Source organism: Papaver somniferum, chromosome 7 (assembly GCF_003573695.1).
Source record: "Papaver somniferum cultivar HN1 chromosome 7, ASM357369v1, whole genome shotgun sequence".
In the NCBI taxonomy this organism is placed as follows: Eukaryota; Viridiplantae; Streptophyta; class Magnoliopsida; order Ranunculales; family Papaveraceae; genus Papaver; species Papaver somniferum.
In genome coordinates, this window is record NC_039364.1 from 250,200,606 (window position 1) to 250,272,694 (window position 72,089).

The following is a 72,089-nucleotide window of genomic DNA, read 5'->3' on the forward strand; positions in this document are numbered from 1 at the left end:
AATTTTGTGGAAACACATACATGTATAAGTCCTTATTCCTTGAACCAAAGTATGCGTACTTTGTTGATCAGGAAAACCACGAACCCAGTCCGCGAACCCCTTCCACATACCCAGTCCGCGTACTGTCGGAGGTTTTCTTCCCGAGAAAATCTGCTGGAGTTTGTAAACTTTTACAAACTTATTCCGGGTACTTAAGTCCACGTACTTAGGTTGGTTATGTCTAAAAATGATTATTCGTGAACTTATACTTATATTAACTAAGGAATGCAAGTTTGCAAACCGTGGCTATAAAGTTTGTGAATCGATTCGAGTGAATCAAATCGTTTTTGTTTCGGTTGTGTCTTGTATACTTCTATAAGACCTACGCAATTGAACAACTCTCTAACTAGTTCATTTGAGTCATTTGAACTAGTTATGGTGAAGAAGAATATGGTTGATATGAAAGTGCTCATATGACTAACCATTTGGTTAACTACTGTTGAACCAACAAATGTATATGTTTGGGTATGGTTACACAAACATAAAACGTGCATTTCATTTGTGTGTAACAAGCTAAGTTTTTGATCTAACGGTTGAAAGATATTAGCTTGAATCTAATCAGGTTTTCATCTAACGGTGAATATTGAATGCTTTGTTACTAAGCTAACATTGATTGCAAACCCTGATTTGAAAGACTATATAAGGGAGAACTCTAGCAACTGGGAAACCTAATCCCCACACCTCCTGCGTGATACTAGTTGTATTAGCTAGAGTCAATTCTCCTTTAACCTTAGGTTTCTTCTCGAGACCCTATAGGTTAACGACTTGAAGACTTCATTGGGATTGTGAAGCCAGACCGATATTACTTTCTTGTAGTTGTGTGATCTTATCTTGTTGATTCTATCGTGTTGAGTACAATCTAACGATTGGCTCGAGATTGATATCTCTGATAGGCAAGATATAAAAGTAATCACAAACATCTTCGTCTCATCGTTTGTGATTCCACAATATCTTCTTTCGCCGCGTCGATTAAGGTTATTGTGAGGTGATTGACAATTCTAGATTGTTCGGGAATATAAGTTTGGGTTATCAATTGGTTCCTGTTCACCTTGATTTATCAAAAGACGGAACAAAACTCGTAGGTATTTTTGTGGGAGACAGATTTATCTATTACCGTAGACTTTTCTGTGTGATACAGATTTGTTTATTAAAGTCTTCGTCTTTGGGTCGTAGCAACTCTTAGTTGTGGGTGAGATCAGATAAGGGAATCAAGTGTGTAGTATCCTGCTAGGATCAGAGACGTAAGGAGAGCAACTGTACCTTGGATCAGTGTGAGATTGATTGGGGTTCAACGACAGTCCATACTGAAGTTAGTTTGTAGTAGGCTCGTGTCTGTAGCGGCTTAATACAGTGTAGTGTTCAATCTGGACTAGGTCCCAGGGTTTTTCTGCATTTGCGGTTTCCTCGTTAACAAAACTTCTGGTGTCTGTGTTATTTCTTTTCCGCATTATATTTTGTTATATAATTGAAATATCACAGGTTGTGCGTTAAGATCAATCAATTAGAATATCCAACCTTTGGTTGTTGATTTACATTGATTGACACTTGGATATTGGTCTTTGGTACCATCCAAGTTTATCTCTCTAGTATTTTATAAAGACTCGCAGATTTCCATTTGCTTGAGTATAGATCAAATCGAGAGATTGAGATATTATTAACTCTTTGATATACTTTTATCTAGATTGAGTCTGACTGTCTAGTTGATTCTCTAGAAAGTATATTGGAGTTATTCCATACAGATTGCTAATCGAAATATTGGGTGTGGTTGTTAGACCCCCGCTTTTTTACTCGCAAAGAGAACGAGGACTTACCAAACAGTATCTTTCCACACGTCACACCATGACATTCAAAAACCAAAAGGAGACATAAAAAGTTCTTAAAAGGCGGAGCCTGTGCGAGTAAGAGAATTGACGAACTTAAACCTGACCACCACCAGGTGCACCTTGATCAGTGTCCATCTGATCCTCGCCATCGGCATTATCGGTAGCAATCTGCTCGGACTCGGACTCAATAGGTGGGGGTGGATCGCAACATTAGCAGCTGCAGCGACTCGTTGACGCTCATGAAGGACGGAAGCTTTGCAGGCCTTGGTTATCATAGCTTTGTACTCCACATGAAGATTCCTCAACTTCTCATTCTTGTCAGCACGTTCAGCCGACAACTCTTTCTCATGGTTATTCACCAATTCATTGAGCTATTCATCAAGACTTTGTCTTGCTTCCTTCACCTCCTCCAACTGCCTCTCCAACTCTGCATTGCGCTTACGAGCCTCTGCAAGGAAAATAAAAGGAGACAATCAATATAACAGAAATAACCCACAAACACGTGAGATGGATAAAATCAAAAGCCGCTATTAGGCAACCTTCATGTTCAATCAAAACAGAAGCTAAGGTCTGTTCCACTTGGGACTTTTGATTATCTAAGGCGCTAATTCGTGCTTCCACAGGAGTTATGGCAACATCGCCAGCCATGCACGATAACATGTGCCTATCGCGTTCCCTTTCAAGACGAACATAATCTCGCTTAAGACGAAGTAATTCTTCTCTATCATCCTCTCCCTGTGCTAAAATGGGTAAATGATCGGACTACCACTCAATGAGCCCATCCTTCTGAACTCGGAGCAACTTGATCTCATCCGAGCGCGCTACAGCCACTTTCTTAGCTTTATCTAGCATCGCACGAAGCTCTACAATGAAATCTCTGTGAACATCCACATCATTATGCAACTTAGAATGCTCTTGCTCCAAAGCATAAATCTGACACTGAAGAGAACTCACATCGAGCTTTAAATTTGCAAGTTCTCTACAATTCTTACGGCCAATATTATCTAGCCCTTCCTCCAAATGTTTGACGGTGGCTACCAATAGAGGGACTAATCAGAACTCTATAACCTATTATGGAGAAGAAAAACTTAGATGAAGGAGCAAATAAATACCTTACAACTCTTTCTTATCCTGACGAGAGGTCAAGGCTTCCTGTTTAGCCATCTCCACAGCAGAGCGAAGCATCCGGATCTCGTTCTCAGCATCCTTAACCCGCTTCCTAGCAACCCGAGTATCGGCCAGCATGCAGGTCATCAAATGGTTGCTCTAGTAAATCAGACAACAACACCAGTTATACTGGGGCATTAACAAACACCAATAATTAACACGAAGTTAAGTTTTAAATACATACCGCATGTACGAGCTGCTGCTGAGCAGACTTAGGTAAAGAAGTTAAGATACGAGCTTGCTTGTCCTCACTCAGCCGAGCATACTGATCCGAGCACAGTATCTTCATCGCCTCGGATCCTCCACCAAAAACAGTGGAGGACGAACTAGAAGGAGTCGTTGGAGCAGAAAGAAATCCACTAGCAAAGGTACTTGGTACGCCAGGAACACCACCACCACTTGAAGCAACAGGAACGATATCAGCAACAACACCCACAACTCGAGCATCTACATCGGGAAGTGCACCCTTGTCAGCGACATTACTCGCCTGGGGAAGCCTCACATACGATATGGTAGCACTACCATCGGGGTCGCTAGGATCATTCAACAAGGCTTGGTCAAGATCATCAAAGAATGCATCACCAAGGTCCACCATTTCGTTCTCACCAAACAAAGCACCAATATCAACCTCCATAGCATGTTCTGCAACCTCCACAGGAGCAGTAGATGGCCCAGAACCATCAACAACCCTTTTCCTCTGTCAAAAACAGAATAATATTGAATGCTAAGGCATAAAACAGGGGCAAGGTATATATATGTTAAAACACTAAGACAGTATTTTCTACCTTAGCATCCTCAATAGTCGGGGGAGATGACGAGGGACGCCTACGAGACGGAACCCATTTAATCTCCCATGGCTTATAAGGTGGCAGATGACTATACATATCAGGAATCCCAGGAAGGACATTGCCAACCTCATCCCAACCAAAAATGTAAGGCCCCATGATGCGGAGAGGAACCAAAAACCATTTAGGATCATGAGTCTTGTGAAGTGTGGCATTTCTAGCAAAAGGAGGATCCAAATCGGTCATGAGCCGAGGACCCCTGGGGGGTTTCCGAGACCTAGAAATCCCAACCCCAAAGCCCTCGAATGCATCAGATGACTGCTGACACCAGTAGTTCTCCACAAAAGTATCGGATAAGTACAACTCCATCTGAGAAGGAATGAATTCGTTCTTCTCATGCAAGATAACTTTACCCCTACTTAGTTGATTACATTCTCGCATAATCCTGCAGAAGTTACCATTAGGTTGAAAAATACCTCGCTGGGGACTAAGCTTGCAAAATACCTCGTACTGGAACGGATCTAGCGGGCAGTATAAAGGAAGGCGAAGCCGCGCATCTAGCTGGCCCGCTGTCACAACGATCTCGTTGGGACCACAAGGATTATCCATCAAGATCTTCTTGGTCAAGATGCCGGACTGACCCGCCGGACTAGCAAAAGAAACGTCGAATCTTCTCAGACAGTGAGTAACTTTCACCATCTCCAGATAAGCATCATCAGATAGATCGGAAGCACGACTGGTACTAGGAGGCTCCATAGATCTCTTATCAGTGCTGAAAGGCGTAAACGAAAGAAAAATCAGAATATACGTCGGTTACAAAACCGACAAGAACAGTAAAAAGACTAAAACTACAATGGCGTTCTCCAAAGAAAAGCTTCACAGTCGAAAAACAATGACAAGTACCATTGATCAAAATAACCATGACGATTACACACTGTTCAAAATAACGGCGTAAACCGCCGAAAAAAACAAAAAGAAAAACAAAGAAGAAGGACCATACCGTCGTGGAGGTCGATATGGAGAGTTTCTCCCAGACATAATGAACTTATTTATAGGAGACAAGAAGTTGAGAAGGAGCAGCAAAAGACAGAAGAAAAAAGAATGAAAAAGTTCTGAACTCTGAAAATGGATAATAAAGACATCATTCTCTTCTCCCAAAAGATTTTATAAGAAACCTATGGATAACCAACCGACGTCTCAAGTCCAACAGGTAAAAGCGCAATAAGAGTGCAGACGTGGCGAAAACCTCGGGCGTGGCGATAAAGGCAGGGCGGTTACAAAGTTTTCTTCCCATCATGCCCTTGGCAAGTTGCAAAGAAAAGGAGCAAAATGTGAGGGTAAATTACCCGATGGCCACGTGTCGACATCTCAAGGGATGGTTTCATAATGAGATGATAAGGTAGGAGCACCGAATCATACTCCGAAAAGCTGAGTTTGTCTGAATCGAGACGCCTGCTACAACGTCACATGAATGACGCGTGTAAGGAGTGGTCTAATCCGCTCAGACGGTTAAGTCTAAAAAGATGGACTACATTTAATGAAGGATCAGAAGAGACGTGGGGAAATCTACATCTTAACAGAAGGCTCGGGTGATCTATACTACGACCCAGAGGTGATACATCACGAGGTTCTCTAAGGAAGAGCTATTGATGACGAGCAGAGCGAGAAAACTCGGAGGGAGAACAAAGCAAGCCATCACGAGGGATGGTATAGAACCCGTCCGAAGTAACAAAGACGATGCACGATAACTCCACCATCTCGGCGAGGCCAGACCTTCACGAGTCTAATTTGTCTATAAATACCAGTCCATGTAGAAGGAGATGGACAACTTATGTAACATTAGATGGTCTTTCTACAGAGAATTCCTGAGAGAGATCTAGATAAGGAGAGAGTGAGAAATCTAAGTAATATTTGTAGCTCCTTCAAGGGTAAAACCTTATAATCAATAAAGAAAACATCTTTTTTCCCGTGGACGTAGGTCTTCATGTCCGAACCACGTTATATGTTTGTGTTAATCTTTTCATGTTCTTTACATCTTGTCTATCTTGAATCTTGAATGTTTAGGTAGTTTATAGCCTTTAGGTCTACTTGGGTGTAGTCATCAGAAAAGATGCAACTAAAATATAAGTGCACGAGTTATAGTCTCGTGAGGGTTTACAAGAGTTATACCCACAAAACCTTCTCCAACTTCAAAGGATTCCAGCATCCCAAGCTTCCAAAGAGCTAGGTAGACATAAGGGTTCTCAACCTATTGTCAAGAAGTCAGAAGTACAAAATAAAATTAACATGTAAAATGCGATTAATCGAAGAAAGTGTGACCGGTCAACCTATGCCATAATGAGAGAATGCATGTCGAGTTTGAATGAATGTTTCGACTTCTGCCTCACCAATTAGGTTTTATGATAATTACACTCAAAAGACCGTTTTTTTAGTTTCACACATGTGTGCAGGTAGGAATGAAGATAGAAATCCTGCACACGTTGAATGGTGGGAAGGAAAACCTTCCGAAATAATTTTTGAAGACACCACAAGAACGTGGAAAATAAAAATATTTTTTAGATGATCTCTAATAAAGGAAATCAACCACTACTGCAAGGATGGGAGTACTCACTTACCTTCACATCCGATCGGCAGTAATGATAGCACCACTCTCACAGCATCCAATAGAAATGTCTTCGGCTCGTCTTCTTCATCTTCTTGGTCTTCAGATTCGACTTCAACTGTTAATGATAAAATCTTGAACTTTGTACAACTTCGACAATTTGTAACTCTTTTCTTCTATTTCTTTGTTGCTTGAAACTTCTTTATAGATTTTTCTTCCTCATGGCCTTATTGAACAAATAACAACATAAATTCAAATCTTTTCGATTTTTTTTTCTTTTGATTATTATTATTGAAAAGATGAGGGTACCCAAATACACCACAATCTTTTATTTATCCACCTATAAGTCCTTTTACCGAAAGTGATTGTCTATGGACAAAGTCGAGACAATACTACAAATTGGTATTCACACTTTGTGTGATTGTCTATGGATACGTGATCGAGACAATACGACCTGCACAACACCACCTGAATCTCTTGTGATTAATCAGCACAGAACTGAATATGTTAACAATGGATTGTCACAAGATGTCTTTAGATCTGCAAACAGTTCTAAAGATCTCGTCGATACTTCGATCTAGTTTGAGTGAATCTTATACCAGAAGAGAATATTCTCAAGAATAAACAAACTAGGTGCAATCAAAGTTTCAACAATCGTAAGTCAATCAAATCAATCCAAAACTAACAACACTGCAATTATCTAGTTTCCCACCGACGGTACTCGTAGAGCTTCTTGATCCCACATAAGTCTTTAAACGAGCGGTCGTAAGAGATTTCGCCTAATTAGGATACTTTTCTCTCCCAATATACGGCTCCACCAGAAACAAAAAAAATATGAAGTTTTCCTGGCTCTTAGGATAGTTTGCTAGAAATGCAAACTTAGGTATTTATAGACCAAGGATGTTTGGACACCACGGAATTTCCAAAACCGAAAATATTCTCAAGATATGCAATTAATGGAAAGATTCAGTTTTCATAATTCCAGTAAATGCTTGTCCAATATTTTCCGAAATCTCTTAATGGAAAATCTCCAATTAGTAAATACACATTACTAATTTTTATTCTCTAGAGATACACATTTAATTGCTGGTAATTAAAGCATATAAAACTAAAAACCTTAATTAAAAGATTCTCAATTAATTTCGGTACAGGATCTCCTTGAGTACTAAGGAATATCTTTGAACAATAAATAATAAGAGTTATTGTTCGTGCTCAAAGTATGTTGACATCTTTTCTTTGTGAATCATCTTTAATATTTACAATCTTGAAATCGGTTTTACCACACTTCCAAACAAGTTTAGAATTGATTCACCTGTATTCCAAGACTACTATGTGATTGATCAAATATCAAATCACATCCATGGGTTCAATATGTTCTACTATTTACTAGGATCGGTTATACCCTAATATGGAAACGCTTGTGATCGGTCACATAAGTTACCAGGACCGGTTACATCAATTACTAGGATCGGTTACATCAATTACCAGGACCGGTTACCATATACTCATGATATTGCTTGTGATCGATCACACCAGTCACTAGGATCGGTCACACCAATTACCAGGATCGGTTACGCCAATTACTAGTACCGGTTACACCAATTACAAGGATCGATTACACAACTCTCTGTGATCAGTCAGACCAATTACAAATATCGATCATACCATCTCAGGTGATTACTTAGGATCGGTTACACTAGTTAATCAAAACTAGTCAAACCAAATCATAAGTCAGGCATTGTGATTAGTTGTACCAAGATACATAACAAAATTACGATCGGTTCTACCGTCTCACACATATTGGTAATCCAATGATTTGCAATGAATAACCATACCAGTAAGCCTAGCGATTTTTCTTTCGATTCATAAAACATATTCATGAATGTACTTCCTTTAAAAAAATATAAAACATTGTTTCCTATGATGAAATCTTCACCATTACCCATTCACATAATCATAACAGCATTCATAAGATTATGTCGATGTCATATCTACGAAGTTCAAAAGATAAGCGTTATACTTCGTAGTCTAATTCCCTAATACTATGATCATGCGATAATGTCTCACTACTAGAGTAATATATCCAATACACAGCTTCGCAGTTATGTTTTCAATATAGCACGACTTGAAAGATACGTTAAGAATGAAACAGTTCAAGTCAATATTACTAACCTCAAGAGGAAGGATGATGTCGTCGTTGTAGATCATTACTTATTCACGTTCTTCAGGTCTTCAAGTAATACTTGTATGTCTCAACATTCCTAGACTTTCTAGTCTAACCTAAACGAAGTTGTCCCTAGTAGATAATCAAGCGATTCTTAGATGAGTTTTGACTCACTAAAATATGACAACCAAACTTGACATACCAACGCTTGGTGAATTCAACCGAGCTATGCTTTAACAATCTTCCCCTTTTTCAATTTTAGTGACAAAACTCTTAATACATATGGATAAACAAATTATAAGAATTCATTATACATACGCTTGATTCCAAGTTTCAACAACACAATAACCTGCATATACTCAATCAATAAATGCCGTTGTTGACATTTGAATAACAAAGCTTATACCCCCCTAAAGGTAAGATAGGTATATTCAATCTGAACATCTTTATTATTCCCCTTTTTTGTAGCCCAAGTAACTACAACAACAATATGATATGCTTCTCCCCCTTAGTCAATGATTTACTCTTTCGTTAGATATAACGTTTAAGCACAATTATGCTTTCCTTAGTGATTGCAAATCACACGTTTACTCCATATATTTCTCCCCCTTTTTGTCACAAAATAACAAAGGTTCGAGCAAATACAGGTCAAACGGAAAGGATCTTACAAATCTAAAAGACTTGTAAACAACCTATAAGAGTTAAGCACGAAGGTTTCACATACCACTTTAGATAACTAATATTAAAACCAAAATTACAAGTAATTTTGTTTTAATATGTTATCAAGGAAAACTATTGCCCGAAGCAATTTTCCCTAATAGTTTAACAAATTGACTAAGAAACTTAGTTCCCTTGTTAAACCAATTGTAAACATACAATCGCTTATTTCGATAAGACCAAAATAAATATCAGAATAACTTTATTTCTCTCATCAGGCTCTAATTATTCAGACGATAACTTAGACCTTTCTCTTTTAGACAAGATAGAACACTAGGTTAGTTAACTAGTTTTTCTTGTCAAGGCATTCGATTAGACTTGAATAACCGAACCCTTCAATTTGATAAATATAACAAAGATCATAATTAACTTAGTTTCTCTTATCTGGAATCGAATTGGACTAAACAAATTATCCCGTATTTCGTTAAGCCTTAATAATACATACAAACCAAAATAAATTGACTTGCACAATTATTTTCTTAACCGGAAGCAATTGAAACAAACATAGACATTATAGTACTGCAATTGCACCGAAATTTTGTCAAGCAATAACACTTGATACCCAACAATAAAGAAGATACCAAACAATAAGCCAAATAAATTGATACAGTTTTTCTTAATCGAAAACAATTGAATCACACACACACACATCCATATACATCATAATGGAATATATCAATTGTACCGAAATTTTGTTAAGCAAAAGCAAAATATATGCAATATAAATAAGCTTTTCTTAAACAGGAGAACGATTAACTAACAAATTTGTTACCTCAGATTCTGCATCCTCTTCTCCCCAGAAAGATATATCATTAAGAGCAAGTTCAAATAAGAACTCTCCCCCAGTATGTTGTCATCCTCTCGCAAGAACAAAAGAACAACAACAAAAGCAACCTTTACCAGAGAAAGGTTGAATCGGTTTTTAACTAATGCGTGCCAATAGCAAAATTTCAAAACCCGAAACACATATGTTTATGCTAAACACAACTCATGTAAACACAAATTGATTCAACATATTTTGACTTTTCACATATGAGTTTCAATCGGAACTCCTTATAATCCTTTGATAAAGCCTACCAACATGGGATATAACTTAATCCCGCTAAATCAAAAATCCACACAAACCATAAGGGACCTCATCATGTGAGATCTAATATTAAGGTTAATGAAAACCGAAATCAGACATCCCATAAACCGAAAACACATAGCAAAAATATAGACATTCATGCACAGGCTATGTAATCGGAAACTATCACAAGAAAAATTATAAAATAATAATTTTATTCATAAATAATGATAGTTTTTATTCAATAATAGACCTTAAAAAATAATCGAAATAAATCAAAAATTGATGTCTATTTTTCTTGAAAGATCTTTAAGAAGTAAAGTACTCCTTGTCTTCAAGTTCTTTTTGTCAGCCGTTTTCTATTTCTGATTCTTGGTTACCTTCGCCCTTCCAAAACTCTGACTCAATGTTTATAATACCTTTAAGAGTTTCTGGATCCTTTTGAGCAGCAAAGGCTAACTGTTTCTGAGTACATTTAATTTGTATACCAAGAGTTCTCAGATGAGCTAAAAGAGGCTTGTTGTTAGAATTCTGTGAAATTCTTTCAACGATTTGATTTCTGGCTTGTCCTCCAGTCATTTGACTTATAGTCTTTTTAGAGATAGCATTGGTGCTTCTCATGTCATCAAGGTCATTTCCCATGATAAAATCACAGATTTTGGTAATTATACATGGAAAACCTAGATGCCTCTTGATTCCTGGAGATGAAATAGAATCTGATATCTTGATCATTTGGCTGACAATGATTCCACATAGATCGATTTCAGAATCTTCTTTCAACAGAAGGTAGAAAAATTCTGCAAAATCCTTATCCCAAACCAACTTATCTCTCGTACTTTCAAATAGAGTTGTTATAACGAGTTTTCCAAAAACCCTTAAATGAAAAGGAATATCTTTGGTTGGTAACCTACCATTTTCCCCATCAATTATTTTTCCAATGAGACGTGTTGAAATGGTATCCTGTTCAATTTCAACTCCGGTAATCATGTGATTATATTCCACATTGTACTTGATGATGTTCGTCTTACGATCGATACAGTAAAGTACACAACCAACAAGAGTAACAAAGGTAAGTTCCTTATGATTAATATCGTGAATATTAGCCAAGTTCTTAACAAATCAGGTGAATATTTCTCAAAATCGAAAAGTTTTCCCCAGTTTCGATCTTGCAAAAATTTCATGTACTCCTTATCTTGGACTTCTGGATCAAATCTTTTTCATCAGTAAACTCTATCCTCTTGAGAGTTTTGTATTTCTCAAAACATGATTTGTCAACAAAAGAGATGAGTTCATGTTCATCTTTTATTTTGTGAGGAAACCCGATCCTTTCAATCTCATCGTATATGACATGATCATCTGAAGATTTATTATTTCTTGATTTCCTTTTTCTCATACTTCCAAAAATCAATGAAATATGAAAAACCCTAGTTACAGTTCCGAACAGCTTCTCCCAGGATGTCTGTGAAAAAACCACAAAATAATCTTCTTTTATAGGGAGTGAAGATAAAGATTTTCGGAAGTAACTAGTTTTAGGAAATCCTTCCAAAATTGGAATCCTTGTTTTGTGCGGAAACAAATCCGACTTTGCAACTAGGTTTTTCCTTTGGACAACCGATTTTTCTTGGACCTGATTTATATTATGGATCAATTCTATATTTATGTCCAAGTGTTTGTTAACTCTACAATTACCAAAAGATAATTTTTGAAATTCATTCAAGAATTCTCCAGTAGAGTTTACAAAAGCAACATTGAACATAACAAGATATTTACAAAAAATATATTTAGAAACATAAATCCAGTAATACTTTAAAATATCACTTGCTTCACTAAAAAAATTGTGGGGTGTATGAAGCAATCCATTGTTAATAGATTTATTAACAGAAAAATCTTTCTTTGTAATATTACAAAGATCCCAAAATCGCATCCTAATCAGCGATACATTGACAATCTTATATCTAAAAATTTGTACAAACATATTTGGGTAACCAATCCAAAATATATTTAAGATCCCAGATTTTTCAAGAACAGAATAGTCATGGTTCATACATAGAAAAATCTTATGTGGAATCTTGGACATTTTCGAGATAAAACATGTCGCATAGAAAAATGTATCATTGTTACTAAACTGGTTAGTATTCAATACCATGAGATACAATTCTATGATATCCAAGGAAGTATGTAAGTCATTCAAGACATACATAGGTTCAATCCTAATTCCCAGTGGCGGAACCAAAGGGGGGCTAACCCTGGCTGTAGCCCCCCCCCCCCTTTTTCCTTATAAAACCTTGTAATGTTAGTAAATTACCCCTTAACTAAATAAAAATCTATTATTTAGTCCACCACGTCCATTGAGTTTAGTCCACCAAGTCCAGTAGTTTGGTCAACCACATAAGCCCAAATATGCACTTTCCCAAATCAATCCAACCGGTGGTTTCATTTGCAGTAAGAATAGAGAGAATAGAGAGAAAAGGAGAAGTCTCGAATGCATTTTTTTAGGTAAGGAATTTTTCATTTATACTATCTATCATTATCATTCACAAGTACCTAAATACTTCATTTGTTTCCACCTGTTACTTAAAATTTTGAAAAAGTTGATTGGTGTTTAGTCTTTTTTTTAAAAAAAAAAATTTCTAGGGTTTGGTATATTATTGAGGTTTGATTTTGATCAACAAGAGAGGGACTTCTTTCCTAATGTGTACTCGTCATCCTGAAGGGCCTAAACTAGGGAGTAGTACTTTGGAACATATTTCAAACCTCAACAACTTAGTCAAATAGAAGAAGGGTCAGCAAGTAATGGTCAATTTATATCTCCATCATGCTAGAAATCATGAAGCACCCGTTGTCTATGAGTACTCAATGTGAACCTGAACTTGTTGAAAATGCATATGTTTCCAGTAATGCAGTATCCCATTGTTGTTCAACGATTGTTAAGGTTGTCGAATAGTAATTACTATCGATTTTAACCTAGCTGACCATGGTCATAAGTAACTCTTATATTCAGAAAGTTATCATTCTTTAATTTCTTTGATTTGTTACTATCTTTTAATTGAATTGCAGGGCTAGAACTGATTCTTGGTTATTTTTACAACCAATAACGGAAACTAATGGTAGTTTGGTCAGGCATTAACAAAAAATGGACAACATATGGTAGCGAGAACATGTGCGAATAGTAGATGTATGTGGTTTGTCTTTGTTCACTGAAAAAAAATTTATCCCCCCCCCCCCCTATTTAGAAATCATGGCTCCACCATTGCCAATTCCTAACACATTTAGGAACAAGAATATTATATACTTCATTCGTGTCTTCCACCACGAGTCTTTGAAGTAGTCAAATCCTTGTACTACGTTAATTGAATCAACCATCAGATTCAATTCTTATAAGTTGGATTGCACCAAACACATATTATTAGATCTTTTCATGTTCGCCTGCTCTGATACCAATTGAAAAGAAGAGGGTACCAAAATACACCATAATCTTTTATTTATCCACCTATAAGTCCTCTTACCAAAAGTGATTGTTTATAGACAAAGTCGAGACAATACTACAAATCGGTATCCACACTTTGTGTGATTTTTTACGGATACGAGATCGAGACAATACGACTACCAAAGTGTGATTACTTGATAATAGGTTCGTACTTAACCAAACTATATAGGATCACTTTCAAGTAAAGCGGAGTTAACGTTTGTGTATTTTACTTCTAATTATAATAAACAATTATAATTGCGGAAATAGAAAAGTAAAAGACACAATAAGATATTGTTAACGAGGAAATCGCAAATGTAGAAAACCCCGGGACCTAATCCAGAATTGAATACTCACAGAATTAAGACGCTATACAAAATCTAAACCAACTTCGTATAGTTGAGACCAAGCAACTACCCCTAGTTCACTTAGTTTCCTCAGTATCCCTGCGCTTCCGACTTCGATGAGTGCACGCACTGGAACAATTTCTTTGGATCGTATTCCAAACAGTAAAGGAACAACAAATCTGTTTGGTAACAACTCTATTAATTATTTAAGATAAGATATCTCGAGTCATATGCAAAGGCTCTTCCGTTTAATCTAATAATCTCCTTTGCCTGGTTAGATCAATCTATCCAATAACTACAAAAGTAGTCAAGTTTAGATTCACACTCAATCCAAATAAATCTCAAAGAGATATATTGTGAATGTCGATCTCACGCAACTAATCAATCGAATAAATCTGATTCTAGTTGGATCCCAGCCGATCAAGAATTGTGCAACACAAAGATATGAGAAACCAATAAGAAATCTTATTCGTCTTCAGATCTTCTTTGATCTTCAATTAAAACCTGCACAACACCACTTGAATCTCTTGTGATCAATCACGCACAGAACGGAGTCTGTTAACAATGGATTATCACAAGATGTCTTTAGATCTACAAACAGTTCTAAAGATCCCGTCGATACTTCGATCTAGTTTGAGTGAATCTTATATCAGAAGAGAAGATTGTCAAGAATAAAAAAACTAGGTGCAATCAAAGTTTCAACAACCGTTAGTCAATCTAATCAATCGAAAACTAATAAAATTGCAATTATCTTGTTTACCACCAACGGTACTCGTAGAGCTTCTTGATCCGCAAAAGTCTTTAAACGAGCGATCGTAAGAGATTTCGCCTAATTAGGGTACTTGCCTCTCCGAATAGACGGCTCCACCAGAAACAACAAAAAAATGAAGTTTGCCTGGCTCTTAGGATAGTTTGTTAGAAATGCAAACTTAGGTATTTATAGACCAAGGATGCTTGGACACCAAGGAATTTTCAAAATCGAAAATATTCTCAAGATATGCAATGAATGGAAAGATTCGGTTTTCATAATTCCAGTAAATGCTTGTCTAATATTTTCCGAAATCTCTCAATAGAAAATATCCAATTAGTAAATGCACATTACTAATTTTTATTCTCTAGAGATACACATTTAATTGCTGGTAATTAAAGCATATAAAACTAAAAACCTTAATTAAAATATTCTCAATTAATTTCGGTACAGGATCTCCTTGAGTACTAAGGAATATCTTTGAACAATAGATGATAAGAGTTATTGTTCGTGTTCAAAGTATGTTGACATCTTTTCTCTGTAAATCATCTTTCATATTTATAATCTTGGAATCGGTTTTACCACACTTCCAAACAAGTTTAGAATTTATTCAACTGTATTCCAAGACTACTATGTGATTGATCAAATATCAAATCACATCCATGGGTTCAATCGGTTCTACCAATCACTAGGATCGGTTATATCCTAATATGGAAACACTTGTGATCGGTCACACAAGTTACCAGGACCGGTTACATCAATTATCAGGATCGGTTACATCAATTACCAGGACTGGTTACCATATACTCATGGTATTGCTTGTGATCGGTCACGCCATTCACTAGGATCGGTTACACCAATTACCAGGATCGGTTACACCAATTACTGGGACCGGTTAAACCAATTACAAGGATCGATTACACAACTCTCTGTATCGGTCATACCAATTACCAGGATCGGTCACACCAATTACAAATATCGATTATACCATCTCAAGTGATTACTTATGATCGGTTACACTAATTAATCAAAACTAGTCATACCAAATCATTATTCAGGCATTGTGATTAGTTGTACCAAGATACATAACAAAGTTACTATCGGTTCTACCATCTCACACATACCAAATCATAATCCAAAGATTTGCAATGAATAGCCGTACCAATAAACCTAGCGGTTTCCTTTTCGATTGATAAAACAAGTTCATGAATGTACTTCCTTTAAGCAAATGTAAAACATTGTTTCCTAGGATGAAATCTTCACCATTACCCATTCACATAATCATAACAACATTCATAATATTATGTCGATGTCATATCTACGAAGTTCAAAAGATAAGCGTTATACTTCGTAGTCTAATTCCCTAATACTATGATCATGTGATCATGTCCCACTACTAGAGTAATATATCCAATACACAGCTTCATTGTTATGTTTTCAATATATCACGACTTGAAAGATACGTTAGGAATGAAATAGTTCAAGTCAATATTACTAACCTCAAGAGGAAGGATGATGTCGTCGTTGTAGCTCGTTACTTCTTCACGTTCTTCAGGTCTTCAAGTAATACTTGTATGTCTCAACATTTCTAGACTTTCTAGTCTAACCTAAACGAAGTTGTCTCTAGTACATAATCAAGCGACTCTTAGATGAGTTTTGACACACTAAAATATGACAACCAAACTTGACATACCAACGTTTGATAGGTTCAACCGAGCTATGCTCTAACAATTATTTATTTATTTTTTGAAAAGATTGCAACTACAATAATAAAAATGAAACCAAAATTAACATGGCCATGAAATAATGACTTTACCACTTGAATCTTCACAACTTGTATTGTCTTCGTATCCTAAACTTCGATAACTCTCATCTTTTAATTTTCCTCACTCTTGTACATAAGTCTTCAACTTGTATATAAAAATCTGCTCATTGTACGTTGCTTTACTTGAATCTGAAGAAAAAAAATCCCTGTATTGTTGCTTTTAAACCTTAAACGTCTTCAACTTTCCTTGTAGATTTTGATGTCGCTTCGCTTATTGATGATGATGGTGTATTTCTGTGGACCAGTTGTTGGCGAGAGAGAGAATGGTGCTAACGGCAAATCAAACTACAAGAATGTGGTTTTCATCTATAGACGTCACCCTTATGATTGACAAAGATTGCACTAAAAAGATCAAAAATAGTGTTGAAAATGGTGCGAAGTTGGGTAGCTCACCATTCTACCCGGAATTAACATACGGTGACACACACTCAAAAAATAAAGCTGGTTTAGTCATCTACAAAGAATTGAAGGTCTGGTGCATTTGTTGATGTAAAAATGTGTAGTCTCCACTAAGGTTGATCAACTCTCTAATAATGCATTTCCCTCTGCACCTAATTCGCCACCGGCATGGTTAAGTTTAGCCACAAACAGTAAATGACTTCTCTCAAATATTAATAACACCTAATGCGTAGTACTCTCTAGAAACTCTAAGTTCCATTATTTCGGCGAGACTTCCATATGTAAACATAGGTAGAAGTATACTATTGACTCTAAAATCTCTATAAGTTGGAGGTTTTATGCAAAGATATACAAAGCTTTGAAAAATTCTAGTCGAAAAGCTAATAATTCTATATGCAAAATACCTCCCCACACTTAAACCTCACATTATCCTCAATGTGCAAAACCAAAAATTCTGAATTCTGACGTAACAACGGATAAAACACGAAAACTGTACAAATTGGTAAAATTTTTTTTTGGAAAAACACCATTTCACAAAAGTAGTTAGCCTATGTCTTTTCTACAAAGTATCAAAAGGGCACAATGTTTCGAAAAAAATTCTGACATTTATGGTCTCTGGACTGAACTACGTGAAATCTGATTTTTTTTTTAAGAAAAGGTATTCGTCAAAAAAATTTCAAAATAGATTCTGGATTCTATGAAATTAAACATGGGGATTAAAATATGATATGAAAACTGTAAAAAAAAATTAAAAAAAAAAAGGTATATACAAAACCTATGGGTTGCCTCCCATTTATTATTTGGTTTAACGTCGTCATCCCGATTGTAGACTCTTTGACTACTCCTTAGCCTGCGTCCAATGCATTAGCATGAAAAATCGATTCAACATTACTTGGGAATCGCATTTCTTCAAAAATACTGAAGCTTATGACTTCTCCATCGAAATCCATAGTCAGGGTTCCGTCGTGGACATCAATTTTCATTCTAGAAGTGCTCAAAAATGGTCTACCCAACAGTAAAGGTGTAGATGAGGATGAGTTATCCTCACTCATATATAGAACGTAGAAGTCCACTGGAAATATTAAGCCATTTACCTGCACCAAAACATCCTCAACAACCCCTTTTGGGTAAATATTAGATCTATTGGCAAGTTGAATAACTATACCGGTCTATTTGAGAGGTCCCAGTTGTAAAGCATTATAAATTGAAGCATGCATAACATTAATAGATGATCCTAGATCTAGCAAAGCTTTGGTAAACCTAGTTTTACCAATTTTGCATGAAATTGTAAAGCTACCGGGATTTTTCAATTTAGGTGGAAGTTTCCTTTAAAGAAACACCGAAGAATTCTCCCCCACACTCATAACTTCATTACCGGTTAACTTATGTTTATTAATGCACAAATTATTCAAGAACTTCGCGCAACGAGGAACTTGCTTGATTGCTTCAATATGGGGAATGTTCACTTCGACTATCTTAAGAACCTCAAAAATCTCTTTATCTTGTTCCGCCTTCTTATTAGCTTTAGCAAACCTGTCTGGAAAAGGTAGAGGAGGAACATAAGTAGAAACAAGAGGTTTAGAATTTATTTTAGGTACCTCATCAGTTTGGGGAGAGTAATCAATATTTTTTTCTACAACCGGTTTCTTATGGTTTTTAATTTTCTCAGCATCTTCTAGTTGCACAGTTCGTGTACCACTTCTCAATGTAGCTTCATTAACATTCTCTATTGATTTAAAAAGAGTATGAGAAGGGAGTTTCTCACTATCTTGTGCCTTCAATTGACTAATTTCACTTGTCGTAGTACTCATCTGCGTACGCAACTCATTAATTACATTATCAGTTTTCCAGTCGATTTAGCTCTGCTAGTTGTTGGTTCTGTTGTACCACAGATATTAAAGTTTGCATCAAAGTAAGCATATCAGCTAATTATGATTTCTAAATTGTTTGTGGTTGTTGTACTTGCTGTTACAATTCACTAGGACGATTATAAACATGATCTGCAACTATAGCTTGCTTGATGACATAACTAAAGTGTGGTTGGTCTCTCCATCCTTGATCGTAGGTGTTGGAGTAAAGATCACATTGTTGTGTCTGTTGGCTTGAGAAAATAACATTGACTTGTTCCACATGGTCATAAGCTTGACGCAATGGTTGTACCACCACAACTGCAATTTGTTGCACCATTGCTGCCAGGTTACCTCCCTGTTGATGTAGCTCAGTCATCTTGTCAACTTGAATAAATTTCTTGATAAGTGGCTCTGAATAACAACTTGAGAATTGTCGAGAATTTGCTGCCATGTTCTCGATCAACTCTTTAGCTTGTGATACTATTTTGTTCATTAAGGCACCACCACTTGCAGCGTCAAGGAGATTTCTGCACCTGGTAGTAAATCATCGTAAAAATACTGGATAATCAACGAGTTACTGAATTGATGATGTGCGCAACTGGCCTCTAATCTCTTATAATGTTCCCAGCATATTCATACGATATTCCTCTTGCTATCTTCTTAATGCCACAAATCTCTTTCCGAATTTGAGTTTCCTTAGATGCAGGAAAATACCTCTCTAACAATATGAACCATTTGAAACAAAATCGGTTTGGTTTGTAATTGCACAAGGTACTTATACAAGAACCAATTCATGAACATAACGCCACGGTTTTTAAAACTAGTTTACATTCCTTAATACATTAAAGTTCCAGGGACTTTAGTTCGCAAAATGAGTTCACAAACGAACCTGGGTTCATGAGTATGAAAATCCATACTTGCCGATTTTAGAAGTTGACCACTCTGTTTGCAAACTGAGTACGAGAACAAGAGTTCTGTACTTTGGCTTTGTCCAGCCGTTCACAAAAAAGGTACGCGAAAAACTATTCCGGACATGGCCTTGTCTAGCCTGTTCGCAAACAACGTACGCGAACAACAGCTCCAGACTATTACAGGTAAACCAGTTCGCGAACAAGGTCCACAAACAATAGTTCTGGTCTGAACTAGACTTATACAGTTAGTATACAAGGTATACACTCTGGATTATATCCAGACATACTCATTTAATCAGTGAAACATCCTTGGAAGACAACAATGGTAATCTTACACATACCACTAGCTTCAAGTAATTTTCAAGTGATTAATCGATCAATACGAAACTTCCCAAGTTGACATCAAATGATTGTCTCACACAAATCATGTAAGATGTTCAATGTAATTTTCACGTGATCATCTTTGACTTAATATTTAGTTTCCAATAAATTGTCTCCAACTAAACTCGTCAAGTATACGATGAATTTAGCTAAAGCTAAAAGCTTCCAACACGTCTTTCGAGAAATAGATAAACGAGATAATCAAATGTGTATAATGTAAAAGTCTATATAGCTATACGACTTAGTCTCATAGAAGATAGAATAGAATACACTTCTGAGTGATGGATAAGTTCTAGTCTCCACATACCTTTTGTTGATGAAGTTCCTCCAAGATCCTCAGTAAATCTTCTTCTTCAATTGGTGAACGACATGAAGTCTAAATCTCAACTACATACTTCTATCCTAATCCAAGACATAGATATAAGTAGACTAGAAATCAAGTATATAGTTTTGATCAATTAAACTTGACAAACAAGCTTGAGATAGCAACGCTTGCGAGTTCGACCGAGCAGTGTTCTAACAACAAACCAGAGTTTATTCTTTAACATGAACACACAAGACGTTTGGCATAATCAAAAACTTTGGAAGTCATGACAATGTACATTTGTTTGAGATAAACTTGTGTCCACATAATCAGATTGCTACAAACACATAATTATGAGGTCTTGGCATGTTTTCCTGCTCTGATACCAATTGAAAACGCGGGGTATAACAACCACACCCAATATTTCGTTCGGCAGTCTGTATGGACTAAACTCCAATATAATTCTGAGAGCACCAACTTAAAAGTGAGACTCAATCAAGAAATATATCAAAGAGTTTTATCTCTTTCTTAATACAATCAGCAAATCGAACAATAAAAAATCTGTGAGCCTGATTGAAGTAAGAATAACTTGGACGGTACCAAATACCAATGCCCAAGTGTCAATCAAGTTTTATCCAAAAAACAAGGTCGGATTTATCAACTGTGATTGAACTACGCACAACCTGTGATATTTCAATTATATAAACAAATATGATGCGGAAAAGAAATGACACAGACACCAGAAATTTTGTTAAAGAGGAAACCGTAAATGCAGAAAAACCCCAGGACCTAGTCCAGATTTGAACACCATACTGTATTAAACCGCTACAGACTCTAGCCTACTACAAGTTAACTTCAGACTGGAATGTAGTTCAGCCCTAACCAAGTCTCACACCGATTAAGGTACAGTCGCGTTCCTTACGCCTCTAGAACCACGCCGGATTTTGCGTACTTGATTCCCTTAGCTGATCTCACCCACAACTAAGAGTTGCTACGACCCAAAGTCGAAGACTTATAAACAAATTTGTCTCCCACATATATGACTATCCTTTATTTGTTTTTATTCCGTCTTTTGATACAAAGTCAAGGTGAACATGAATCAACTAATAATCCGGTCTTATACTCCCGAAGAGTAGCCTAGAAATATTAGTCACCTCACAATAACCTAACTGATTAACAGAAGAAGTTATTGTGGAATCACAAGAGTCCGAGACGAAGAACTGTTGTGATTACTTTTTATATTTTACCTATACGAAAATGAATCTCGAGTAAATCTTAGAGAAAATATAACTCAATACGATAAAACAAGTAAGATCAGAATACGCAACTACAGAGAAAATAGTTGGATTTGGCTTCACGAATCCCAAATGAAGTTTTCAAGTCGTTAACCTAATAATGAAAACCTAGGTTAAAGAAGAATCGACTCTAGTTTGCAACTAGGACACACAGAAATATCGGGATTAGGTTTCCCAGATGCTAGAGTTCTCCCTTATATAGTCTTTCAAATCAGGGTTGCTTACAATCAAAGCTAAGATAGCTTAGTAACAAGCATTCAATATTCACTGTTAGATGAACTCCCGATTTAAAATTCAAGCTAAGTCTTCTTAGAAATAAGCAATCAATCTCCACCGTGAGATGGTATTAGCTTGATACAAATGAAATATACCTATATTTAGATATGGATGAAACGTACCCAAACGTGTATACTATGTTGGCTCAATAATAGTTAACTGAAGTTATCCATATTAACACTTATAACTTAGCCATATTCATGTAACACTTCTTGATCAAATATGATGATCAATCAATCATGATAGATAATCAAACGAATGTAAATGTGTTTCAAGAGAGTTGTTCAAATGTTCATCATTCCATAGAAATATATATATATGAACCATTTGAAACAAAATCGGTTTGGTTTGTAATTGTAAAAGGTACTTATACAAGAACCAATTCATGAACATAATGCGACGGTTGGTAAAACTAGTTTACATTCCTTAATACACTAAAGCTCCAGGGACTTTAGTTCGCAAACGAACCTGAGTTCATGAGTATGAAAATCCATACTTGCTGATTTTAGAACTTGACCACTTTGTTCATAAACTGAGTACGCGAACAAGCATTCCGAACTTTGGCTTTGTCCAGCCGTTCGCAAACAAGGTACGCGAACAACTGTTCCGGACATGGCCTTGTATAGCCCGTTCGCAAACAAGGTACGCGAGTAACAACTCCGGCCCTTTACAGGTTAACCAGTTCGCAAACAACAGTTCAGGTCTGAACTAGACTTACACAGTTAGTATACAAGGTATACACTCTGTATTATATCCAGACATAGTATTCGTTCTAAAACTCTCGTTTAATCAGTGAAACATCCTTGGAAGACAACAATGGTAATCTTACACATACCACTAGCTTCAAGTAATTTTCAAGTGATTAATCGATCAATACGAAACTTCCCAAGTTAACACCAAATGATTATCTCACATAAATCAAGTAAGATGTTCAAGGTAATTATCACATGATCATCTTTGACTTAATATTTAGTTTACAAAAAATAAATTGATGAACCTAGCTAAAGCTAAAAGCTTCCAACACGTCTTTCGAGAAATAGATAAACGAGATAAACTCGGCTCGAAATATCAAATGTGTATAATGTAAAAGTCTATATAGTTGTACGACTTAGTCTCATTAGAAGATAGAATAGAATAGACTTCTGAGTGATAGATAAGTTCTAGTCTCCACATACCTTTTGTTGATGAAGTTCCTCCAAGCTCCTCAATAAATCTTCTTCTTCAATTGGTGAACGACATGAAGTCTAAATCTCAACTACACACTTCTATCATAATCCGAGACATAGCTATAAGTAGACTAGAAATCAAGTATATAGTTTTGATCAACTAAACTTGACAAACAAGCTTGAGATAGCCACACTTGCGAGTTCGACCGAGCAGTGCTCTAACAACAAACCAAAGTTTATTCTTTAACATGAACACACAACAAAAATCTATAAAAATTGAAAGTTCATTTAAAATCGAAGAACAAATATCAGAGAAACGTAAATCTTCATCTTCTTCAACAACAACAGCAGCATCAGAAAAGAAAATACTAAAAGTCTTCATCATCTTCAACCACCACAACAACAATAGTAGTAAAAGAATTTAAAATTCTTTATCATCTTCATCCTCTTCATCATCATCGTCTTCATCATCGTCTTCGTCGTCGTCATCATCATCATCATCGCAATCATCATCATCATCTTCATAAGCAAAAAATAAAGAACAGTAACCTGAAAGAGAAAGTAGATCTAAAAAGAAATAAAAGGAGAGAGAACAGATTCTAAAATGATTTTCATCTCTATTAATGATTGGATATACACATGGTTCCAAAAGGGTATTTCTGCCATTATCAAAAAATAACTACATCATCCATGATGTCATCCAGCGTGGATATTGTCCATTCTAGGACCAAACAATAATTTATAGGACCAAACATTAATATACGTAAAAAAAATGACCAAACAAACAATTGATTAGGTCAACAGGACCAAACTCACTCTATTATATTATTTTTAGGACTATACGGCAGTTTCTACATTTTTATATCTATCTTACAAAAACAAATGGTTGTTACCTGATCCGACGGTTTTGAATGTGCCGTTGTGAGCAATCGATGGTTCCAATTGCTTATAATTTGCTCTCAAATTTCAAAGATAAATCACGGCCGATAATGTTTCCCCTTTTTACCCCCTGATCCGACGTCTCAGAAGTGCCTCGGCTAGGTTTTACTTCGGTTTTTTCTCCATTCAATTTTCATCCGTTACGCAAATAGAAGATCCCTGTTACCATCTACCACCGGTCCACCACCATAATTTCTGCCGTTCAATCCCGTTTACTCCAGTTGCCAAATTAGTGTTCTTCTTCAACCTAATCTCTATTGGTTTTTCATACGTTACGGAACAAAAAATTCCTCATCAACAGGTCCATTATTTCTGCTAATAAATTCCTAGAAATGTTAAAAACAGGTGATCTTCCGAGGATTCTCAGTTTCCTTATAAACCGTACTCTTTACACTGTCAATGGTGCGTAAGTTTAATTCTGGACGTTTTTTATTTGTTAATTTTTCTTAAATTTTTTTTTGGCTTAGTTGTTCTAATCGAGTTGTTTTTGCGAATTTTTTGATTTATTATTGCAGATTTTGTAGGTAAAGGACGTATTGAGAAACCATTCATCTCAGGAAAATCATTTACATCAACACTGAACTACTATGTGTGAAGCTCATTTGTGCAGGTCTTTAATATATGGCTTTGCATTTTCATTTTTTCAGTATTATTTGGTGTTTGGAAAATGGGTTGCCAATGTTAGAGAAACTAATCAATAGGATCCTTCATGTAATTTGCAATACACAATTATACATTGTGATGGATACAGAGACTTTTGCTTCGGGTTGCTTCTTATCATCAGTGAGTTCCTAAGTTTTATCAATGGGGGTATCAACAAATCCATGAAAGTAATCTACGTATGTACTAATAGTCCTCATTTTGTAATGTTGAGTGTTTATCAGATATTCGTAGTGGGTGTTTTGCAGGTAATCAACATTTGTACGGCTGTAGGAAGCTTGATTGTTTCTGACGCTGATTACCTTGGAGGTTCAAGCTATGAGTTTCAATTTTCAAATTTATACAATCGAAATGCCATGAAATTTCATTATCATTCACAGAACAGATATATACATTCTCCAAATTTCAAGTAATACACGTCCCCTAATTGCTAGGTATCTACTTTCTCTTTGTCTCTAAAATCTTTTTCCTTATTATGATTAGAACATGTAATTGATTATCGATTTGTAACATAGGCGTGCAAGGGAGTTATCCCCTGTATTACGGGCATGCACATTGCAATGAAGAAGAAGCTGAAAGAGAAGAGAAACTAACAAATTGATAAATGATTATGCTTTTCATAAGTTTGGATAAATGCTCTTCTTGATTCTCACCGACTATTCCATCCTCATATTCTTCTTCTTTTACCTGTTGATCGCTGTAGCTGTGGTGGGATGATATTTAGTGACGGCAAAGCTTATAAAATTATTGTGGTGATAGAATAGTCGGTGAGAATCAAGAACAAAAGTCTCCGAAACCATTTACGTCAAGGTATATGTATTTGCATTTTCATTATGGTTGTTGTTTCTTTATCCTTTTTTTAAATCTCGGGTTCACAAGAGCGTTCATAATGCAAACCAAAATACTGAATTTGATTGATTATCTTATGTTCTTCATTGTAATTAATATATGTCATTTCAGAGCAATTCCATAGAGAGGGTTCTCAAGAGGTCCATCATATCTCGAGCATCAAAGATCTACTGAACCTCCTATGATGGCACTCACAGAATCGAGCTAAACCAAACACGTTTGAATTCTCTTTGATGTCTTTACATGTCTGTTTTTAATAGATGGTGGAAATAGGAAGGCATGACTAAACTTAAAAGTGACCATTCCAATAGGAGGAAGTGAACAGATCGTAAGGGCTTCTATTAGGAGCTCTTCCCTGTGGAGCCAATGTGAAGTCCTTAGATTTATGCGAAACTATGAGGCTGGGAAATGAGGATCCAGAAAATGTGGAATTCGAGTTCTTGCTTAAGGTATGAAGAGAATCATGCATAGAAAATTTTGGTTGAATATTCAATTATTTGATAAAGGAGTTCACTTAATCCACTCACAGTAGGATCCATACAATATTGAACATACCCATCTATATAATAATGAACATTACCGTCGCTAACTTAGTTGTATACTAATCCATAAGGGCCTTCTAACACTTCCCAGTAGATGAATGATATATAGAAACCATATACATTAGAATAAGCAACTTAGCATACTAATAAACATCATTTGAACTTGATGCACTGCCTAAAAAGGTAATACCCATTCTTGATTCATGGGTTTTGTTGATCAGCAGGTACTCTAATATGGCGTTGTTGAAGTTTCGTTGCGCGTGATTTTGTTCCAGCATAGCTTGGTTGTTTCTGTGTGAAATGTCATGCTTGCTTATTGATATTTTTTCTTAAAATGTTCCTAAAAAGTGACTTCATTACTGCATAGCTTGGATGTACCTGAAAGTTTGACAAATATATTGTAATATGTAATATGTTGTTGACCAGCTAAGGTCTAAACTAGATGAAAGTTGAGGACCTCACTGTGAACAGAGAAATCTATATCAGATACTACCTATCACTTCTCCAGAAACAGAAGTAGCATCTATTTATGAAGTTTTGCGATGAGTAACAAGAAATAGAATATGTGTTTTAGAAGTTTTTGAGTAGAATTATCAGCTCCTGAACAAGAGGAGCAACCAACAATTCATCAGTGGAAAATGATGCTCATTTATAGATCATAAAAATGAACTGAAAGAGTTCTAATAGTTAAATAATAAAATCTTGGTTGCAACGTCTTCTTTTTCACTTTCATTTTTTCTCTCTTCATTAATCTTTGTTAACCTCAGTTTTATTTTTGTAGCTTGTTCAAATGGTTTCCGAGATTCGCACCACCTACAAAACTTTCAAACATATAGGGGAGGTTGAAGAAGGTAAACCCTGGATGATTTTTCAAAAGCGGAACAAATTAGATTTCATGGGGATTAATGATGTCACCATCTTAGATGTGTTAATGCTCGATGATAATGTAAGTAACGCCAACGTCTTTTTTAAATTATTTATATTGCAGTCTTATTTAAGTTTCTTATACAAATATTTTTGAAACTGTAAGTCCGTGATAGATTTCTTGCAATTTTTTGTTTCCTAAAATAACTAAATGTTATGTGTACATAAAAACGTGTTTTATTTGTACATTGTACAACTTCAAATGAACATGGATGTACAACAATTGCTTGAGCTATGACCCTTTGCGTTGTTTAGTAGTTTCAGTACTTTCTTGCACCAATGGTGCTATGCATTAGAAAGTCTACTAAAATCTGATGCTAATTGATAACGGGTTTCGGAAAATAAGTCTGATTTATCAAGGTGGTCATTGAAGTATAGGGCATTCTGTTAATATATAGAATTTTCTCCGCTTGCTCGCAATATGCACGTCAGGATTCATTCAACTTGAGCCTATCATTTATTTAAATTTTGAAATGCTCAAGTGATTTTTTTTTTGCTAATGGTGCATGATTTTTCTTGCAGCCCACCCAATCAAAAAATCCACTGGCGATTTAGTTAACAGGTATTCCAAAGTCTGGCTAACAGGTATTCGAATGATGTTCACTAGCAACAGTAGGGTATGATAAAAATTAGGTATATTTTTGGGCATATTTAGTTAATTAAACTGTTAAGTGAAGTCTATTAATCTTCCATGGTTGAAAATTAGTTCATAAGCCTGTCAAAAAGATTTTGTAGGAAAATTCACAGGCTGCTTACAAATCATGCTGGCATTCGAACACAATTATATATATATCTCTGTCCAAGATTAACATGTCTAAGCATGACACTTTCTCAGCTTTCATGAATCATTTTGTTAGATTACAGAGTCGTGATTTCTTCGAAAAGTCCTACGTCGTGCACTATGTAAGTGGAAAACTTTCCCTTATTATTCATGTTTCTCCCCTTAACTATATGAGTATCGTTACTATTGGTATGAGATAAACTGCAGTTACTCTACCTTTGGCATTCATTGGAATTTGAACTTCTGCAATTTTAGAAACTTCTCTGCATTTTTCTTTGTTAACAATTATTTTTTCTGATACTGTCAGATTATGATAACTGGAAAGAGCTTCTTTAGATCTTTTGCATTTGCCACCGGACTAATTATGGATTATACTCTTTGAATTCGGAGGGTGTATTTCATTGTTGATGTCATCCTTTTCCCAGGAAAGTTGTGTGCGTCAGTCTCGCGAGTGTCTCATTTCCATTCTTGATGCTAATTACTCGCAAATACTAATCTCGGACATAACGAAATCTCCCATTATTACCGGTTTTGGTCAGTAGAGGTCTGGGTAGGGGTGTAAATTCGGGCAGGCCGGGCCGCCCGACCCAAAAACTAAGACAGGCCGGGCAGGCCAGGCTTAATATTTGTGAGCCCGTAAACAAATTCAGGCTGGACAGGCCGGGCACAAGTAGATAATTTGCTACCCAAAGACCGTCCAAAGCCAGCTTTTTATACGGGCAGGCCAGATCGGGCCGGACAGGCCACTATTTTGATTTTTTTTTTTTTTTAAGTTTAAATTTTCAAATGAACGGTATTAAATACAATATCCTTTCCTTTCCAACATCGCATATCGTAAGTGATAGTATTATTTTATATTTAAATTACACTGACAAATTTTAAATTTTAGCCTATAATAAATAATTAATTAGAGTACAATAAAGTTTCTAATAAGAAAATATATTACCATTAATGTTTTGAAAAGGTTAATTATAAGTAAAAAAACAATTATATATTTTATTTTTCTTGACACAAAATTGACAATTATAAAATTGTAACTTTTAAGTCTTTTTAAGAGGATATTAAATGATTAATGGCACATAAAAGGCTTTCAGGCCGGGCACCAGGCCGGGTATCAGGCCGGGCATCATAATTAATCGCAAAGCCCGAGACCGCCCAATAAATTAATCCAGACCAGGCCGGATGGTCCATGACGGGCCATAACAGGCTTTGGGCTACTTAGGGTACAGGCGGGCTCGGGCGGATACAGGCAGACCGAGTATTTTCGGGTATTATTTACACTCCTAGGTCTGGGCTATGTTGTTGCTTCTCTTTTCTCTGTTCTGGTGGAGATCTGAACTGATACAATGATTCTATCATCATGTCAACCTTCCGATGTACGTTGAGAAACTGCTCAGTACACTCCCCTACTTCTGATGGAAGCACTTAAAATGAGGTGCAAACACTTACCCAAGATCCTTTTGAAAGACCACTTCGTATGAGTAGTGAAACTTGCTAACACATGAACTAGACAGATGGCTTATTCCTTTGTAAGGATAGACAGGGGTTGGATAAACCATTACAATTTCAACTTTTACATGGTACATATTACGTTTACTTCGTGCAGGGAAACTTCCATATATTTTTTATTTCATGTTATATTAATTATTATCATGTGAATTGAACCTATGATAATGAGATTCCAAACAGCCACTAAGACACGATTTGATAACGGTAGTATCAAAAAGAAAGTTGCTTTAGATATCAAAACAATTGGATTAAAAAGGTTGTCACCATGGACGTATAGTAGTGAGCTTCAGCTGGTGTTGCTCTTATTGGCTCTTTGACGTCCTTGCAGTGGCTTATTCATTTGTAGAAGGTTAGGCTGATTGATCAGGTGTTAGTTCTATTCTATATGTATGTTGATTATTTTTATTTTTCTCTTGAACATGTTCGGTGAGATTAGATATTACCCTATATCGCTTTCAATAAGTACACCACTTGGAGGAATATGTTGGTCTTCTATATGGAGCTTTAGCAACACTGAAAGAAATAATTAAGTACTGTGCTTGCAGATAATACTTTTATAGGTGATGTATGATGAACCTGTTTATTACATTTTGTAGAGACACAAATTAGATGCAAAGATGGTTGGAGTTTTTTCACGTTCATTTTTTGAAATTGTTGTAGCTTGGATTTTAATAGTGCTTTGGTTTCCACTACGTTCATGCACTTCCTATGTTCTTTTACCACCCTTAAGCAGTGTACGTCCTGATAGCCCCACATACCATGTTAAGAAAAAAGTTACTAGAAGTAGAAAATAGAAATGCTTGCAAGTGATATTTGTCACTCACCACATATCTTCCAGGGTGGTATGCAACGCGAAGGGCCACAGAGGCTAAACGTAGTACATGGAGTGTAATTTTAGAACAACACTAAAAATAAATAAACAACCCGATATTACGTAGTACATGGAGTGTAATTTTAGAACAACACTAAAAATAAATAAACAACCCGATATTACAGGAGAAACACAGAATGAGTTAAAGCAAGATTGCTAATAGGGTGTACCAAATTCTTTGGGGTGTACCGATATGCATATAGGACAAAATACATATTTTAATAGTGCTTTGGTTTCCACACCCACAAGTAATTTAGTACCCCGTATTAGCAGCCTTGAGTTAAAGAGGATAAAGCATTCACAATACACGGTAAGACAACCCCCAAAAACCCGGACCGTTACAACACGGGTCATATCCTAATATATATATACACACATCTCATTTCCTTAAGCTAAAACTAATTTATTTATTTGATAACCATCCTATAAGACAGTGCCACAATTATATCCCTACCGATACAGAGAAATTTCTGATAACATTACCCGATATATGTATCGGGCATCCAAAAACTTCGGATCATATCTGAAATTTTCAGACGGATAAATGGATTCGGTTATCCATTTATAAATCTAAATTACTGGACGGCAATAGATAAAGTAACTAATCCAGTGGGATCTGAACCTAAATAAATAGACAGTAAAAAGTTGGTGAGTAAGTCAACATCATTGGACTAGTTCAGACCTGGTGAACTCAGGTCAGTGGACACAATTCCATCACTAGTATGGTAATACAACTAGGGTTTGCCGCTGCAACCAGTCGGTCAAATGAGTGTAAACAAACCTCAATTAGTGACAACTTTAGTAGTCTTTTCCATCAAAACTCATTATGTGCCAGTTATTAAGGTTTACAACGTAATACGTCAGCCATAACAACTGGCGTCACGAAGCTACTGACCAACTACCTCGTTCTGCTTCTATCCCTTCGCCAGCATTCCCCTAATAATAACCAGAACCATCAATCAATATTGGATCCCAACCAGCAAATGGAATCGATACTTACATAACCACTGACCTGTTAAGTCAGAAAGGATTGAATGCACAGATATACAGAACTTATTATCTAGGATCAATGAAGTGGGAGAACTCAAAACTAGGAAAAAAATGAAGTCCACGGTAATAATGAGAATCTTTGAAATGGCAATAAAGAATCTAAAACAAGGTGGCAAAGAAAGCATCAGTTTTGTAATGGACTAAGATATTTCAGAGTATGACAACTGGGAGTACATCTCAAGGTCAGACCTAGGAATCTATAAATTCATAAAATATTATGATTCTTTCCTCCCAACTGAATATTCTGGTGTACCATTAATCGGATCATTAACTACTTACTACATAAACTATGGTTGTTAACTCTACCACACCTTTAGTTCCTAAACTACCCTTTATTACTAAAAATAAATAAAGAAAACAAACAGAAATCAAACAATGCCGGCCTAAGCAGTCTTGCATTATACCTAAAAAAGTACATATACAAGATGAGATTTTATGTTGTTTTGCTTGCTAGTTTTTAGTGATTTTGCTAATGCTACAGAGAAACACACATGTAGACAAGACACATATATTGTTTCTTCTTTATTATCTAAGGCAATGAAATATGCCCTTCTATCCAGTGCTTAGTAAACCACGAGCAAAAATTGTTGAGAACAATAGAAAGTACCTCGGATATTCTCCTTGTTTGATCCCTTGTTACAAGAAATCTGCATCATAATAAACAATGAACATTACAGAGAGAGAGAGAGAGAGAGTGTGTTCAAAGTTTGGGCAGTTATGTCTTTTTGAAAATGAACACGAAGTACAATGAAGGAGATGAACCGAGTCAGACCTGTCCACAGTCCTTGGACATAATTGGATCTTCAAATGTCAAAACTTCACCAACTCAATTTTTTTATGCTTAGTTCATAATTACCAAATTGAATACCAAGTAGACATTGACAAAAACCATTTATAATTCAAGTTAAATACAAACTAGTCATTGACAAAGATCACTATAGCAAATGAACAAAACCTGAGATCTTCGATATTAAGCTCCCTTAAACCTCTGTTTTGTATCCATGTTAAAGTCACAAAAGACAGTGAAACTTGAATAAATACGCACCTTTGGATCCTCAGATTCACCATTCAGAAACCCATAGAGCCATCTGTTTATAACACAAAACATCAAATCAGAAATGTAGAAAAGAAAACGTGCAAACCTTAATCTCTCAGTACATCAGAAAAGGCAGTGAATTCACTTTATATATTCAGTAAGTAATTCTTAAACTGCTTTATATATCCAACTTGCTAAAGATAAATATAGGAACTCAGTATTCTCTAAAGATACACTCAACCTTACTACCTCATCACTCTCTGGATTCATGTATATTAACTGATAAACAGCTTATAAAAATGGGTCTTCATCTCTTTATCTGCAAAGAAAACCAAGAAGATATCAACCTTTATTGCAGCACTTATACATAGAAAGCAATACAAATAAATCTGATCTTCTCATAATTTTGCATATTCACCACCTCTAAATCACTCTACAATGGAAGACAAAGGAAATCTATCAGAATCAGAGCGCCTTACCTTTGCTCTTCCTGTGGATTCTGATAATAAGGCAACTCAGTTCAAAATACTATCGCTAGCAAAACCCCACATGCGAGCCTTTCATCTTTCATGGATCTCCTTCTTCGCTTGTTTCGTTTCCACTTTTGCAGCCCCACCCCTCCTCCCAATTATACGTGACAGCCTCAATCTCACCGCAACTGACATCGGAAATGCAGGAATACCCTCTGTCTCTGGTGCGGTCTTTGCGAGGCTTGTCATGGGGACTGCATGTGACCTCTGGGGTCCCTGTCTTGCTTCTTCAGCACTCATCCTTCTCACTTCACCAGCAGTTTACTTCACTGCCACTATAAATTCGCCTATTTCCTTCCTCCTTGTTCGCTTTTTCACTGGTTTCTCACTCTCCACCTTCGTCTCGACCCAGTTCTGGATGAGCACAATGTTCTCCGCTAAGGTCGTCGGGACCGCAAATGGTGTTGCAGCCGGCTGGGGGAACCTCGATGGCGGGGCCACCCAGCTCCTAATGCCCCTTGTCTATGAACTGATCAGAAAAATGGGATCAACCAATTTCACTGCCTGGCGGATTGCTTTTTTCATCCTGCACTGTTTTAAACCATTACAGCATACATGGTCTTCTTTTTTGGCCATGACCTGCCAGAAGGTAATTTTAGAAGGCTTCAGAACTCTGGGGAGAAAGCAAAGGATAAAATGTCAGAAATTTTCTACTATGGGATCAAAAATTACAGGGGGTGGATTTTGGCCTTGGGTTACGGGTACAGTTTCGGAGGCGAACTGACAGTAGATAACATAATTGCGGAGTACTTTTTTGATATGTTCAATCTGAAACTCCACACTGCTGGACTTATTGCAGCAAGTTTTGGGTTAGCGAATTTTGTTTCTCAATCTGGTGGCGGAATGTTCTCCGATTTCATGGCAAACAGGTATGGGATGAGGGGTAGGATCTGAAGTTTATGGTTAGTTCAAACTACAGGAGGAGTACTGTGTGTTGTTCTAGGAAGAGTAGGATCATTGGGTCCATCAATAACAGTGATGCTGATTTTTTCGTTTTCGTCCAAGCTGCATGTGGACTAACCTTTGGGGTAGTTCCTTTCGTATCTAGAAGGCAAGTTTTTTCATTCTTTAGCTGCTCTGTTACAAACTCATCACTCATCCTGCGCTAATTTTTATTTTCTCAACAATTTGAGTATGTCACTGTTTTTCTTTGTAATACTAACAATGCAAAGTTACAGACACTAATGCCAGTGTGAGAATTACTTGTTTTTGTTCAGTGTTTTAGGATCATCCATGATTAGTAGCAGATTAGGTATTAAATTCTGATGCCAATTGATTTTTCAGATCGTTGGGACTCATATCAGGAATGACAGGAGCCGGTGGAAATGTGGGTGCAGTTTTAACGCAAGTCATTTTCTTCAAAGGTGCTCAATACTCTAAAGAAACAGGGATAACCCTAATGGGTATTATGATCATATGCTGTACGCTCCCATTAGCCTTGATCTACTTTCCCACAATGGGGTGGAATGTTTTTTGGTCCATCAACTGCAGAAAATGCCACTGAAGAAGAATATTATGCATCTGAGTGGAATTCTAGAGAGAAAGAGGAAGGTAAACATCTGGGAAGCTTGAAATTCGCAGAGACCAGCAAAAGTGAACGAGGCAGAAAAATCGCTTCTCAACTAAGACCAACTAATGGAACCTCATCCACTACTGTCTGACAACTACCACTGGAACGTACAATATGTTTTAGTTCTGTCTAAAACTCCGAAAAGGCTATAAACTGTTTATGTATCCAAATCTTCCTTGTGAATACTACCATAAAGGGTTAAAACTGTGAATAGTAGTGGACTGCTATGTTGTTATGTCAGTTATGGTATCAAGAGTGGTTTGTACTCATTTAGTTAGGTATGGTCTTTTTCTTCTTTTCGATTCCTCTATATTTGTGAAAACTTGAATATTAAGTTTTTATTACGCTCCTTTGTGAAATACAGAAATCTTGTTATATGTTGTTCTTCACCACATTTATCCACAAAGGACCTCGTGTTTTTCTTTTTTTTTTTTCTATTTTGTGTGTGTCTTTACAAAATAGGGATAGTTAGATACTTTCTATTCTACATATAAACAGAACGAGGAAAAAAGAAAAGGAAGGAAAGAACAGCACAGCACAGAAACATAGTATAAACATGTAAAACACATTCATATACGAGTGCTGCATGGCGTTCAATCATCAGGCCCTGACAACCCAATCAATGTGACAGTTGCTTACTTGAGCTCCTCTCTTGTGTGGGGTCTATTTTTGCAATATACAACCTAATTTTCTCACATACTAACACTCAAAAGTTTGAGTGAGACTGAGTGATATAAGGTATGTCACAATCAATTAATAGTTTGGGTAATCACTTCAAGGATTATAATGACATTTGAATATGTTGCTAACTAATCAGAATAGCCGACGACGCAGATTGATTGATTTAACTAAGCTTGGATTAGCTTTCCAGATCTTAACATTTGATTTCTCTACCCAAAAGATGATACTACTCCCGAATTCTCCATTTCCCTAAGTATTAACCTAACAGGGGGAAAAAATGTAGAGCATATTTAAATCCTAAAACATATATTAAATGATTTTCGGTCCCACCTACATCAAATATCAAAATCAAGCCAAGAGTAGAAATTGTTTTCATTAAGATAATTTAGACCGATACAACCCCTTTCCATGTAAATTTTTGATGGCATATCTCCTCTAATAGGAAAGATGCGGAAAAGAATATGATGGACACTAAAGAAGAAATACACAGAAAAATTACAAGTATACATCGGCAAACGAAAAAATGCTAAGGTTACTTTGTGTTTTCTAACTGAAGCAGTAACAATGACTAATTCAGTTGCCTTTTTGGACAAAAGTAAGATGGCAATGATGCCCCAGTGGAAGCACCCTTTTTGCCTGGCACTGACACCAACAACAATGATGTCTGCCTAAGCCGATCCCGGTAAACAATTAAAATAAAACACAAACATACAGTAAATAAAGAAATGGGATAAGGGATGACCTCAGTAAGCTTCAGACTATAACTACCAGCCTGAGGTTCTTTATTACTTAGCCATTTGTGCTCTCCTTCCACCAGTGCAGCTCCTAACGTCCAAGAAACATCTCCAGGGCCAAAGTTAATTTCTGTGTCCCCCAAACATAATGTATCCTCAAGGAGAGATGCCAAATATGGAACTCGAAAACAGAATTGATCCGCATACTTTCTGTTTCCAGAAATTTTCTTTGAGTCAATCCACGACCCAGAACATATTTGCTCGCCTTTCTTCCAAATTTTTGTCAAATTAGCTCTTGGATTCAAATCTAACATACTGTAAACGGCAAAAAATCCAGATAAAGCATGAAACCGTGAAACTGGATGAGGGGCGGATATCAAATTTGAATTTGTGCCTGCAAAGACAGCATAGAAGTCAACGCAATAGTAAATTACCAGATTCTTAAGCAATAGAAAAAACATATCTGAATACTGTATATATAAAAGTTGCACTTGCACAACAGATGTTTTGAGGAAACATGAAGTCTAAACAAAATCAAAGCAGAAAGCCCGTGGGTCTGAATGCACTCACTGTTAGAGGATGACGATCGTTCTTTGCAGTTCTTACCCTTAGTTAATCGTGACCAATCAAAATTGTTTGAATGGGTTGCAGCAGCCTTAGCAATTCTCTTACACTGCTTCCAGTTTGAATCCCCTATCAGAGAAAACAAGGTGGACGCATTTCTCTGAAATTGACCAATTACATTGTTTGAAGTAGAGATGTTTGGTAGGTAACAGCCATCGCAAGTATGGTTCAGAACAAATCCCAAACTCAGACATGGATGTCTGAGTTGAAGTCTGCCATCAATACTCTCTGTGAGTGAAGTCTCTTCACTAAGCATGATAATTGTCCTTTCAAATGCCTCGTTTAGACCAAATCTGGGCAGTGAATATGCTAAAATTTGGTGCTGAACTGAATCAATTTTTAGCTGCAGTGAATTCTGATCGTCCGTCAGTTCTTCGATTTCCATTACTACCTGCAACGACGAACCCCCCAGATCTAGAACTCCTAAAGTGGATAAACTGGAAGAACTGTTCAGTGTCCCCATTTTGTAGTTAAGAGCGATCCAACTATAATAAGCCTCTTCCTGTCCAGTTAGTATCCTTATAGAAGTTTTCCTACGCATAAACGGGAGTTCCCTTACAATAGCCTCTGCATTTTCCAAAATCCAAGCTGCATCATGACTCGGCAATCTTCTCAGCCCAGCAGTGGCTAACAGAAAGATAGAAGTATCTTGATGTCTTTCAGAGGGAATTTGTTGTTCTGCCCAATGAAGTAGTGGTTCCAATGCAGAGTGTAGTCCGGTAAAGTTGTGAACAAACTTATCCAAACCAGGTTCAGTTTGCATGCAGTGGTATAAACAAGCATCTTTGTGGAGAGAATTATTGGGTGAATGATCAGGAAACGAGTTCAACAACACTGGATGTCCATTATCCCTTGTGCTATTTCCTAACCATTCGTACACATTTACACGGGTTCCAGTGCTTCCACAATCCAAAACGACAGTAAAGTATGATAAATGAGCTTTACCAGGTTTAAATGCCAAATAAGAACATAGCATCACAAGCACAAAAACTATGACAATTATTTTGATGGAGCGTCTAGATTCAAACGGACGCAAAACCATAAGTTTGATGGAATTCACAAGATTCCTATTTTCCATTGCCAAGCGGCCAACATGAATAAGAAATTATGTTATGTCTAGATCAATTAGGGATCTAGAGATTATAATCAATGCGTAAATCTTAATTGGAAAATATATATATGTGGAGATACTAAAATGTAAGACCAGCGTACCTAAACGGAACCCGATAATTTGGAGTCTATCTTCTCTTCCCCGTCCTTAATAATCAAAACCAAATAAGAGAGAAAGGACGGAGTGAGTGATGATGAAGAAGAAGTGAAGAACAGCTACACTTCCGCTGGGAATAATAAATTCAATTTTTAATTCCACTATACACGACTGGCCAGAAATCACCTTTTATCCTCCGTTCATAGTTTGTGTGCGGGAGCCAAAGTCGTTTGTTTTTTTTTTCACAAAAGGTATTGGAACTAAAATGTATTTGCTTTGCAAAAGGTTTTGTTTTTTTTGTTTTTTTTCATATAATTTCTGGTTTTTTTGCTTCTAGAAATCAAAAAGTAACTTTTTGAGTAAAATTCTAATATGCTAAGTTCGAGTTTATACACTATCATATTATGTTTTCGGGAAAAGAAAACAAATAAACTATCATATCGGTGCCCGTTATCAACACATGATTAAAAGAAGAAACCCCATATAAGAGTTGCCGATTCCAATAGAAGGCATTTGCCCATGATGTTAATGTCTAATCAGTTGGTTAGGGGTTATCGCAAAGACATTTAAAAATACTAAATTACCACTCAACATATGAAAATACTAAATTACCCTTTCATTCATCAATTAATGAAAACCTAATAAATAAAAAACCAAATCAAAATCATAATCATATCCCGTTCATCTTCTTTAACCGTAACTCTTCCTCTTTTCATTTTTTTCATCATCTTGATTAATCGGCGATCCGAAAAAACCTACTAATTTATGTGAGGTAAAATTCGGGAAACCCGCTTCTTATTTGTTGTTTTTGTATTCGAATTAGGTAAGATTCGTTCAAATTTAATCGACATTTAGGATTGTAAATACAGTTACGGTTGGGTGTTTTTCATTTGCAAACTGTAATCTCAATTTTTGAATCTATTATGGTGGGGAAATGAAGAACTCCCAACCGTAAATTTTGAATTTTCAAATTTGCATGTGAAAATTCGGTTGGGTTTTCTATCTGTAATCATATTGCGGTTGGCTTCGACTGAGCACATTAGTAACCGTAGATAATCTTGGAAATTCAAATTTGTCCAAGTAGTTTTGATTTTACGGTTAGGTTTTGATATCTAAGGAACCACCCGTACGACTCACGGTTGGGTTTTGCAACCGTCATTTTGTTATGGTTGACTTTCAATATAGGAAACCCAACGGTAAATTTTGTTGCATCTCCAAAGTATCGCATCTACATCGAATGTAAAACCTTTCTCATTTTTTTGGTACATTGCTAACTTTCATCTCTACGTTGAATCAATATTATTCCAATGGTTGAAGCTGGATTATCATTGTTCGACGGGCAAAGGAAAGGAGCTGATGTGAAGAAAACGAATTAACCAAGCATGCATCGTACACCATATGTATATTCGTTTAATGGTATACAATACTATAAATGTATAAAAATATATGGGGTCTAGTTTTCAGAGATGGACTCCCATTTATCGTATATATACAACAAAAACAGCTTAATATGTCAGCTTAAAGGTCTTGTTTACTGCAAATTGGTTGGGAAACTTGACTTATTCCAGTTTCCATCCTACTTATTTGGTTCATGCTGTAATCAAAATTAGTTTGGATACACATATAATAAAAAAGTCATTCATTGATTCAGTAAATTTTCTCTAAATGCAGTTAAGAGCTTAGAAATTTCAGGGGTTTTTCTTTCTTTTTTAAAGTTTTTTCATTTTAAGAATCAAGTGACAGTATGGTAGGATTACTCGCACCAATCACTATATTGAGTATAATTTTGATCACGCTACTCAGTTTCACGTTCATTTTATCTGCATCTACAATCATGGTTCTATTTGATGAAAGTTACATCAGTAAGTATTCATATTATGATAGAAGATCAACATCCAATTAGATACACAACTTTTATAGATCTTTTTTTGTTTGTTTGTTTGAAGGAACCATAAATCTTCTCAATCTAAACATATATGTGATCCATGAAGCATTTATCGTACTCAAATCCAAGTGAGTGAAATCATATTTATCTAAACTTTTCAATCCTCTCATAAACCTAGTCATGGAGAACAAAACTATGGTATTATTTTTCATAGTACTTACACTTGTTTTTGAAGCTTTATTTGGTTCTAAACAACGTCATACATCAGCACTATAGAATCCAATCACCAGAAAAATAAACTATCCAAAAATCGACCTAAATAATGACACAAAACAAACACTTACGGTTGGTTTAAAATTCATCGAGACCAACCGTAAGTTAAGAAATATAAACCACAACTTTGTATTTCTCAAATTTAGCATAACATTTACATCATTCTGTTACTAATAATGGTATGGGTATGGGTTTGTTACAGCTTTGGTTAGCTTCTTTGCCTCTAAGACATAGAGAGTTGAGCTTATATTTCATGGCAGAGACGGTTCACAATTGCTATTTGGCGTCGCATATCCAAACCAAGCCCCTTCAGACCATTATTTTGCGTAATACTTCTTTGCAAGGTCCGGATATTGGTATGCAACAACATGCCATAGATTTATTTTCCAGTCTATGTCCTAATGTCAATGTTGATTTATCTGCTCATCATCCCATGAAGCCCTTGGAAGTTAAACACTTTGATGTTTGTCATGAAGGAGATGCCAGAAAAATTTTCTATGTGTGAACTTTGGCAATGTAACAAGTCTGAACATGCTCGGGACTTTCTCAAAGATTTACCTATTGAGAGTCTCGATCAGCGCGTAGGGTCGCGGCAATTTAGTGTTGTCTTGTGTTATTTCTAAGGTATCCCATTATTTTCTGACGACAACCAATGTGCATTCTATGATTGAGACATAGATTGTTACTGGGATCATGCCTTACATTGTTCACATGAGGTATCCCTCAAATTTCTGCATGACCTTGTACGTGACTCTATTGCTGATATGTGTTTCCGAGCAGGCGTTCCAGCTAGGAAAGAAGTTTCCTTGGGGTTTATGGTCAATGATGGTGGTGCCTTACGACCTGCGGAAATTTAAGTTTACAATTGGGATAGTGGTTGTGTCATGTACTTAGATGTGACTAGGGTTTTTCCCTTTACTGGTGGAGCGGTTCGTGCTTTTCGGCCTGGTTCAGCTTTAATCAATGCTATTACTCGCAAAATGAAGAAATACTTTGACAAAAATGTTTGGCTCAAGGTTATGGCTTTGGCACTTTGGCTTTCAGGAAGTTTGGTGAACTTGGTGATGACACAGTTGATTTCTTGAAGAGGCTGCATAATCATTTGTCTAGGTTTGATGTTGGTGCAAAGAAATGTAATTTCTTTCTTCACATATCAGGGATTGTGATACAGAAAGGTGTTGGAGCCCAGCTTGTCGCTAGGATTCCAACCAGCTTCTTGTCGTCCGTTGATTAAAAAATTTTAATGTAATAAATAATCTAGATATTCTTTTCTATATCTTAGAAACCAAAAAACCAAATATATAATAATTTACGGTTGTAAGAGTAAGCACCAAAATCAACCGTAATTCAGTCTACGGTTGGTTGTATTTTTCTTTGCCAACCGTAACTAGTGCGATACGAAGCAATGAATATATCCATGCACAATGAATTATGGTTAGATTCTAGTTAGAAAATCAAAATCTCAACCGTAACAGATTTACGGTTCGTCTCGATAAGATAAGATAAAATTTTAGCCGTAACTGGTTTACGATTGGGTTTTTCTAAATTTTAACCGGTTACAGTTGAAAGTTCATCAAATATTAGTCGTAAATGTGTCCTATGTTGGCTTCTATAGAAAAATCCAACCGTAAATCGCTCTGGAAATCGAAAAATTCTTGGATCTCCATCACGAGGTTTGTAATATATCTGGTTTCTATATCGTATAAAGATTCACCCACCTCGAAATTTTCACTGGAATCGCTCATTTTGGTTGAGTGAATCAAAATCTAGGTATTTTCAAATAAATCTCCAAAATCTTCTTTTTCTTCCTCTCCACTTTTTCTTCCCATTGTTCAACTAAGTATAAAAGATTCACTAATCTAATTATTAGCTAATTAGATTATTAACATTAAATTAATGAGGATTGTTTAACCATTATAAAAAATATTTAGATAAGGGGTTTTTGAAACTACTAATTGGTGACCCGTTTTTGTCTTATTATAACAACCCCACTATTGTAATCAACAACCCCATATGAGGTTTCTAAAATAAAGTAGAAATTATCAAATAGTCCTAGTATTAGAATAAATGTGTCTGTTTGGTCATGTTGACTTGATGAATCGCTCTAAGGTCTTTTTGAAAATATATTTATAGTTTGGTCTAAAAAAATTATTAGTTGTCCTAGAGTGAACATTACCCACGCAAAATGACGTCACCAAGGACGTCACCATTTTTATCACGGTGTCAAAATACTATTTTTTCTTTTTATTTTTTCTCTCTCTTCATAAAAATAAATAAATAAATTTAAAAATTAAATATCTTCTGAACCATAATCAAAAAACAATAAATTGTATTTATTCGGAAAGCTCTCGACGAGATTTATCCAACGAGTACCATTGTTAATATATTTCGAAGCTTTTCATTTTTATGTTATCCTTTAGTTAATAACCGACTATAAAATTAACTACCATACGAGTTCATTCTACAAAATAACTACTTGGGTAAACTGCCATGCTAGCTAGTTCATTCTTCAAAGTAAACTGCTTAAATGAACTACCATACAAGTTTATTCTACAAAATGAACTTCGAGGACGAACTAACATACGAATTCATTCTACAAAATGAACTATTATAATGACTACTATTAAGAGTTCATTATATCGTATGAATACATTTAGGAGTTCATTCTACAATATCAACCCCTATCTCGAGTTCATTCTACAATATGTACCACAATTTACGAGTTCATTTTACAATATGAACCACCATAATGAACACCTATTTGAGTTTGTTTTACAATATGAACTACCATAATGAACACCTATTACGAGTTCATTCTACAATATGAACTAGCATAACTAATTATCCTTACGGGTTCGTTTTACAAAATGAATTATTGTATTCCTAAAATACGACCTACCATTATTAGTTCATTGTACAATATGAACACCTATCGCGAGTTCATTCTACAATATGAACTATAATAATGAAGTACCATTACGACTCCATTCTTCAAAATGAACTATTATTACTAGTTCATTCTACAAAATAAACTGCTAAAATTAACAATCATATACGAGTTCATTCTACAAAATGAATTGGGAAAACTATAATGAACTATCGTACTCTAAAGTATTATTCATTCTTGGATATGAACTACCACTAGATGACTGCAACAGCAGTAGGTGGCCGACGACCGTTTAAAAAACCTGCAATCCACCTTGTTAAGTAAAATTTGTTGTCTGTAGAGAAGAGTGGTGAACGAATGAATAAGAAAATAAGTAATTTCCGGTATTCTGATTTTCCGGTGAGAGAAATCTTTAGGGAAAAATTTACCTCGGGTAAAAAAAATATTTAGATGAGCTTTTAAATATTGAGATTGTTTGTTCACCCAAATATATAGCTCGGGTAAATTTGACTACTTGAATTTCAAGGGCACATGTGAATAACCACGTGCATTTTTTATTTTTATTTTTTGAAGCATGAACGTGTATTCCTCTCTCACATTAAAAAAAAGAGACCAAGTGTTTAACCTAAGTTTAGCTTCGCTTCTTCTAATTGTCATCTACAGGAGAATTTCTTACTTTGATCTTCATCTCTCATTCATTTTTTTTTGTAATTATTCTTTTTCTTTTTTCTCATTTTCAAGATTTCTGTTTTCCAAATTTTCTTCTCATTAATTTAATTTTGTGTTTGTATGTATGAAATTCACTAAAATTTGAATGGTTGTTACATTTTTTGAATGATTTGTATAAGGAATAATGAAGAGATGATGATCCATCCTAAGTTGTTATAGAGTAGAGAACATAACTAGGTTTTTAAATTTAACTTTTGTAGGTTATGCAGTTCAAATCTTCTCTAGACTCTAGAGATGTTCATTTTTAGTGATTCTAGTGAAAAGAATAAGAAATTAGATTTGTGTATATCGGTGATTCACTGTGTTGAATGTGTAAGTGACCCGGTCACTTAGTCGATCCGCATCCAACCCAGATTCCATCATCTTATTCACCCGATTCTCTGATACTGTAAGTCTGTAACTCTGCAATTTCAGTATCTTCTTCTGCAAATGATCAAACTTGATCATGTTTCAAGCTTAAAATCAATGGGTTGAAGTATAAAAGCTTCGGTTCGATCAAATTAACAAAATCAACAGATTTTTTTTTCATTTTATAGTTTGGAAAATAATTGAAGGACAAATTGATCTACTCCAATCAAATTAACAAATATTTTGATGAAGTTTGAACATGTAATTTGTTTGTTTGATTGTAATCTACAAAAATTGCTGAACAATTCTTATGATTATCTTAAATTTGAGCTTAATTTCATAAAATTGTTTTTTTGTGGAAACATTGTGACGGAAAAATGCATTCTAAATCACCGTATAGAGGCCTCCTAATGTCGGCCGATTATACCAAAAAAAATAAAGTTCAAAACATAGTACAATGGGTACTTGTTGCGTAGATCTCATCGAGACCTTTCTGAATATATAAAATTTATTAATTTTCGACTTATATTTTGAGAGATTTAGTTTTAATTATTTTTTTTGTTTATGTTAAGAAGAGAGATAAATGAGTAGAGATAAAATAAAGAAGAAAGAGAAAATAAAGAAGAAGATAATATAACCATTGAGACCTCATCAAGACCTTTGTCTGCTATGTAAAAGATTTGTTTTTGGAATTGTTTAATTAGATAATATGGTTAAATTCCTTTACAAAACTGGAAGTTTAACCATCAGGAGTGGACTATTCAGTTCAAAAATCCGTTTCTTGAACACCACTCAGTTCAAGTGATAGAGGAAGCTCTTGTTGAATTGGGGCCAAAAGTCTGGACCAAACCAGAGAACTGTCGACCAACTTATGGTTCTATGATCTCTGCTAGAGTGAATATAAACCTGAGCAAACCTCTTTCCAAAGGGGGATGGTGGAACACTAGAGCTGGGGGCGTGGGTGGTAGGCTTCGAAAGGGTATAGAAATTGAGCGCAAATAAAAACGGGGGCCTACAGTAATACCGCAAGTGCACGGTCGTCAGTTGTAGCTCGTGCAAGTACGGGTCGATCCACAGAGATCGGGTGTGTTTCGGAAGTGTTTTAGCTATTTGGGTTCCTAGATTTGCTTTGGGCTTAGAAGACCCCTTTGGAACTATTGGGCTTAATGGGTTTGGGTTTGTTTATAATAAAATGCTTTAGGTCTTGGGCTTTTGAGGTAAACTGAGCCTTGGACTCAATTGGTTTGGTCTTGGGCTTTTGAGTTTAGGCTTATGGAATAAGCCCACAAGTTGGTTGAATTGGGCTTTGATTTTTAATGAGTTGGGCTTCAACTTTTAGTTCAAACCTGGGCTTTGGTTAACTATGAATGGGCCTTAATGAATTGTGGCTAAGCCTTTGGGGAGGAGGCAGCAGTGGAGCTGCAGGGAGGCAGCTACAGCAGCAACAGAAGGGCAACTGCAAGGGGGGCAACAGCAACAGCAGCTGCAACAGCAGCAGCCAAAGGAAAACAGCACAGTGGCAAAGACCTAAGCCACAGAGCAGTGCAAGCAAAAAGCAGCAGAATGTACAGGCAATCAAAGGCAGTAAAAGAAAACAGCAACAGCAGCTGCAGGGCAGATAGTAATGCAGCAGGAACTGCAGGAAGGCAGCAGCAGCAGCTGCAATGGAAGTGGTAGCAGCAGTAGCAACTGCACAAGCAGTGCAGCAACAGTGCAGCAGATGAAAGTGCACAGCAAGGCAAGTGCACAACAGGAAAAGAAGTAGCAGCAGCACAAGTGCTGCACAGCAGCACAAGGCCAAGAGAAAAAAAGGAAGCAATTAACAGGAAAAGAAATAGCAGCAGGGGAAACAAACAATGCAAAGCGATGAAAGAACTAAACAGCAGAAAACAAAACAATGCACAAAAGCAAAACAAAATGAGATGAACCAAGGCCTAAGGCCAAGGGCAAAGATGAGGTGAAGCTGAAATGAAGCAAGGCTAGGCTAAAGCATAATACAGGCAATCACAAATAGAATGGGAAGAAAACTAGCTTGCTATGAGCACTAGTTCCTCCCAATGCACAACCAACACTACAACCTAAGCATACAACAAGAATGGCAAGAAAATCAGCTTGCTATGAGCACTGATTTCTTGCCATTGCACAATCACATCAATGCTTCAAGATATCTAGCCTAGCATTCCAACAGATGTGACAGCAAATTACATAAAACAGTGAACATTTAACAGTGAGTAGAATTGACAGTGAAAGGGGCAACAACAAACATGATCACAACTAACTGAACTAACATTGAACAACATACAAACATCTACACATTACAGGATACATTTAACAAGACAGGACATAAGCATAACATAGCATTAACAGGGATATAACACATTGAACTGAAATTGATTGAAATATGAAAATTAACAGGACATAAGCATAACAGGAATACAACATGAACATGAAACTAAGCATAACACATTAACAGGAAAATGAACTGATACAGGCTAACACATTAACATAACAGAAGACAAGCAATTAACAGAACAAAGCAAACACAAGCACATTTAACTGAAACATGAACATTTAACAGAAATTAGCTGAAATTGAATTTAACAGGACATGAAAGTCCTGGATGTTGGCTAGTCCATAACATAACTATTACAACATACCCACAGTCTTATATATACCCACAACACATTAGGGTTCTACAAAAAAAATTCCCAAACTGACAGAGCTAGGGTTGGTGAATTCTTACCTAATTTGATGTAGCAACATCAAATTGAACGCAACCCATTACTCTACTTGTCCTTCTCTACCTCTCCATGCCTTCAATTTCACTCTAGCTCAACCCAATTTACCTATTTCACACTTTAGGGTTTCGGTTGAAAATGTGTGAAATAAGTGAATTAGATGGACTAGGGGGATGGGAACAATGATGGGTTATCATTGTTTGACGTGGTGACAGAGGTGGGTGGCGGAGCAGGTGGTGACAGAGGTGGAGAAGGTGGTGGCAGGACATGGTTGCAGGGAGATGGTTCTGCAGAGGGGTGGGTGGAGGAGAAGGTCGACTGGTTGGGAGAAGGGGTTGTTTGGTTAGGTGGATGGTGCTCGGTCACTAGGGTGTGAGGCGGGTGTATCTAGTTTTGATGTTCTGTGACTCTGAGCTGCGAGATGCGAAGATGGTTGGTAGATCGGACGGTGATGCGGAGGCAAGCGATGACCGACCGTTGGATTATATGATACAACAAAATCAACGATGCCAGATGGAGTTAGGTGTTGTAGTGTTAGGCGGAGATATCAAACTTTGATGCACAGCAATGGAGCGACCGTTGGATTCAACTACCATCTAATCTGAAGGCTTGGAATTTCAGCGCTGTGGTGCTCGGCAGAGACATCAGATTTTGATGATCTATGAGGGAGCGACCGTCGGATGCTTCTGAGAAATGATCTGATGGCTGAGAACGGAGGCGCTTTTGTGTGTAGAAAATGAGGTTGTGCGCACCATTCTTCGCGGCTTCCTTGCGTAATTTCTCCCGGCTTTTCACTACTTTTCTGCTCTTTTCGCTCCGCGACTCATCCGAACTTTATTTATTACCTAAAAATGCAAAATTAATTAAGAAAAATATTTATTCTTGAAAACAATGAAAATACAGAATATGGGATAAAATGTAGAATTAATGCACAAAAGATGAGTTAAAAGCCAAGAAAAATATATAGAAATATGCACTTTTTAGCACTCATCAAATACCCCCAAACCTGAATTTTACTTGTCCTCAAGTAAAACAAAACTAAGGAAATCCTAACTATACCACTGTCGCTGGTCTCTCGAATGCATTTAGCGTATGCACTAAGCCTTTTAAACCACTAAGTGTCCCTAGTGGACGAGTGAAGTCTCGTGAAGGTTTACCAGAGGTGTGCCTACAAAACCTAAGGACAAAATATAAGCTCAGATTCCATCAAACGTGACATGTGCAAAACAGTTTAAGCTCACAGCAAAATGGAGATGTCAATCTAGCTATCGAAGGCACAATCCTAGCACTGATAACAAAAAAAGACATGTGATAAGAGTGTAAAGTGTATCTACACATGTGTAAAGAAAGATCTGAAGTCATGACTACTAATCACCAAGAGATAGTTTCTCAGGCTAAGAACTGAGGTCGAAATCTAGCTAGCTGTCCGGACTTTACGAGAATTGTGAATGAGTTGGAGGTATTTCACAATTTCTCGCGTTGTACATCAATGACATACACCCTCCTTGCTTATTACAACGAAACAACAAAAGATGACTAATTACATGACTCTTATTTACATTGACTATTCTCTCTTTTTATTTTTTGAACAAGAGATGATGGAATTGATAAATACTTGATTTTTTTGTATTTTTCTGATATTTTTTTTTTTTTTTTTTTTTTTTTTTTTTTTTTTAAAAACACTGACTTTGATACATACAAAAAGAAACAAAAGATTACATGACACTTTGCAAGAGGTAGCCCTTTTTGATGCACCCAGTTAAATTCGATGGTTGTTTTCTTAATGTAACCTCCACCTTCTATCCCAACCAACCAAAGAACAAGCTAGTCAAGTTTCGTTCAGTATTCTAAAGTGATTGGCAATCGTAACTTCCTATCCAACACCTTGAAGATCGAGGCCATACATGTATTGGTAGATCGTGCGCGTGCAAATTTCTTATCACTATGTGAATTGTGCTAGAATCAGGGTGCCTAAATATCTAGACTAAGACTCCTAATAAAAATACATATTTGCACAAGAGTCAACATTTCAAGGTAAATGAGCTCCATTTTTTATGATTTTTCATTTTTTAATTTTTTTGAATTTTGATTTTTCAATTTTTTTTTTTTTTTGGAATTTTTCAATTTTTTCAAAAGAAGAAGGAGTTCGTTTTTAATTATGGCAATTATCATGGTATCTACTCTATACCCCCAAACCTAAACTAAACATTGTCCTCAATGTTTCAAAATATGGAAAGAATTAAAATGCAACATATGGAAAGGGACATGCTGAGTAGAGTAAAAGGAGAGAGAATACCCGATTTCGGCGAAAGCAGAATTAAAACTCCGTTATTCAAGGCAAAAATCCAACATATTTCAGCCGAGATCATATTGGATTAGCAAAATATATACAAAAGGAACAAAAGGGTTTTTTAAAATTTTATCTACTGGATTATATACAAAAAATTCACCATACACTAACAATCTAAAGAGTTGAGGATCAACCCAAAAGAAAAAGTGTAGAGACAAGAAAGTTTCAAAACACTAAAATTGGACTTAAATGGGAGTGAGAGTGAAAAACCGAATGAATCACCCCTAAACCAAATTTTCAACAGGTTTACTTTTAAGCACAAAATCTTTTAATTTTAAGGGTTCAGGATTCAAAAGGTCTAACTCATAATGGACTGTTTTCGGGATGGGCAAACATGCAATTTCCAACTGTGGCTCTTTAAAAGTGTTATATTTGAAGAAAATAGTCCAAGAGGACTTGGGAAGCACACAGTTCCAATCCTAGATTAGGAATTTTCAGAAAAAGGTTTTACAATATTGGTACAAACCAAATCTAGGTTGGGTGGAAGGCCACAAATTGTGACTTAGGTAGAAGAATAGGCATATCATTATCAATCAAATCAAAATCTTCTAACTCATCTACACATGTCACATCATGCTCACAATCATCAATCAATTGGCAAGATTACAATCAGAATTATCAACATCATCAACAGATTTATTTTCGTGTATCGGCACATCAGGGGAAACATCACATGGAATACTAGAAGAAATATCATGCATTAAGGTCGGGGCAGAGAAGCCTAATGTATTTGAACCCAAAGGTTCCATAACATTTTCAGTATAGACATGTTCTTCTAACATAACATCATAATCATCATCATCATCATGATAGGCATTTTGCAATCTAGGATAATTTTCAATCCTAAGGTCGGAGCTATTACAAGAATAAAACTCTAATTCATGAGGGTGATCATATCATGTGGTGTTGTTCCTGTTTCCCTAACGGATTCCCATTGATGGGTTTTTGCAATCTCGGCTAAAAAATTCCATGCATCCCACAGATTTATCAATAAACTCACCATTACACATAGACTCAACCATGGTTCGAGATTTAAAGTCTAGTCCCTCATAGAGGATGACGACAAGTCTCCACTTCTCAATTCCATGGTGCGGACATTCACTCAACAAATCATTAAAACGTTCAAAATAGTGAAAAACAGTTTCCTCATCCAATTGGACAAAACAATTGATATTTGACGAATAGCGATGGTCCTATGATGTGGAAAAAATTTTGGAAAAATTGATTAGTGAGTTGTTCCCAAGTGGTGATTGATTGTGGTCTCAAACCGTAAAACCATGTTTTGGCCCTTTCCTTTAAAGAAAATGTAAACAAACGCAATTTCAGAGAGTCTTCGGACAAATGATCAGGTTGCATAGTCCGACAAATTTGTTCAAACTCCTTACATGAGTATAGGGGTTCTCAGAATCGAACCCTCGAAATATAGGAAGTATTTGTATCATGCTTGCATTTATTTTAAAAGGGTTATTGGTTTGAGGTAAGACAATACATGATAATGGAATTTGTATTGATGGATACATGTATTCATGGAGAGCACGAGGTTGGTCCATTTTGAAATGACACAAAGCCCACTATTTGGTTTTAATGGGAAAATTTTAAAAATTTGGTTTATGGGAAAATTTTGGTTTTGATGGGCTATAAAAGAAAAGTTTGGTTTAAAATGGGAGCAAAAGAATTTTTTTTTTTTTTTTTTTTTTTTTTTTAAATAATAAAAAGAAAATAAAATTTGGTTTTTGAAATGGGAGCAAGCCCACTGTGCAAGCCTCTAATGAAATGGAAGGAAGGCTGCGGCCCGAAACACTAAGTTTTAATTTTGAAAGTTTAATTTGGCCCAGTTGGTTAAGGCCCGACGTTTGTTTTAAAACTTTGGTTTCGAGGTCCACTTACAAGTCCACAATCAGTTATAAGCTCAGCTGGGTTTAAACCCAGAGTCCAAAATACAAGTCCAATGAAAATTTAAACAAGCCCACACAAAATAAATACAAGCCCACAAATTAAACAACAAGCCCAAAAAATTATTACAAACCCAAAATAGAAAAATAAAGCCCAAAAAATTGGGTTAATTATTACAAGCCCACAATTAAAAAATTTGGAAGCCCACAGGTTGGGTTCTCTCAATGAATGGGTTTAGGCTTACCTTTTTAGCACAGCCCAGCTGCTCTGATATTGTTGCAAAAACCCAGTTGGGTTTTGGTTCTTTTCCTTGGTGGCGTCCCAGCAGAGGAAAAACAGGTTCAGAATCAGCAGGTCCAACAGCAAATGAAATGAAGCAGATGCAGATGCAAATGCTATGCAATGAAATACAAAATAGCTAAAAAAACACAGATAAAACACAGCACCAATCCCCGGCAACGGCGCCAAAAACTTGGTAGGCTTCGAAAGGGTATAGAAATTGAGCGCAAATAAAAACGGGGGCCTACAGTAATACCGCAAGTGCACGGTCGTCAGTTGTAGCTCGTGCAAGTACGGGTCGATCCACAGAGATCGGGTGTGTTTCGGAAGTGTTTTAGCTATTTGGGTTCCTAGATTTGCTTTGGGCTTAGAAGACCCCTTTGGAACTATTGGGCTTAATGGGTTTGGGTTTGTTTATAATAAAATGCTTTAGGTCTTGGGCTTTTGAGGTAAACTGAGCCTTGGACTCAATTGGTTTGGTCTTGGGCTTTTGAGTTTAGGCTTATGGAATAAGCCCACAAGTTGGTTGAATTGGGCTTTGATTTTTAATGAGTTGGGCTTCAACTTTTAGTTCAAACCTGGGCTTTGGTTAACTATGAATGGGCCTTAATGAATTGTGGCTAAGCCTTTGGGGAGGAGGCAGCAGTGGAGCTGCAGGGAGGCAGCTACAGCAGCAACAGAAGGGCAACTGCAAGGGGGGCAACAGCAACAGCAGCTGCAACAGCAGCAGCCAAAGGAAAACAGCACAGTGGCAAAGACCTAAGCCACAGAGCAGTGCAAGCAAAAAGCAGCAGAATGTACAGGCAATCAAAGGCAGTAAAAGAAAACAGCAACAGCAGCTGCAGGGCAGATAGTAATGCAGCAGGAACTGCAGGAAGGCAGCAGCAGCAGCTGCAATGGAAGTGGTAGCAGCATAGCAACTGCACAAGCAGTGCAGCAACAGTGCAGCAGATGAAAGTGCACAGCAAGGCAAGTGCACAACAGGAAAAGAAGTAGCAGCAGCACAAGTGCTGCACAGCAGCACAAGGCCAAGAGAAAAAAAGGAAGCAATTAACAGGAAAAGAAATAGCAGCAGGGGAAACAAACAATGCAAAGCGATGAAAGAACTAACAGCAGAAAACAAAACAATGCAAAAGCAACAGAAAACAACACAAGAATGAACCAAGGCCTAAGGCCAAGGGCAAAGATGAGGTGAAGCTGAAATGAAGCAAGGCTAGGCTAAAGCATAATACAGGCAATCACAAATAGAATGGGAAGAAAACTAGCTTGCTATGAGCACTAGTTCCTCCCAATGCACAACCAACACTACAACCTAAGCATACAACAAGAATGGCAAGAAAATCAGCTTGCTATGAGCACTGATTTCTTGCCATTGCACAATCACATCAATGCTTCAAGATATCTAGCCTAGCATTCCAACAGATGTGACAGCAAATTACATAAAACAGTGAACATTTAACAGTGAGTAGAATTGACAGTGAAAGGGGCAACAACAAACATGATCACAACTAACTGAACTAACATTGAACAACATACAAACATCTACACATTACAGGATACATTTAACAAGACAGGACATAAGCATAACATAGCATTAACAGGGATATAACACATTGAACTGAAATTGATTGAAATATGAAAATTAACAGGACATAAGCATAACAGGAATACAACATGAACATGAAACTAAGCATAACACATTAACAGGAAAATGAACTGATACAGGCTAACACATTAACATAACAGAAGACAAGCAATTAACAGAACAAAGCAAACACAAGCACATTTAACTGAAACATGAACATTTAACAGAAATTAGCTGAAATTGAATTTAACAGGACATGAAAGTCCTGGATGTTGGCTAGTCCATAACATAACTATTACAACATACCCACAGTCTTATATATACCCACAACACATTAGGGTTCTACAAAAAAAAATTCCCAAACTGACAGAGCTAGGGTTGGTGAATTCTTACCTAATTTGATGTAGCAACATCAAATTGAACGCAACCCATTACTCTACTTGTCCTTCTCTACCTCTCCATGCCTTCAATTTCACTCTAGCTCAACCCAATTTACCTATTTCACACTTTAGGGTTTCGGTTGAAAATGTGTGAAATAAGTGAATTAGATGGACTAGGGGGATGGGAACAATGATGGGTTATCATTGTTTGACGTGGTGACAGATGTGGGTGGCGGAGCAGGTGGTGACAGAGGTGGAGAAGGTGGTGGCAGGACATGGTTGCAGGGAGATGGTTCTGCAGAGGGGTGGGTGGAGGAGAAGGTCGACTGGTTGGGAGAAGGGGTTGTTTGGTTAGGTGGATGGTGCTCGGTCACTAGGGTGTGAGGCGGGTGTATCTAGTTTTGATGTTCTGTGACTCTGAGCTGCGAGATGCGAAGATGGTTGGTAGATCGGACGGTGATGCGGAGGCAAGCGATGAGCGACCGTTGGATTATATGATACAACAAAATCAACGATGCCAGATGGAGTTAGGTGTTGTAGTGTTAGGCGGAGATATCAAACTTTGATGAACAGCAAAGGAGCGACCGTTGGATTCAACTACCATCTAATCTGAAGGCTTGGAATTTCAGCGCTGTGGTGCTCGGCAGAGACATCAGATTTTGATGCTCTATGAAGGAGCGACCGTCGGATGCTTCTGAGAACTGATCTGATGGCTGAGAACGGAGGCGCTTTTGTGTGTAGAAAATGAGGTTGTGCGCACCATTCTTCGCGGTTTCCTTGCGTAATTTCTCCCGGCTTTTCACTACTTTTCTGCTCTTTTCGCTCCGCGACTCATCCGAACTTTATTTATTACCTAAAAGTGCAAAATTAATTAATAAAAATATTTATTCTTGAAAACAATGAAAATACAGAATATGGGATAAAATGTAGAATTAATGCATAAAAGATGAGTTAAATTGCCAACAAAAAGGGATAAATATATACAATATTTGGCACTCATCAGTGGGTTAGATATCACTGGGAACGTCAACCTCACAATTTGTGTCCTCATTGCTGGACAATTGATCATAACAAAGATGAATGTGCTAATATGACACATGATCTAAAGATACAGAGATGCACTAATGAACAATATATTCAGTATGTTCATGAGTTAGCTGCATCTTATGGAGTGGAAATCTGTGAAGATATTGATGAGCTCATTCAACGGATCTGTGAGGCTAGCAGAAAGAAGTTAGCAGAACAAGAAGAGGATCCTGAAGCAACTAGAAGTCTCAAAAGATCCAGAACTTCTGATGCAGATGATGATGACACACATGACATTAATTCTGTTCAATATAACGCTGGTGAGGATCTGTCTTATATTGGTATGGAGCATGACATGGTTGATGAAGTGAATGGTAATACTAAGGAGAACTCCCATGTAATGGACGAGGCTGCTGCAGGTTCAACCCTGGTAATTCCTAAACTTAACTCCAAATTTTTTCGATATTTCTTAAGATCTTTTTCTCTTTTTCATTTCCGTATCTTAGTTGGTAACTTTACTGTCTCTTTCTTTTACGTTAACATGAAAGTCTTGAGCTGGAATTGTCAAGGTTTTCTTGGTAATGACACTCGTGATCACTTGAACCTTCTTAATCAGTTGCATTCACCTGATATTATTTTCCTCAGCGAAACAAAAATTAAAGACATGAGAATTCTAGGTCTTACGAGGTTTCTAAGTATGCCAAGCAACTATGTTGTTCCATCCATTGGTACTTCCGGAGGCCTTATTATTCTTTGGAAGGATGGATTCCAACTTGATGTTGTCTCTCAAACTGATAAAATCATTCACACTAAAATACTAAATGATCCTAGTAGAGGTGTCTGGTATTTGACTTGCATGTATGGCACCCCTACATTCATGAGAAGTCTGAGCAATGGTCTTACATCAATCATCTTAGTAACTCTATAATTTCACCATGGGTTATTATAGGAGATCTTAACATCACCCTTTCCCCAGATGACAGAAACAGTCGATCTTCTTATGCAACCTCTAGTGACATTCTAAATATAATTAATGATTCTGATCTTTCTGACATGGGATTTAGTGGTAACCCATTTACGTGGTCTAGTAATAAGCATGGCACTGGTCAGTTCAAGTCTAGGTTAGATAGAGCTTTAGTGAATAACAACTGGTTCATCTCTTACCCCGACTCCATGCGTATGCATTTGCCCCAAAATGGCTCGGACCATTCTCCAATCATGTTAAATCTGTGCAAACATAATTATGTAATAGGTAGAAACTGGAAGTTTTTCTAACATTGGTTATCTAATGACAGTTGTGCTGAGAATATTAAATCTGCATGGTCTAATAACTTTACAGGTTCTATGCCTTTATTTTTACTCATAAACTGTCTACCACTCGTCATATATTGTCCCAATGGAGTAAAAGTTTGTTTAAGGACATCCCTAACTCCATTGTCCAGTTGCAACAACTTATTTCTAATCTCCAAGCTTCAGATATCAACGGCTCAAACACGGACGAAGTTGTTAAGTTAGAGCAAGAAATCAGAAAATTGAATGACATCCAGGTGAGTTCTAATAGACAGAAAGCAAGAGACCATAATGATATGGATTTAAATTCCAAATACTTCCACATCAGAATGAACAGAAGAAGTTCGCGTAACAGAATAGATGCTTTGTTAGCTCCAGACGACACTTGGTGTAATGATAAAGCTTCCTTATCAGCTCTACTAAGGAACCATTTCCAGCATATCATGACATCTTCATCTCTGACTGACAGTAGCAGTTTCCTTCAATATATTTCGCACTGTATTACGGAAGAAGATAACCAACAGCTTGAAGTTATCCCCTCAGAAGAAGAAATATACTCAGCCCTAATGACCATGGAACCATGGACTTCCCCAGGCCCAGACGGATTTCCACCCGGCTTCTATCAAACACAATGGACAACGGTGAAAGCTGATGTTTGCAAACTTGTGCAATCCTTTTTTCATTCCGGTTTTCTTCTCAAGCAGCTGAATAGAACGAGAGTTTCTCTTATACCTAAAGTTCATTTTGCAAAGAAACCGGAAGATTTCAGGCCGATCACACTTTGCAACACGATCCACAAAGTTATATCAAAAATCATAGATTTAAGAATGAAAAAACATATCGCCTCAATCATCTCGCCCATGCAATCTGCATATGTTCCGGACAGATTAATTTCTGAGAATATCTGTCTAGGGCAAGAGATTGTCCAAGCAATGAAAAGAAGAGAAGGAATTAGTGGTCATCTTGCTTTGAAGATGGACATGTCAAAAGCCTTCGATGGGCTTGAGTGGAGATTTTTGATGGACATCCTGAAGCACTTTGGTTTCTCGGAAAAGTTTAGGCAGTTGATTTCTCAGTGCATCTCTACTACTCAAATTGAGGTAATGCTCAATGGTTCTCCTACTTCACACTTTAAACCTTCTCGAGGAATACGTCAGGGGGATCCGTTGTCGCCGTATTTATTTATCTTAGATATGAAATCTTTTTCAAGGTATCTGGCACATTATGAGCGCACAGGTCAATTAATTGGCATGAAAATCTCAAGATCGGCACCTAAAATAAACCATCTGCTATTCGCGAATGATTGTTTATTGTTCTGCAAAGCTAATGAAACCCAAGTTCATAAGCTTCTTCAGGTTATTGATCAGTTTTCTAGATGTTCTGGACAGATGATTAACTTCAACAAATCTGCTATATACTTCAACTCAAATATGGAACCAGAAGCATGCCAGCTAACTAGTGGTACTTTACAGGTCAGATATCTAGATATTTCAGATGAAAGATATTTAGGGCTTCCATTTTTTGTGGGCAGGCGAAAGCATATCCCTTTTTCTTCCCTCTATGATAAAATGGATAACAGATTCGCTAAATGGAATGCCTCCAATAATAGTGAAGCCGGAAGATCAGTGATGGTCAGAAACGTCTCCAGTGCCATTCATATCCATCATATGTCTAGCTTTAAGCTACCAGATGCAACAATCAAGAAGATGTCATCCTCTCAGCAAAAATACTGGAGAAATAAGAAGTCTTGTAGGGGTAATCACGTCATCACTTAGAAAAGAACACAGAAACCCAAAGAAGAAGGAGGGTTAGGTTTTAGAAATTTAAAGATTTTTAACAGATCTTTGTTAGCTAAGTCGGCGTGGAAGCTGTGTTCGGATACAAAATCAATGATGACCAAGTCACTCCAAGCCAAGTATTATGCTGATGGTGACCTCTTTAATCTGAAAAACAAGTTGAATTCGACGTGGTCCTGGAGGAGCATCAACTCTGAGCTGAGCTTTGTTCTGAAAAAATAGCTATTAGTGTCTAGGAAATGGCAAGAAAATATGCATATGGCAGCACAGATGGATAAAAGAATTACCAACTCCTCCTGTTCCCAAACCTGGTAGCTCAAATCACGTCCAATATAAGTATGTATCTCAGCTTTTCTCTCTGAACATTGCCTCTTGGGATATCAACATTCTGAGAGATATTTTTGAGAATTACACTGTCAATCATATCTTGAAAATACCTATTCATGAAAGTCAGGAAGATCGTCTGGTCTGGCTCTTGGAGAAAAATGGTTCTTTCTCTGTTAAATCAACCTATCGCAAGATGTTCGAAGAGGAAATTGGTACGGAATAAGTTGGAACTAGAATGGTGAAAATCTATAAAGATTTATGGAAACTTCCACTCCTTCCTCGAATTAAACATTTCTTGTGGAAGGCTATTTCCAGTTTATTATCTACAAGAGATATCCTTAGTTCAAAAACACCAGGAGTGGTTAATATTTGTCTGTTTTGCGAACGTAGTCAAGAAACACCCGCTCATGTTCTTAGAGATTGCGAGAAACCCCGATTGACCTGGTTTGCAATCCTTGGTTGGTCAGATAATGGTTCTGATACACTGGATGACTGGCTTGGTCCGTGGTTTGACGATTTCTTTCTTAAGAAAATTTCAGTTGAGGAGTTATGTAAAAGAGCCATAATTATTTGGTGTTTATGGGTTGATAGGTGTGAAAAGGTTTTTCAGAACATCGACATACACCCAAATAAGATGATCCAGAAATGTAGAAGCTATATTGAAGATCATACATCTAATTGGAACAAATATGTTCCTACTAGCAATAGTTACAGTCGCAAAACTGCTATCTGGATTTCTCCTCTACCTGACTATGTTACTATTAATTGTGATGGATCGTTTTTAAATTCCACTGGGGGTATAGGTCTAATAATTCGAAATTGTGCAGGTACTCAGCAAGCAGCCAAATGCATCAACTTGAAAGACATCAGTAGCGCGGAGGAGGCTGAATGTAAGGGTCTGTGGGCAGCGGTTCAATGAGCACAATCTCTCAATTTGGAGAAAGTGCAGTTCGAGTTGGATGCAAGGATAGTTGTGGATGCAGTAATGAAGACTTCTCCAATTGACTGGTGCTTACTCAACTTGGTTAAAGATATTAGTATGTTTTTAGTAGAAATTCCTCTTGGAAATGTTACCATATTCCAAAGGAAAGGAATAAAGTAGCTGATATTCTCTCTAAACTAGCTAGAGTTGATGAAATTTCTTGTACTTGGTTAGGTTCAGGTCCTCCTGAAATCAGTTCTCAACTGTTGAAAGACAGTCATCACTTTTTGTAACTGTTTTCCTATTAATTAAATTCATCTTTTGCTTCAAAAAAAGAAGATAATATGGTTGAATATAATCATATATCATGTGAAGAATTGGGAGAGAAAAAAAGAGAGAGATAAGGGTACTTTCGTATATTTTAATTTAATATTTTTGACCAAGTTTTTTTTTTATAGGAAAAAATATATATTAATGGAATCAGTTGCTTACATTCTCCATATCCAGTATTTTAATGATGAAATCTGGAGGATGATCATTCCATACTGAGTTTATGTTGATTCTTGCATATTTTGCAAGATCATCAGCTACTCCATTTGCTTCTCGTTTAACATGAGAGCATTTCCAGTTGCTAAAAAAAATAAGTAAATTAAAACACTCTTGGATGACACTATTTGTCGTCCATTTTATTTTTCTAGAGATTCCATTAATAGCATCCACTACGTTTTTGTTATCACCCTCCAAATGCAGCATAGTAATGTTACTTTATTTAACCTATTTTATTGCTTCCAGTGCTGCAATAGCTTCCCCTTGCTCCTCATCTATTCCTGATGATTTATCCCCTCTTGCCGCAAGGAATGTACCTGCAGAATTACGAGTTATTAGTCCCACACCTATTGGTAACTCTTTATTAATAAAAGATACATAAAAAAAATGATAGCAGATTCCAAAGGTGCTATCCACTTCAAGGATGCTGGTGTACTTTCTCTGGTAATATGTGTGGAAGTAATGTTTCTCTCAATATCAGAAATGAGACATTTTAAAGCATGAATAAAACTATTTGGTATGAACCGCATGAGACGCCCCAAATACTAAAACTGCTTAGCTGATATGATTACAACCTAATTGAAACATCAAATCTAGATTAAAGATCTTATGAATCTCGATTACATAAACTAATCCCAGAACAAAATCCAAACTCTCTGATATATTATATAAATGAAAGTCTTTCGAAATCTAAGATCATATTAATGTGTTGTTTACAAAAAGGAAGAATACATAGTAAAAGGATACACCACATCACTAGATTCGATAAATTTCTAAGCTACGAAACGGATATCTTCGAGCTCTTCATTTCTTCTATTTTCTGAAAACTGAAGTGGGAACAAGTGAGCACATCATCCCAAAAGGGGCTCAGTGGTTATCATTATAACATTCAAGTATCACTAACATGCTTCACAGTTCTACTAAAGAAAAACGATAAACATCATTTACACGCAACATAGAGCAGAAGATTGCTTCGATTCATATCCCCAGATATTACGTCCATAGTGGTAATATCCGTGAAAGATCCACCTCCGGATGGATCTACGAGAAAAGAACTAAACAACCTAAACATACGTTATCCCAACCTCGTCTCACTCAATGGAGGAGAAGATGCTAGGAATAACTCCAGTCTCAAATGATAGCATGAATCCAGGTACTGTAAGATATTATCGTGGAATGCGTACACCTCATAAAACCCAACGCCACCATCTAAGTCTAGAATATAATAAGATTTTGATTACTATGATCTGACACCGCACATCAGGTTCACAAAAAGCCCAATCATTATTCGTAGACCGAAGTCACCGAATAATAACCATATCCAGTCATGAACCTAGAATTTCTTCCTAAGTCAAGATCATAGTAACCCAGTCATACTGCTAAGATTGCACAATCAAGTATAATATGCACATGAGTGACTTCCCCAAATAAAATAGTATATATAATAATCAACTGGGATAAAGCCAGACTACTAGGTAATAATCAACCAGGGTAAAGCCGGACTACTATATTAAGATAATAAAATGTAATAATATTTATCCGGGGTAAATCCGGGCTACTAAGTAATATTCAAACAACGTAGAATTGCCCTACTAAACTTAGCCAAGAGCTATGGGGAAACACAGACACTCTTCGCGGGGAAACCACCCAACACATATTACACAACATACTCATTGAATTACAAACAATATGCTTACAAAAATTAAAGACTCATCATGCTCGCAGATAAGGCAAACTTAATGATTACAAGAAGGTTACAAAGTTCCCACCTGATTTGATAACCCACGCCTATCTCGAGATCCTCAATCCAGTGGTTCATCCTTTGAATCGGTCGTTGTTAATAAAAACTAATTTTTAATCACACAAACACTCTAAAAATTTACCCAATAGGCTCACACAATATTCATAATATAATTTTATACAAGTCTCCAGTTATAGACTGAGTCAAATAACTAACGGTTCTAGTTTTACGAATGGTTCCAAAACCTAGTATTAAGTGTTATTGGCATAAAACAATATCTACCTATTTAAATAGTGTCAAATTTGGTATCATCGGAAAGCCCTAGAAAAATGTTACAACTTTGCAGAAGGAACCGGAAGCTATTTCGGACCATAAGTGGTCCAAAAACTCTAATTAAGATCTCTGGCCCTAATCCTAGCCCAACGGGCCTGATCCGCCATGGCCCACTAAAACGCCGCTGACCCATAGGGTCAACTCATGACCCGACCCAAAACCCGTTCCACGACCCACAAAGGTCTGACTCATACCGAGTCAGATGAGTCGACTGAGTCAGAAGCTGACTCGATCATCTTCTTCACTAGTTCTCTAAAATATTCCAAGTGTTGGAACTCAAAACTCAGCTCATGTGGTCTATTTCTAAGGTTTCTATAACACATCCTATACATCCTAACTACACAAAATACGGCTCATTAGGAACACAGGACCACCTTCTACAACTTTTGCTTTCTGAATATTTCCCAAATATAGCTTTAGCCTGTCTAGAAATGCTCCTACTTATGGTCACTCGTGACCGTTTATACACAGATTCAGCTTCAACTGGTCAACTTCTAGGAAGCATAACTCACTCAATTTTAAACCAAATGAGATAAACTTTATATGCACAGAATCACCAAACAAAGGTCTACAATTTACGTTTATGTAGCTACGTCCAGTTCAATCGTTAAGGTACCTAAACAATTTTATTCATTAAGCGCAGTAACACACATGGTTTCACATAAAATCATGATTTACATATACAATGAACTTAATTGTTTCTACTATATTTTCATATTCAACACATACCCAAATCATTAAAAACATACTAGAATATATAAAAGAGGTTACCTTGATTAATCTACAAGTATTCTATCAACTCCATCATCATCTCCATGTATGGTAAATTAATTCCATCATCACCTTCTTACACACTCAAATGGTTCTTTCACTCAATCTATCTCAACCCTTTATGTTTCTATTAGGCTCTAACTACTCTCTTTACTCACAATAATTCTCTATCAAGATCTTTCGCTCTTCATCACCTTATGAAACTTTTCTACTTTTACATAAGCTTTCCTAGTTCATTTCTAAGTATTCATGAGATAACTATTGATCTTTATTAACCAGACTTCTATTTAAAACTAAACTTAAAGTCTGATTTCCACCTCCTACTTCTCTTTTCTAGTTTGAATTCAAACTATACTCTAAATGCAACACCACCACCTATTCAAAAGAGAAGATAAGTTCTCCAAATTTAAACAGTTAAATTTATTAATTTAATTCCATTTACACCTTATTTACACCTTATTATATAACTCTATGAGAATTGGTTAAAAGGTCAACCTATTTACTAATGGAAGGTTCATGCAAAAACAGAGGTCGGGTCTAGAGCTGGCAAACGGGCGGGCCGGGGCTGGCTTGTGACCAACCCGTGGGTTACGGGTTAATACAAGCCTAAGCTTGCGGGTTGAAATTCTTCACGGGTGGTCATTTCTCCAACCCGCGCCCGTCCCGGGTAAAGCTTGCGGGTTCACGGGAGCTCACGGGTTAGCTGGTTTATGTTGAGTCAACTCGCCAGAAATCGATTTCTGGGCTATTTCCGGCCACATTCAGGCCACATTCAAAAACTCAAAATTGCAAAACTAAACTAATTTTGCATTTAAAGGATTAAAAGAACACAAATTACAAATACTAGTCATTAGTAGTTTAAATACTTTAGTTACAGTACTTCATCAGTTCATGTCATGAATCATGATGATATTTTCCACGTGAAACTGGTGCAGGACAGGCAGGTGCACAACCAACAGTTGGATCCTCATTCACAGAATCTAGCATCTCAACATCATCATCCTCACCATCACTACTCATAACATCATTATAATGGTCTTGTTCTTGTAACTCTTGTTCTTGTACACTTGACATACTGGACACATCAGAGAGAGTAACCTAAAAACAATAGCACAAAATTAGAGCTAAACACATCAGAGAGAGTCATATCATTGTTTGTACTTTATGACTTTGTGTCGAACAATAAAGATATTAACAACCACTTACTTGCATTGCAATTTGCATCCCATTCAATTGACAGTCACAGACTCATAGTAACATTATCAGTTTATCACAATTCACAGTTTTACACACAAATGGAGAGCATAATACCATACACATTATTATCTTGAATAAGATGATATCCAACTTTAACAACCAAAACCCAGTCATGGACTTGGAATGTTGGATACTCAACAAAGAAACATCAAGCAAGGAAGTTCACATAATAAACCCCCACTTTGTTCTTTCAAGGTAGGAGGTAGCACACTAGCACTAGTCAGTAGTCACTACTCACTACTCACTACTCACTAGGTCTTGCCAAACATAGCATACAAAATTACAAATATACAAATACAATCATTGGAGAATGGAGAATTGAGATGAATGAAAATGTAAAGAAAGAACCAACTGTAATTGTGTCTGTAACACACTGTATCCATGCTCTAATTAAAATAAAATATGCACAATCACATATTCACATACATAAGCAAATCCCTAATTAAAACCACATAGTTTGAGCCTTTGAGGCTTTGAGCTAATAAAAACATCCATCCAAGATTCCTAATAAAACATATGCACAATCACATATTCACAATCACATACATAAGCAAATCCCTAATAAAACCATAGAAAATATTAAATTCAAACCAATCTTTAATCAAGATGTTATACCTGAAGATCTTTGAGAAATTACTGCACCTGGAGGCTGGAGGTCTTCCACACAATATTAAAAAGAAGGGAACTTCAATTGAAACCTTAACAGAGAAATTGAAGAAAGGAGTTACTGGACAATCTATCAAGAAATTAACCTCTAACAATTCAAATAAAATCAAAGTGATGGAGAAATTCAAATTACCTGAAGATTCATTTGCACCTGAAGGACTTCTACATTCAAAAAAAAAAAAAAAATTAAATTCAAACCCTAACATCCAAAAAATTGAAAACAAAACAAAAAGAAATTAACTTTCGAAAACCATAACATTACCTGATGAGTGATGAGAATTGAAATCAAAAATAGGGTTTTGAAGATACGAAGAGAAATAGGGTATGAGAAAAGGGGTTTCCCTCTTTCACTTTCAGATTTTCTCCCACACCCACAGTCCCGCTTGCTTACACAGAGAATACTCAAGAGTCAAATGACTCAAATCCTTAAAGATCGAAGTAGTAGCAGACGGAGAAGACGAAAGAACTTTCAACTTTGTCTGTGAACTTTGCCGCTGGGAAGTGCTGCGGACGGAGAAGAAAAGAGAAGAAAAGACGAAGTAGGGTTTTTTTGTTTTTATACCATGGCTGCATGGCAGATGAGCGAGACACGTATAGTGACACCCGGCATTATGAATGAAGTGCGGGTTAACGGGTTAACCCGTGATTGTACGGTCCGGGCCGGGTTAACCCGTTTTTTGACGGGTCACCATTTCTCCAACCCTAACCCGGCTTGTTTAGAAACCAGCCGGTCCGGATTCGGGTTTTCACGGTCCGGGCACGGGTTAACCCGCGGGTTTCAACTTGTTTGCCAGCTCTAGTCGGGTCAACTAAAGTCAACGGTCACAGTCACGGTACGGTCAACAGCTGAGTCAACTCTGGCTGACTTTTGTGAAACTTCGACATCCAACTTCCGAGTGCTATATCTTCTTCGTCCGGTATCTGATTTGCACGTTCTTGTAGTCCATTTCGCATAACTTTTCGATATCTATCTATTGGTACTAATTTCATAGTAAAATTATTATTTTATTAATTTCTATTAGTTAACGTTCATGAGGAGTTAATCGAGTCATTAGCGGTTAAATTGTCTCTTGACCGGTTTAATGGCGTTGAAGAGTTTGAGGGTCCTTACATTGCATGTTATCGAAGATTATGGAACATCTGAGTTTCCAAATATGCCATACAAACCAAATCTGGCGTTGACGAGTTTGAGGTCCTTACAAACCTGATTCTTTTCTGCACCTGTTCATCATGGAAATTATTAGATGTAAACGTTCATCATGGAAATTATTAGATGTAAACATATAACCAAGAGACCAAATCCATATTTCCAACTATAACAAGAATAATAGAATCCATACAAACCAAATCCTATGTACTACTGAACAATGCAAAAACAGATGTTGAACATCTTCTTTGCAACTACCACATAGTGGACAAAGGTCATCAATGTTATGAACATATCTGGAAATTCTTTCTCTAGTGGGAATGCATTTCTGTAGGATTTTCCATAGTAGATGGAGAATCTTAAGAGGTAACTTCATGCTCCATAATCTCTCCCATGGGAAAGTAATATATTGCTACTTATGACTCCTGATGAAGACTCATCTAATAAAAATGTTGTAGGCAGACTTAACTGTTAAATTCTCATTTCTAGTACATGTCCATCTAATTTTATCCCTTCCTATCATAGGAATTCTAATCCTACAGATCTGCTCAACAATCACTAGAGGGAAAAGAGTATTAATCATGTTCAAATCCCAGTTTTGAGTGTCTTAATAAATAAGTTGAGAAACATGCTCAACACCAGAGGACCAATTTTTTTATGGTACTAAATTCTACTCCCATGTATCCACCTATCCTTCCATATATTAATGTCTCTTCCATTAGCAATATCCCAACAGTCATGTTGTTTAACAATCTGCAAACCTTGATAAAAACCCCTCCATATCCAACTTCCATTTGTATTAACTTCATCTGAACAAGGAGAGCAGTTAGGAAAAATATTTATGCATTAATAATGACCAAGCTAAACTCCCCCTTTTGTTGGTGGACCAAACTGACTTCTTATATCCATGACATGTGGGAATGTTTCAAAACATCAAAAGAGAGTTTCAAGAACTTACTAAAATCCGAACTCAGGGATTAAGGTACACGTATGTACCTAGTACGCATACCCCAGAAATCTTAGGTTTCAGAATATGGGTAGGTACACGTACCTAGTACGCGTACTTTAAAGATTCTGAATTCGTGAATGGGCACAATACACGTACCTAATATGCGTATTGTTGGTCCCTAGTTTTACGAACTGGTCATATGTACGCGTACCACTTCGGATACCTACCCAGTACGAATCGCGCAGATGCTTATAGACTAGTTTCATCTAAATAGAGAAATTTTTTGCTTGAATCTCAAGTTATATTAGCTTGAATTCTAAGCAACCCTCAATCTTGAAAGTCTTTAAATAGAGAGACTCGAACAGCTGGAAAATTCAATCCCTAACACTTTTGTGTCCTAGTTGTTAGAGCACTGCTCGGTCAAATTCGCATGCGTTGCTATCTCAAGCAAGTTTGTCAATGTTAGTGATTAAAACTATAAGTCTTGATTTCTAGTATCTTATAGCTAAGTCTCGGACTAGGATAGTAAGTGTAGTTGAGATCAAGGACTTCATGTCAATTCATCATACAAGTAGAAGATCTACTCAAGGAACCGGTGGAAATTCTCGACAAAAAGGTATGTGGAGACTTGAACTTATCTGTCACTCAAAAGTCTATCTATTTTATCTCATACTCTTTGAGACAAAAGTCGTATGCTATATATATATATAGACTAGATCATACACATTTGGTATTTCGAGCCGAGTATACCTCGCCTCTCTATATCTCGAAATATGTGTTGGTAAGCTTTTCGCTTCGACCAAGTTTATCTTTACCTAGTGACGAAAGTCATGAATGTTTCAATCACTTTGAAAATTGCTTTGACGAGAAATAATATAACAACTGTATAATGTCCTCTAAGAATTTTTCAATGATTGGAATGAGAGTTTAGATTACATAACCAATGGATTCCTTGAACCGAAGTTTTCGAACTTTGTTGATAAAGAGAAACAGAAGTATGGAAAGTGCCAAGTCCGCGAACTGCCGAAGTTCTCAAACCCGAGAATTTCTGCTGGAGTTGACAAAACTACTTGCGTGAGCCAAGTCCGAGAACCCAGTCCGCGAACCGGCGTAGTTCTCGAACCCGAGAATTTCTGCTGGAGTTTGTAAACTCTATCTGGTGTCTTAAGTCCGCGAAGGTAGTATGCGAACTTGAGAAGGTTATATATCTAAAGATGATTTCTGAACTTAATCTTAAAAGACTAAGGAATGCATTTTCAAACCGTGGCTATTAAAGTTCATGAACCAATTCGAGTGAATCAAATCATCTTTGCTTCAATTGTGTCTTGTGTAGTTACATAAGATTTCCTTGCAATTGAACAACTCTCATAAATAGTTCATTTGAGTCAATTGAACTAGTTATGGTGAAGAAGAACATGGTTGGTATGAAACGCTCATATGGTTAACCTCTTTGGGTAGACTATTGTTGAACCAACAATCTACACACGTTTGGGTGCGGTTAACAAACCTAGAAGCGTACAGTCATTTGTGTATGACAAGCTAAGTTTTCGATCTAACGGTTGAGTAATATTAGCTTGAATCTAAATCTGGTTTTCATCTAACGGTGGATATTGATTGCTTTGTAACTAAGGCAAAACCCTGATTTGAAAGGTTATATAAAGGAGACATCTAGTATTGTGCAAAATTAATCCCCACACCTTACGTGTGATACTAGTTTGCGTGCTAGAGTCGTTTCTCCTTTATCCTTTGGTTTTCTTCTTCTAAAACCAGGTTAACGACTTAAAGACTTCATTGGGATTGTGAAGCCAGACCGATAATACTTTTATCATAGTTGTGTGATCTGATCTTGCATCTTCTATCATAACAGTACAATCATATTGATTGGCTTGAGATCGTGAGAGTTCTCTGATAGGCAAGATATAAAAAGTAATCACAAACACCTTCGTCTCATCGTTTGTGATTCTACGACATCTTTTTCGCTACCATACGATTAAGATTGTTGTGAGGTGATTGATTAATCTAGGATGTTCTTCGGGAATATAATACCGGATTATCAATTGATTCCTTTTCACCTTGATTATTATCAAAAGACAGAACAAATACTTTTAGGGTTTTTCTGTGGGAGACAGATTGATCCTTTGATAGACTTGTCTGTGTGAGACAACTTTGTTTATTGTTAAAGCCTGCGGTTTTGGGTCGTAGCAACTCTTAGTTGTGGGTGAGATCAGCTAAGGGAATCAAGTGCGCAGTATCCTGCTGGGATCAGAGGCGTAGGGAGTACAACTGTACCTTGGATCAGTGGGAGACTGATTGGGGTTCAACTATAGTCCAGTCCGAAGTTAGCTTGGAGTAGGCTAGTGTCTGTAGCGGCTTAATACAGTGTGTATTCAATCTGGACTAGGTCCCGGGATTTTTCTGCATTTGCGGTTTCCTCGTTAACAAAATTCTGGTGTCTGTGTTATTTCTATTTCCGCATTATATTTTTTTATATAATTGAAATAATACAGGTTGTGCGTTTGAATCAATCAATTGGAAATCCGACCTTTGGTTGTTGATTGATACTAATTTATCCTTGGAAATCGGTCTTTGGTACCGTCCAAGTTATTCCTTGTGTTTGATTATAGACTTGTTGATTTCTATTAGCTTGAGTGAATCAAAACAAGAGAGAGATATTAACTCCTTGAGATAGTTTTATCTAGATTGAGTCTGAATGTCTAGTTGATTCTCTAGTAAGTGTTTCAGATTTAGTCCATACAGATTTCTAATCGAAATATTGGGTGGTGTTGTTAGACCCCCGCTTTTTCAATTGGTATCATACCGGGAAAACACGATAAGACCCGACAAGTCTGTGTTTGTAGCGATCTGACTCTATGGATAAAAGTACTATCTCTGATAAACGCAATACCTGGAATAAGAGTTCTATCTCGTCTAATTCTAAAAAGAAGGGTTCCACTATCCTGTACTTATATAAACCTTCCACACTGACGAGACATACTAACACCGACATGTGTTCTTCCGATAAACCTTCAATTGAACGGAAAACAGCCGAAGAGAGTCAATTGATTCTAAACCTTGCTAGAATCCAAGCTGATAGATTTAATCGGTTAAAACATCATGTCGATGTTCTACTTGGTGTAATAAGAGATTGCAAATCCAAAGGGAACTCTGATGTTCAGTCATCGTGTACGTCTCTTGAATCTAGTCTCAGAAAAGATGCCTTGGAAATTGAACATCGCTTGAGTAAACACTCTATTCAAGGATGCTCAAAGCAATCTAATATACCATGTAATACCCTGTATTTTTATTTGTCTTTCCGGGTCGGGTTTTACACGAACTAGCTAACCTTATTGTTTTCCTTAGTATATGTGGGTTGTTTGGACAAGAAATACTACAAGTTAGGGTGGAAATAACATGGTTAATAATGAATAAAATTTGGAGAAAAATGAAAAGATAAATAAAAGAATTAAGTTGAATAATAAGTATAAGATTTATACTAATAATAATGATAAGTAGGAATTACCTATAGGTACTATTATGGTGTTCTTAGTTAGTGGCAGGTCCACCCACTAAAGCCCAGTAACTGGAGGTCCATAATAAAAAGAAAACAATAAAATTGGACCCAAATTTTTAGTCCCAGGTCCATACACGTGCGAGACCTTTTCTGTGCATTTTTAAAATCACCGAAATACCCCTTCTCTATGAGGTTTATAACCAGTTTCATATTTCTACTCGCTCATTTTTTCAGATCCATTTTTTTCTCTCTTTCCTCTCGATGCAGCTTCAAAATCCCGACATCGTTTTTGAAGATTGTTTGTTCCATGCATGTTTTCTAATCATCTTATTTGATTCTTTTTTAGTTTTCTTTTTTTTTTGATTTGTTTTTTTTGACCGAATCATGAGAATCAAATCGATTTTCATGATGTTTTATATTTTTTTTCCTTTTTGGTAATCGTTATAGATGTATTCCCAACTGATTTTGATGATTTACAATTTTTTTATTAATTTATTAGTGTTTTAGATCGGCTTTGGTTTTGTTTTACTCATGGATTCATCACTTAATTTGTATGATTCAGCAGTACATATATGTCGTACTGAAAACTGCTGAATCAATTTTGTTATTAGTTATATTTTCATCACTTTTTGGTAATCGTTATAGATGTATTCCCAACTGATTTTGATGACTTACAGTTTTTTATTAATTTATTAGGTTTTAGATCGGCTTTTGATTTTGTTTTACTCATGGATTCATCACTTAAGTTAGATTTACTTATACCACTTCCATTTTGTTGGTTTTAGATGTGTTTCAGTTTGTTTTTGTATATGAAGCAATAGTACGTATATCCCGTACTGACAAAAACTCAATTTATTAAGAAGAAGAAGAAGAAGAGGATGATGATGATGATGATGCATCGTTATGATTTACGACGAGAAGATTTGTTTGTGTTTCCGGGTATGTTTTTTAATCATCTTTTTTGATTATTTTGTTCGTTTTTCTTCATTTGATTTTTTTTCCGATTGTATTATGAAGATCAAATCGATTTTCATGATGCCATCATGTTTCTAGGTTTGACACAGTTTGCTTTTGTGTATGAATTGACAGTACGTATACGACGTACTGATACAAAATTCTTATGATTCGGTTATATTCAAATTTTTGCCATTTTTTTTGGTTCGATCTATGAGTACGTATGTGTAGTACTGAAATATGTGCTTTGATTCGGTTATATTCAGACTTTTTCCATTGTTTTTGGGTTCGATCCATGAGTACGTATGTGTAATACTGAAGTATGTGCTTTGATTCGGTTATATTCAAAAGTTTTCCACTGTTTTTGGGTTCGATCCATGAGTAAGTATGTGTAATACTGAAATATGTGCTTTGATTCGTTTATATTTCTGAGTTTTGATATTGTTTTTGGGTTTGATCCATGAGTACGTATGTTTAATACTGAAGTATGTGCTTTGATTCAGTTATATGCATGGATTCATCACTTCTTCTTGACATGCAATTGATTTTTTAGTTCATGAATATGCAGTACATATATGACGTACTGTTACAAACTTCTCTCTTACATCAAATAATTTTGACAGAAGCCATTCTGGTTTTTCCTTTTCATGGTATTCCAGTGCATGTATAATGAACTGGAATACTAAATAAGAAAAAGACTATTCTTGTCTCATATTAGTTATTCAGATATGAAATTGCTGTATTAGCTTGGATTCAAGATTATGTCCACATAGCCAATCCTTAAGTTAAGGATTTAGTTGCAACAAAGCTAATCATTTCTTATTTCAGGTTCAAAGTGATCATTTTGATGAGTTTTTCCCCCCTAAGTTGGACAAACATGGTTATCAAGCTCTCTACAAGAAGAAGACAACAGAGGTTTGCTTGCGGACATTTTTGATTTAATGGTCATAAACTCCAAATATTCAGTTTTGTGATAATGAATCTGTTCACTGTAGGTTTACACCGGGACTTATGATATCGATGGTTGTGCAACATTTTTCCGAAGGGACAGATTTTCCCATGTGAAGAAATACGAGGTTTGGAGATGACAGACTTTCTTTTGAATTTATTGTTACTCTGTTGGTTCACATGTTAAACAGTTTACTTTTGTATGTAGGTCGAATTCAAAAAGGCTGCTCAGTCACTGACAGATGATGTGGTCCCAATCACTCAGAAGAAAGTTGCTTTGTCTCGACTTCTTAAGGTGATTTTTCTTCTTTGGGAGTCTCTTATGCAGTTAGTTGGTGCTTAGATTCTTTCCCAGAATCTTACTCCCTGTATTATTCTATTTGTCCATTCAATTTTGTATAGGATAATGTTGCGCTAATAGGGGTTCTGGAAGCAAAATTTAGCAACCACGGAGCCGATACTCCTGGAAAGCGGCAGCTTCTTTGTGTGGTAAGAAAATTGAGATGTTGTCTGCTACATTTTCATTTGTGCAAAGCATCCTAATATGTTACTCTAGTTTTCTATGTATCACTCGATCCTTGATAATCACTTTCAGGGTTTGCTGTAGATATTCAGTAGCTTCTTATGGACATTAATTTTTTTGGTTAGTTTTTTAGTGGTTATGTCACCCTGTTCAATCATGCAAAACTGTACCTCTTTTGTATTAAATAAATACTAGAG

At 36.5% G+C, this 72,089-nt stretch overlaps 1 protein-coding gene, 1 long non-coding RNA gene and 1 pseudogene across 11 annotated transcripts; 2 read left to right on the forward strand and 1 right to left on the reverse strand.

Moving 5' to 3' along the window:
• The first annotated feature begins 24,430 nt into the window (after positions 1-24,430).
• Positions 24,431-28,056, forward strand: LOC113300116. 5 transcript variants are annotated; one of them, XR_003335444.1, is made up of 7 exons: positions 24,434-24,672; positions 24,786-25,053; positions 25,165-25,364; positions 25,446-25,740; positions 25,891-26,228; positions 27,103-27,267; positions 27,768-28,056. It is a non-coding gene; the product is annotated as an uncharacterized LOC113300116 (long non-coding RNA). The 5 variants fall into 5 exon arrangements; XR_003335445.1 differs by having other exon boundaries at positions 25,179-25,364; XR_003335446.1 differs by having other exon boundaries at positions 24,437-24,672; positions 24,786-24,880; positions 25,179-25,364.
• Positions 28,057-30,861: 2,805 nt separating this feature from the next.
• On the reverse strand, positions 30,862-38,019 carry LOC113300117 (probable apyrase 7). Of its 6 annotated transcripts, XR_003335449.1 has the most exons (6): positions 36,578-38,019; positions 36,016-36,401; positions 32,742-32,811; positions 32,502-32,544; positions 32,064-32,103; positions 30,987-31,342 (listed from the first exon to the last, which is right to left on the reverse strand). XR_003335449.1 is itself a non-coding variant. In XM_026549301.1 (3 exons), the coding sequence occupies exons 1-3, from the start codon at positions 37,707-37,709 to the stop codon at positions 32,518-32,520; spliced, it is 1,545 nt and encodes a 514-aa protein (XP_026405086.1). In that variant the 5' UTR covers positions 37,710-38,019; the 3' UTR covers positions 32,369-32,517. The 6 variants fall into 6 exon arrangements, 4 of the variants coding, with proteins under 4 accessions (XP_026405086.1, XP_026405087.1, XP_026405085.1 ...); XR_003335448.1 differs by lacking the exon at positions 32,742-32,811 and having other exon boundaries at positions 30,862-31,342; XM_026549301.1 differs by lacking the exons at positions 30,987-31,342; positions 32,064-32,103; positions 32,742-32,811 and having other exon boundaries at positions 32,369-32,544.
• LOC113300119 lies at positions 32,803-34,969 on the forward strand (annotated as a pseudogene).
• Positions 38,020-72,089: the final 34,070 nt, after the last annotated feature.

Coding starts and splice junctions, on each gene's coding strand:
- LOC113300117 (XM_026549299.1), bottom strand. CDS start 37,709: ATGGAAAATAGGAATCTTGTGAATTCCATCAAACTTATGGTTTTGCGT. Junction 36,402..36,577: donor ACGATCGTCATCCTCTAACA/GTGAGTGCATTC, acceptor CTGTCTTTGCAG/GCACAAATTCAAATTTGATA.